This window comes from Oncorhynchus clarkii, chromosome 25 (genome assembly GCF_045791955.1).
Source record: "Oncorhynchus clarkii lewisi isolate Uvic-CL-2024 chromosome 25, UVic_Ocla_1.0, whole genome shotgun sequence".
NCBI lineage: Eukaryota > Metazoa > Chordata > Actinopteri > Salmoniformes > Salmonidae > Oncorhynchus > Oncorhynchus clarkii.
The window spans coordinates 19,628,857-19,689,804 of NC_092171.1; the positions used below are offsets into that span (position 1 = coordinate 19,628,857).

Below are 60,948 nucleotides of genomic sequence, written 5' to 3' on the forward strand. Positions count from 1 at the left end.
ACGCGATCAGGACAAGCAGGTTGAAATATCAAAACAAACTCTGAACCAATTCTATTAATTTGGGGACAGGTTGAAAAGCATTAAACATTTATGGCAATTTAGCTAGCTAGCTTGCACTTGCTAGCTAATTTGTCCTATTTAGCTAGCTTGCTATTGCAAGCTAATTTGTCCTGGGATATAAACATTGAGTTGTTATTTTACCTGAAATGCACAAGGTTCTCTACTCCGACAATTAATCCACACATAAAACTGTGAACCGAATTGTTTCTAGTCATCTCTCCTCCTTCCAAGCTTTTTCTTATTTGGACTTTATATGGCGAATGGCAACTAACTTTCATAAGGTGTATTACCACCACGACCTCCGTTCATCTTTCAATCATCCACCCATGTGGGTATAACCAATGAGGAGATGGCACGTGGGCAAATGCTTCTAAAAGCCAATGAGGAGATGGGAGATGCAGGACTTGCAGCATGTTCTGCGCAAACAAATAGACGTAATTTAGATTTTAGCGCCTGGCAATGCATACGCTCGTTGGCGCGCGCGAGCAGTGTGGGTGCAATGATTGAATAACATGTATGTGTACATTTATTTTGCAACGCTCACACACACGGCGTAAGCAGTGTGGTCAGAATGTAAGTAAGTCTAACTGTGCAAATAACTGTGAGTCTACACAATAAGTACAGCTAGACATGGACTCATCTCAACTTTTTAGGTCTGAGAACATCTGACAAATTCACTTCAGTTACAGTATCTGAGAATAAGTATGGAAAGTTTGTGTTTGGGCTATCGTGAGGTCAGTGATGTGATAAAATAAGATGCCACATAAAACAGAATTTTCATAAATATTCCAAATACTTATGTTGTGTATTTGCCACTATACAGGTTTGGTCTACCTGAAGCATCATCTTGACATAATGACAGAGGACGAGAGAAAGCAACAGAGCCAGCATTCATCTGATGAAGAGGATTTCTTCTCATCACTAATGCCCAAAAGGTTACAAGGTACCTTGCCTGTGTGTCAGACAAGATGGACTTGCTTCATTCCTTTCCGTACATAAAGAAGCTGTCCCTCAAACTCAACACGGGCCTGCCTGCCTCTGCTGCCTGTGAGCGATAGGCACGATTCACTTTGAAAATCAGCGCCTGCTGAAACTGAACAGAAAGTTCAGAGAGACGTGAAGGCATTAGAACAAAACTCTTTTGTTTTTGCTCAAAGAACACTACATAACCTAATGTACTCTGTACATCTAGTCTATGTAGAGTTTATCAACCCGTCTCTATTCAGGGGGGGGTTTGCTCAAACATTTTTATTTCCATGATGTTTTGATGTTGCCTCCAAAGGTAATTTGACATCAAATCCTTTAGGTATGTCCAGTGTGCCCTGGAACTCCCGATTTGGCCTTGTATGGGTGTGAGTGAATGAGTGAGTGAAGTGAAGTGATAGTGATTGGGTGATTTTTTTTGTTTGTGTACTTTATTTTGTGTTGCTTGTAATTCATCAATACATTTGAATTGCTTTGATAGTTTGACAAGTCCTTTGTTTTTTCATATACAGCTGTGCCCTGTTGCAACTCAAACACTAAAGGAACTTACTTTATACTATACAGTGCCTTGCGAAAGTATTCGGCCCCCTTGAACTTTGCGACCTTTTGCCACATTTCAGGCTTCAAACATAAAGATATAAAACTGTATTTTTTTGTGAAGAATCAACAACAAGTGGGACACAATCATGAAGTGGAACGACATTTATTGGATATTTCAAACTTTTTTAACAAATCAAAAACTGAAAAATTGGGCGTGCAAAATTATTCAGCCCCTTTACTTTCAGTGCAGCAAACTCTCTCCAGAAGTTCAGTGAGGATCTCTGAATGATCCAATGTTGACCTAAATGACTAATGATGATAAATACAATCCACCTGTGTGTAATCAAGTCTCCGTATAAATGCACCTGCACTGTGATAGTCTCAGAGGTCCGTTAAAAGCGCAGAGAGCATCATGAAGAACAAGGAACACACCAGGCAGGTCCGAGATACTGTTGTGAAGAAGTTTAAAGCCGGATTTGGATACAAAAAGATTTCCCAAGCTTTAAACATCCCAAGGACACTGTGCAAGCGATAATATTGAAATGGAAGGAGTATCAGACCACTGCAAATCTACCAAGACCTGGCCGTCCCTCTAAACTTTCAGCTCATACAAGGAGAAGACTGATCAGAGATGCAGCCAAGAGGCCCATGATCACTCTGGATGAACTGCAGAGATCTACAGCTGAGGTGGGAGACTCTGTCCATAGGACAACAATCAGTCGTATATTGCACAAATCTGGCCTTTATGGAAGAGTGGCAAGAAGAAAGCCATTTCTTAAAGATATCCATAAAAAGTGTTGTTTAAAGTTTGCCACAAGCCACCTGGGAGACACACCAAACATGTGGAAGAAGGTGCTCTGGTCAGATGAAAGCAAAATTGAACTTTTTGGCAACAATGCAAAACGTTATGTTTGGCGTAAAAGCAACACAGCTGAACACACCATCCCCACTGTCAAACATGGTGGTGGCAGCATCATGGTTTGGGCCTGCTTTTCTTCAGCAGGGACAGGGAAGATGGTTAAAGTTGATGGGCAGATGGATGGAGCCAAATACAGGACCATTCTGGAAGAAAACCTGATGGAGTCTGCAAAAGACCTGAGACTGGGACGGAGATTTGTCTTCCAACAAGACAATGATCCAAAACATAAAGCAAAATCTACAATGGAATGGTTCAAAAATAAACATATCCAGGTGTTAGAATGGCCAAGTCAAAGTCCAGACCTGAATCCAATCAAGAATCTGTGGAAAGAACTGAAAACTGCTGTTCACAAATGCTCTCCATCCAACCTCACTGAGCTCGAGCTGTTTTGCAAGGAGGAATGGGAAAAAATGTCAGTCTCTCGATGTGCAAAACTGATAGAGACATACCCCAAGCGACTTACAGCTGTAATCGCAGCAAAAGGTGGCGCTACAAAGTATTAACTTAAGGGGGCTGAATAATTTTGCACGCCCAATTTTTCAGTTTTTGATTTGTTAAAAAAGTTTGAAATATCCAATAAATGTCGTTCCACTTCATGATTGTGTCCCACTTGTTGTTGATTCTTCACAAAAAAATACAGTTTTATATCTTTATGTTTGAAGCCTGAAATGTGGCAAAAGGTCGCAAAGTTCAAGGGGGCCGAATACTTTCGCAAGGCACTGTACATTAATTTCCACTCTTTTTCAATTTCCTGCAGATAATGTGTAACAATGCTCAGGTAAACTTAGCGAAATTAACTATTTTTATTTTAAAAGTAACAATTACTTTTACTCTGAGTACTTTTTAAATGAGCTACTTTTTAATTTTACTTGAGTAGTTTTTTACACCAGCAGTTTTACTTCAACTTGAGTAAAATGTAACTAAAGTAACAGTACTTCTACTCGAGTAGGATATTTCAGTACTTTCTGTCTGTCTGTCTGTCTGTCTGTCCGTGTCTGTCGTGTCTGTCGTCTCTGTCAAAGTGCCGGGACAGGGAAGATGGCCTCTATTTCTTCTCCAGCAGTGGGATGTCATCGATAGTGGCTGTCAGCAGCGGAAGCTGGGGTCTCATGTTTGAGTGGCCACAGAGTGCAGTTGACTGAGGTGTTGAGAGGGGAGGTGTGGTGGCCAAACCCACAGGAGAGAAAGAGACGGGGGGAAGAGAGAGAAAGATGGGGGGTACAGAATGAGAGGGACCCATTCAATCTAGAACACCTGTGCCCTCTGATCACAGGAAATGTGTGTGTGTACGTATCAGTCGTCTAGTTTCTATAATCCTTGATACCAAAAATTATGGACTTGCTGTATGGTTTCAAGTTTCAAAGTTGATTCACAATGTGCACAGGATACAGGTGTAAAACAGTACAGTGAAATTCTTACCTTGAGAGCTCTTTCCCAACAATGCAGTGATAACAATAACATAGATAATAATAGAAAATATTATAAAATACATAAATAAAAACCACACAAGAACTACGATGTGAGTTCAATAAACACGACTGTGCAAGTATATACAGGTCAGTGCCAGTATCTTATTCAATGTGCAGTGTTTATCACAATTGCTCTGAACATTTACGATAAACCACAGAACCTACCACAATCTCACAATTAACTGTTACCTACTGTAGATGTAAAGTAGCCCCCCATACCCATATAGATCTCCATCCTGGCCTGGCCTCCTCGTTGATCTTATCTCTGGCACACAAGGTCATCCCCCAGCCAGTCACGACACTCCAATTAAGGGTACTAATGGACAGAGCTAATTGGGAGGATTTATAACCTCCTTTTACTATGCTTTATGAGGAAGGCAAGTGGAGGGCATGACCATTTATAGGCCCTGGGCTCCATCCGGGATTACCGGGTGTTACTGTCCAACCTGCCACGCAGACCCAGGAAAAAGAGAGTCCTAACAGTAGTGACTGAAACTGCCATCTCTACAAAACGCTTCCATCAGCTTCTACGTCCCTCGTCCTTTTCTTTCTATAGTTTCCTACATAGACAGAGAGGAATAGGAAAAAACAACATCTTACAGCAAAAATAAACTAAATGAAGGGTGAGAAATAGAATGATTTACACAGAGCAAAAGAGACACAAAGAGAAAGAAAGAGACCGGCAGAGAAAAAGAGAGAAGAGACAGAAGAGAGACAGTGAGACTGAGGGTGAGACAGAGGCAGAGACAGAGGTAGGCTCCACAGAGCAGGCAGGCAGGCCCCAGCCAGTAATGAGTGTGTGGTTATTGATTGTATTGTCAGGGTGGCTGACCAGGGTCCCGTGTGCTATGGGCCCCAGTCCATCTGTGGACAATGCAGTCAGTTACAGCTCACTGCCCCGTCTAATAAAGAACAGGCAGATTGATGACACGAGTATGGGTGAACTCTGCCTAACACTCACCAGCCCAGCACCCCTCAGCACTTTCAGCTGACCGAGGAGGGGTGAGAGGGTACCTTAGTGCTCCCGTGTAGGAGCTGCTTGTCTAGGACTGAGGATCCATCCCATCGAGGGGATTTCTATGATGACAGCGTGATTATAGAGGGATTCTTTGTGTGATCTAGATTCTTCTTTTATTTATGCTGGGCTAGAAATCAATTTCATACCAACGTCATGCAACTCTGCTCACATACTGCTTTTATTGCACATTTTAATTTACCATTTGGGCATTGCTGTTGCATCTGAGAATTTACATTAACCTGTTTCCCAGAACACAAAGACACAGATGTAAAAAAATAAATAAATAAAAAACACACACAAGTAATGTGCAACCTGTTTGTTTCAAGTAGAGCCTGAAGATGCCGTCTGTCAGAGACCTCAGTGTCTCCCCTGAGGGAGAAGAACTCCCCTCTATCAGTCAAGCACAGGAAGAACAGACCGTCTTCATCAGCTCCAAACATGTCTATACACATGTCTATCTCTACAAATGTCTGTCATAAAAAAAACACAACATTACCACAGAACTCAAGGTGTGGTATTGTGGTCAGTTGGACAAGGCTAAATAGGTTAAAGTCTGTATGAGACAGGACATCAGGTGAGAGGAGGACTACAGTCATATTGAGCTACCATGCTAAAGTATCTCACTTTGGATGGAAGTCTCAGTCCAGGGTCCCACCTTACGATTGGCTGTACCCCAGCCCCAGACCCAGGCCAACCGGTAGCTCCAGTGGCAGCAGAAGCACAAGTGATTACTCTGGTGCAGCCAGCCAAAACACAAAAATCAATAAACAATCTCAACGTTTCTGAGGGCCTTTCGTCTGACCTAATAAATGTCTCAATTCACTGTTATGACTTCATTTCGCTTTAACGTCTTCTTCATGTGCATCTTTTGCCGATCAATTAGAGAATGGAGTGCCCCCTGTCAGGACACCTGCCCTCATTCTGCTACTACACACATGTGTACGCACACACAGAATATTCCACTCTTGTGAGCACGGTAAACATATTTTTTTTATCGGGATTTAGATATTATTGCCAATCCTTTCACCAAAATGACATAAAATAGAAGCTGTTTATATGAAAAAAAGAAATACATGCTTGAATGACATTCCATACATTTTCCTTTATTGGAAATGTTTTGGAGAAATGATTGCCGGTTTGATTGTTTTCCCTCACCATAGTGAGTGGACACTAGTAAATGATTGTAAGGCAAACATTTGTCTCCTGCTTGATTCTAGCCTGGTAGGAAGACATGTAAGTGTGCCAGAGAGGCTCCATTTCCATTCTGTCAGTGACAATGACAAGTACACAGCCTCTCTCCAGCCTGGTCCCCCTGTCACAGGCCCTAATCCGGGGAGGTGCAGGGATGACAGGTGAGCTGTGCCAGAGCCCCTGGTCTGTGACTGGGAGCTCGGGGAGAATCTCATACATGGGCCCCTCTCTTGTCTCCACTCGATTCTGCCAGTTCCCATTATTGTCAATCAGAGCAGCGGCGTCTCCATGGGCGGAGAGGAAAGCAGCGGCAGGCAATCAGGCAGGCGGCAGGGCAGTAGGGTGCAGAGGAGTGAGGCCAGGGGGAGAGACGCTGCTACACGCCTGCCAGGCACCACGCCACCATTGGGCCACCAGGGGCCTCACTCTGGGGGCCACACTGGGCAGGATGCCACCACTCAGACGGGACATTTGCTCTACAACATGCAACACACACTCGTAGAGCGTAGTGGGATGAAACCTCTGGAGCGGACTTGCTATGCTTTCTGCCATGGCAATAAGAGCAGCTGAGACTGTGGTTCAAACATAGTTTCACAGGGGCTGTCAACAAGAAAACATTACTGTTCTCTCAGACGTGACTATCTTGTTAGAAAAATGACATAATAACAATGACAGGAGTGATGGAACAGAAGTGAGCCGCTGTTTTGCAGGATGAGGTGAGGTGGGAGGTACGCTCTCTGGGGCCAGGTCCATCAGAGGAGCCCAGATGGGTCCTGAGTGGGCCGCTCCCCTGGCGCCTCTTGACCCTGTGTGGGCCGGTGGTGTGCACGGCGAGCCGATGTTCTGGTTGGGTAATGCGACCATGTGGCAGCCATAAGCCCCGGAGATTGATTGGAGCGTCGTTCTCCCTCCCTGTGCTGTAAAAGATTATCCGCTCACCCGGTGGAAACAAAGCTGTGATGGAAATTCGTCTCGCATCATCAGCAACAAAATATCTACACGCCGAAGCGGGAGTCTCTCATTTTTCATGGGCTATATATTAAATAAAAAAGGGCATTAAAGAAAGAGAGAAGGGGGGTAGCCTGAGTGATAGCGCTAGTTAGTATTTTTTTTTAAATGGCCCACTTGAATCGGGGAGATTATAATGTTTTTATTGGCTGTCAGAAAACACAACTTTCTGCGTACTTCACCCGCTGGAGCTCGTAACGCTCTGATTAGAATGCCAGGAGAAATGAAAAGGAATGGTGCTGTTGTAAGACAACAGAGAGGGAGGCACGCAGGCCAGCAGATGTCCTGGGATCTGCTCAGATACACACAGACACAGCAGGAATGTATCAGTTCAAATACTATCTCTATAAGCAAAAATATGGCCAATTGATGTATTGTATTATATTAGAATTTTCCATTATGGGAACCGCAAAGTGAAAAATGCCACTGATCCCTTTTTATTTTACACTACCACTGTGTAGAATGCTCCCGTGTTCAAGAGGTAAAGGAGTATTGTGGTGATAAGGATGGACTGATGGAAGCTACAGACAGCTGCTGTGTGGGTGGCTATCCTAGTGCAGGGAAACTGACTGATGTTAGTCAATCAAAGGGTCACCTCAGATGAAGTTGCCATGACAGTTTGCCACCCTCTAAGCCAACCTTTACCAGCCTCCTACACACCCTGCTCCCTGGGGCATACCCCTCATGAACCAACACCACCCCAAATGAAGATTTTAGGGCAACCCAGCAAACAAATAGGAGAGATAGAAAAAAATAGAGGATAGAAATGGGTAATTACCCAGCTAACAACAAACGTTCGCAAAACTTTAGATAACTTTCCCTTAAGAGTCTCATAGGTCATTAATTTACATTTTCATAGGAATGTTCTTGTGATGTGCAAGGAATGTTTCCAAGAGACCATTCCCTTAACTCAAATTGAACTTATCCAGAATGTGGTTACCATGTTCTCAGAACATAAGATATTTATGTTCAAGAGGTGTTCTGTGGGTTAGGAGAATATTCCAGCAACATCCCACCAAACATACACAGAGTGTACAAAACATTAGGAACACCTTCCTAATATTGAGATGCAAATCAAAATCAAATCAAATGTATTTATATAGCCCTTCGTACATCAGCTGATATCTTAAAGTGCTGTACAGAAACCCAGCCTAAAACCACAAACAGCAAGCAATGCAGGTGTAGAAGCACGGTGGCTAGGAAAAACTCCCTAGAAAGGCCAAAACCTAGGAAGAAATCTAGAGAGAAACCAGGCTATGAGGGTTGGCCAGTCCTCTTCTGGCTGTGCTGGGTGGAGATTATAACAGAACATGGCCAAGATGTTCAAATGTTCATAAATGACCAGCATGGTCAAATAATAATAATCACAGGCAGAACAGTTGAAACTGGAGCAGGAGCACGGCCAGGTGGACTGGGAACAGCAAGGAGTCATCATGCCAGGTAGTCCTGAGGCATGGTCCTAGGGCTCAGGTCCTCCGAGAGAGAGAGAAAGAAAGAGAGAAAGAAACAATTAGAGAGAGCATACTTAAATTCACACAGGACACCGGATAAGACAGGAGAAGTACTCCAGACATAACAAACTGACCCTAGCCCCCCGACACATAAACTACTGCAGCATAAATACTGGAGGCTGAAACAGGAGGGGTCAGGAGACACTGTGGCCCCATCCGATGATACCCCCGGACAGGGCCAAACAGGAAGGATATAACCCCACCCACTTTGCCAAAGCACAGCCCCCAACTTACCATCCTGAGACAAGGCAGAGTATAGCCCACAAAGATCTCCTCCACGGCACAATCCAAGGGGTGGCGCCAACCCAGACAGGAAGATCACATCAGTGACTCAACCCACTCAAGTGACGCACCCCTCCTAGGGACGGCATGAAAGAGCACCAGTAAGCCAGTGACTCCGCCCCTGTAATAGGGTTAGAGGCAGAGAATCCCAGTGGAAAGAGGGGAACCGGCCAGGCAGAGACAGCAAGGGCGGTTCGTTGCTCCAGAGCCTTTCCGTTCACCTTCACACTCCTGGGCCAGACTACACTCAATCATATGACCCACTGAAGAGATGCGTCTTCAGTAAAGACTTAAAAGGTTGAGACAGAGTTTGCGTCTCTCACATGGGTAGGCAGACCATTCCATAAAAATGAAGCTCTATAGGAGAAAGCCCTGCCTCCAGCTGTTTGCTTAGAAATTCTAGGGACAATTAGGAGGCCTGAGTCTTGTGACCGTAGCGTACGTGTAGGTATGTACGGCAGGACCAAATCAGGACCAAGTTGCACCCCCTTTTGCCCTCAGAACAGCCTAAATTTGTCAGGGCATGGACTCTACAAGGTGTCGAAAGCATTCCACAGGGATGGTGGCCCATGTTGACTCCAATGCTTCCCACAGTTGTGTCAAGTAGGCTGAATTTCCTTTTGGTGGTGAACCATTCTTGATACACACAGGAAACTGTGAAACTGTTAAAAACTCAGCAGAGCTGCAGTTCTTGACACACTCAAACTGGTGCACCTGGCACCTACTACCATACCCCATTCAAATGCACTTAAATCTTTTGTTGTGCCCATTTACCCTCTGAATGGCGCACATACCAAATTCATGTCTCAAGGCTTTAAAATCCTTCTTTAACCTGTCTCCTCAACTTCATCTACACCAGTGGTTCACAAACTTTTTATAGTCCTGTACCCCTATAAAAATTCCACCTCCAGCTTCGTACCCCCTCTAGCACCAGGGTCAGCGCACTCTCAAATGTTGTTTTTTGCCATCATTGTAAGCCTGCCACACACACACTATACAAAACATTTATTAAACATAAGAATGAGTGTGAGTTTTTGTCATAACTCGGCTCGTGGGAAGTGACAAAGAGCTCTTATAGGACCAGGGCACACATAATAATTTAATAATAATCAATAATTTTGCTCTTTATTTAGCCATCTTACACTACCGTTCAAAAGTTTGGGGTCACTTAGAAATGTCCTTGTTAGTGAAAGAAAAGCAATTTTTTTGTCCATTAAAATAACATCAAATTGATCAGAAATACAGTGTAGACATTGTTAATGTTGTAAATGACTATTGTAGCTGGAAACAGCTGATTTTTAATGGAATATCTACATAGGCGTGCAGAGGCCCATTATCAGCAACCATCACTCCTGTGTTCCAATGGCACGTTGTTTTAGCTAATCCAGGTTCATCATTTTAAAAGGTTAATTGATCAGTAGAAAACCATTTTGCAATTATGTTAGCACAGCTGAAAACTGTTGTACTGATTAAAGAAGAAATAAAACTGTCCTTCTTTAGTATCTGGAGCATCAGCATTTGTGGGTTCGATTACAGGCTCAAAATGGCCAGAAACAATGAACTTTCTTCTTAAACTTGTCAGTCTATTCTTGTTCTGAGAAATGAAGGCTATTCCATGTGAGAAATTGCCAAGAAACTGAAGATCTCGTACAACGCTGTGTATCACTACCTTCACATAGAACAGCACAAACTGTCTCTAACCATAATAGAAAGAGGAGTGGAAGGCCCCGGTGCACAACTGAGCAAGAGGACAAGTACATTAGAGTGTCTAGTTTGAGATACAGACGCCTCACAAGTCCTCAACTGGCAGCTTCATTAAATAGTACACGTAAAACACCAGTTTAAACATCAACAGTGAAGAGGCGACTCTGGGATGCTGGCCTTCTAGGCAGAGTTCCTCTGTCCAGTGTCTGTGCTCTTTTGTCCATCTTAGTCTTTTATTTTTATTGGCCAGTCTGAGATATGGCTTTTGTTTGCAACTCTGCCTAGGAGGCCAGCATCCTGGCATTGCCTCTTCACTGTTGATGTTGAGACTGGTGTTTTGCGGGCACTATTTAATGAAGCTGCCAGGTTAATGAGAAGGGTGTGCTTGAAAGGATGCACATAGCTCTGCAATTGTGGGTTATATTGGAGAGAGTCTCAGTCTTAAATAATTCTCCTCACACAGTCTGTGCCTGTATTTAGTTTTCATGCTAGTGAGGGCCGAGAATTCACTCTCACATAGATACGTGGTGCGAAGGACATCAGTGTCTTAACAGCGCGATTTGCCAAGGCAGGATACTCTGAGCGCAGCCCTATCCAGAAATCTGGCAGTGACTTCTGATTAAATTACCACTTGTTATAAATTTCGATGAGGCTCTCTTGTTCAGATATCGGTAAGTGGACTGGAGGCAGGGCATGAAAAGGATAACGAATCCAGTTGTTTGTGTCATCTGTTTTGGAAAAGTACCTGCGTAATTGCGCACCCAGCTAATCAGGTGCTTCGCTATGTCACATCTGACATTGTCCGTAAGCTTGAGTTCATTTGCACACAAAAAAATCATACAATGATGGAAAGACCTGTCTGTTGTCCTTGTTAATGCAGACAGAAAAGAGCTCCAACTTCTTAATCATAGCCTCAATTCTGTCCCGCTCATTGAATATAGTTGCGGAGAGTCCCTGTAATCCTAGATCCAGATCATTCAGGCGATAAAAAACATCACCCAGATAGGCCAGTCGTCATCATGCAAGCGGTCAGAAAAGTAAAAATGATGGTCAGTAAAGAAAACTTTAAGCTCGTCTCTCAATTCCTCTGTATGTTGCAAAAGCGTTACATGGTCTCTGTCCATATCATTGCATAATACAGAAAATACACGAGAGTTCAGGGGCCTTTCTTTAACAAAGCTAACCATTTTCAATGTAGTGTCAAAATCATATTTCCAGCTGTCAGGCATTCCCTTGGCAGCAAGAGCCTTTTGGTGGATGCTGCAGTGTACCCAAGTGGTGTCTGGAGCAACTGCTTGCTCACGCGTTACCACCTCAATATGTCTCCCCGTCATGGTTTTTGCACCATCAGTACAGATACCAACACATCTTGACCACCAAAGTCCATTTGATGTCACAAAGCTCTCCAGTACTTTAAAAATATCCTCTCCTGTTGTCCTGGTTTCCAGTAGTTTGCAGAAGAGGATGTCTTCCTTAATTGACCCCCCCATAAACATAACAGACATATACCAGGAGCTGTGCCAGGCCCGCCACATCTGTTGACTCATCCAGCTGTAATGCATATAATTCACTGGCTTGAATGCGAAGTAATAATTGTTTCAAAACATCTCCTGCCATTTCACTGATGCGTCGTGAAACAGTGTTATTTGATGAAGACATTGTCTGTATATGTTTTGGGGGCCTTTTCCCTCAGCATTGTCCCAGCCATATCCGCGGAAGCAGGAATAATTAATTCCTCCACAATAGTATGGGTCTTGCCTGTCCTAGCCACTCGGTAGCTCACCATATAAGACGCTTCTAGACCCTTCTTATTAATGGTATCTGTAGCTTTTATACATGTCTTACTACTCGAAAGTCGTCTTTATTCTCGTTCAAAAAACTCCTGTGGCTTATTTTTTTAATTGTCATGTTGCGTTTCTAAATGTCTGCGCAAGAGTGAAGGTTTCCCTCCACAGAGTAACGGTTAATGTGATTGGATGTTAATTATTTGACTAGGCTACCTGTATTTGACATTATGCTGTTATTTCACTGAACACTAGAAGGCTAAATTTTATTTTTGCCAGTGAAACGAGGCTACTCAGGCGAGAAAAAAACCTCACCCAAATGTATAGCCCCGTTGAAAAATATAAATGTACTGTTTGTGAAATGTGAAGAAAATTATTATTATTATTTTTAATGTGAATCACATTTTTATTTGGCGTACCACCGACGGCATTGCAGGGGTACACATACCCCAGTTTGGGAATAACTGATCTACACTGATTGAAGTGGATTTAACACGTGACATCAATAAGGGATCATAGTCTGACCAGGTGAAAGCTATGTCATGGAAAGAGCAGGTGTTCCTAATGTTTTGTACACTCAGTGTGAACATGGGTGTCATGTTCTCAGAACATAATATATACATTAATGGGAACATTTATGTGTCCAAAGAGAAATTCATTACACTTGTTCCTGAGTCAATCAAGGCCCTGATTGGTTAATAATGTATCCATTCATAGCTCTTTGTCTGTTGGCAAGGTGCTTTTAACTTACATATTTGACATACATGATTACATTTCTACAGTAGTTATTATTCAACATGTCCTCAACTTGGATTTGAACTCACAACCTCTTGGTTCATGCTACTCTGATCATCCTCGAACGCCACCATGCCCGTGTCAGATATCAGTTAATCTGATTATTCTCATCATTCATTTGATTTACTTACTTCAGCAACTGAAGGGCTTTCTGTATAGTTGTCTAATGTTAGTGGGGCATATTAACCTGTTTTAATGATACTCCTGAATCACTATGATCAATGAAATATTTTAGTGTACTTTTAACAGAGAATCCCTGTGGAATGCTTGACACCTTCTAAAACAATGCCCTGGTGAATTGAGGCTGTTCTGAGGGCAAAAGGGGGTGCAACTCAATATTAGGAAGGTGTTCCTAATGTGTTGTACACTCAGTGTATATTGCTAAGAATGTGAGTAGTGTGACTCCCCTAGTGGGTCTCTAACCCAGGTCACCAACACCAATGACCAACATCCGAACCACTGTACCAATAAGGGATATCACTAGGGCATGTGCTTATTGGCCCAGGATAGTTAGGCCCTGTCCAGCAGAAACCCTAATCCTCCTCCATCAGCACGTGTGTTGTTCTGAAACAACTTGATAGGTGTAAGCAATAGGGTGCATGCACTTTGAAGTAAATCTCAGCTCTGTTAAAAGTACACTCAAAATGTATTTTTTTTAACCATTGTGAATCAGAAGTATCATTAAAACAGGTTAACATGCCCCACCAACTATACAGAAAGCCCTTAAATTTGATTTTAAATAAGTAAATTATTAAATCAATGATGAGAGAATAGTAAAATTATGCCAAATATGTACATTGAAAACACTGTATGTTAAAAGCACTTTGTGTGTGAGTATCCCTAACCTTGCCAACAGACAAAAAGGGCTGTGAATGGATCAGTGGTTCACCAATCAGGGCCTTGATGGGCTTGGCAACAGTAACAAGGCGTAATGTTTAATTACATTTTTTTCTTTCTTCTTTGGGACCACCAGGCGACGCCCTGAAACCTGATACACAGAAATGTTCTTGGAACGTTCCCATGAAACATTAATATCGACCATTAATATCATCTAGAACATTAATATCTTACATTCTGAGAACATGGCAACCATGTTTTGTGTGTGTTTGATGCATCGTTGATGGAATATTCTCCTAACCCACAGAAAACTGGACACAGGAAGGTTCTTGCAACTTTCTTTTAGAACCACCCATCCCGGATCCGGGAGAAGTGTCATCAACAACGCTGAATAGCATAGCGCCACAGTCAAATAATATTACTAGAAAATATCCATATTCATGAAATCACAAGTGCAATATAGGAAAACACAGTTTAGCCTTTTGTTAATCCACCTGTCGTCTCAGATTTTGAAATTATGCTTTACAGCGAAAGCAATACAAGCGTTTGTGTAAATTTATCGATTGCTCAACAAAATAATAAGTACACCTAGCATCAGGTAACTTGGTCACGAAAATCAGAAAAGCAATCAAATTAATCGTTTACCTTTGATGATCTTTGGATGTTATGCCCAGGAATCCACCAGAAAGAGCGGTCACGACAACGCAGACAAAAATTCCAAATTATATCCATAATGTCCACAGAAACATATCAAACGTTTTTTATAATCAACCCTCAGGGTGTTTTTCAAATATCTATTCGATAATATATCAACCGGGACAGTTGGCTTTTCACTAGGACCGGGACTAACAATGGCCACCTCTCTCTTTTGCGCACAAATCACTCTGAGAGCGCCCACCTGTCCACTTACGCAATGTGGTCGTTCACGCTCATTCTTCAAAATAAAAGCCTGAAACTATGTCTAAAGCCTGTTGACACCTTAGGGAAGCCATAGAAAAGGGAATCTGGTTGATATCACTTTCAATGGGCAATAGGGATGCATAGGAACACAGGGGTTTCAAAATAAGAGTCACTTCCTGATTGGATTTTTCTCAGGCTTTCGCCTGCAATATCAGTTCTGTTATACTCACAGACAATATTTTTTACAGTTTTGGAAACTTTAGAGAGTTTTCTATCCTAATATGTCAATTATATGCATATTCTAGCATCTGGTCCTGAGAAATAGGCCGTTTACTTTGGGAACGTCATTTTTCCAAACATAAAAATAGTGCCCCCTAGCTTCAAGAGGTTTTAAATGTGTTTTGAACATTTATGTTGTATATTTTGAGAACATTGTAACCACGTTCTAGATAAGTTCAGCTTGACATTAAGCAAATGCTCTCCTAACTTTAAACACCAAAACATGCTTAAAAGGCTCTCAGAAGATTTTTGCTAACATAGATAGAATGTTCCACTAATGGAACACTGAACACTCAAACATTAGGGGAACATTACGGTTAAGACTACAAAAACGTTCTCTCTCTCCTTAGAATTGTTAGCTGGGTTGGGAGAACGGAGAGAATCTACTTAGTCACTGTCAGTGTGAATCTACTTAGTCACTGTCAGTGTGTTCAAACACTACTTTCACTCCGAGAGCTGGGAGGAGAAAGCAGGGTAGGGAAAACATCAAACTCCTAAACATGACAGAGCAGGAGAGGAAACCATTGATTTTTCCTCCATTTGGCCATGAATCTGCTGGAGAAGAGGTGGCTGTGGGTGCTCAGACAGCTGATGATGTGATTTGTAACACTGGACCACTGGTGAGCAGCAGAGAGAATTGCTCGACTCTCAACACATGGCAAAGTGGCTGCTGCGACTCCTTCACCATCCAGACAAGATTAACTAACAGCGGGGGACCTACAGTATCGATAAGCTCCACAACAATCCTACAGAGTTTTTCCTCTGTCACAGCAATCTAGGAGCCACTGTTCAATTAACAGTGACTAGAGCGATGGGCAGACTGGGGGGGTTTACAAATAGTTAGTCCTTCCTGTTGTGACAAACATGTCAGAGATCAATAATAAGGACAGAAAAGTGTCCAAATATGTTTTTCCGAACCAAGTGAATCATTTTGCTTCAGGTGAAAATGAATTCCCAGAGACATCATCCCAGATCCCAAACACTAAAATGCATGTATTGAACACACACAGTTACAGCCTTTGGGATAAATATATTTGAAAGGCATGGACATTGAGTATTGAAGACACACAGTGATAAAAATACACATGGGTATATGATTAATGATTCATAATGTTCTAATTTGTTTAACTTTCCTAATGTTAATTTAACATTAAATGAAATCATGGTATGGAAAGTTGGGCATAAATACTGTATACTATATTAAGTTTATCTAGCAACTACATAAATACTGTAATGTATTTCTGACATCAACAGAACGACAAACACACAGTGCAGGCTTTCTAAGGACAGAATAAAAATAATCCTCCTTAGATCATTTGCAAAGCAATTACGCAAATATAAACATAACAGCTTACAAGATAAGATGCTATTAGTCATATGGGATAGCTGCCTACGACAATAGTTTAAAATCCTTGTAATAAAACTACAAATATAATCAAGACAGTTTCGTCATTCTGTCTATCACGGTATATCTAGCACTTAGAAGTCATGAAGATGCCATAATAAATGCATATCTATATACCAGGATCTACATCTATGGATGGACCTTTCGTATTTTATATCATACAATATGAGTGCAATGTAATGAACACTATGTTTATGTTTAAGGTTTCATAGAGTATATCAACATTCTGACAATCCATGCAAAAAATATCAGTCTATTCAAGCAGCCAAGAAATACAGAACGGATAATGTACAATAGTATTGACCCTTGATAGTGCAGTACCATCATCACTAACTCAGAGATCCTGTGAACAGAGTGCTTGGAACTTATGGATAAGAGTGCCCAGACATACAGAAACAAAACATACAGTTGTTTTCTCATCTTTAACAGATCACCTCTGAATAGAACACTTCCTATTGACTGACTGGATCACTGATGTCATTGACAAAGGTTATTTCACCAGAGCCAACCATTGTGACCCACAACATCTACATTTGTCAGCAGGGACTGAACTGCGGTAACCAGATACCACAGATGTGTTAGCAATCAACACATGCTGTATCTGTGTTTCTGCCATCAACCATCTACAAATGCAATTCATAACAAACAAAAAATATTAAAATAAAAAAGTGGCCCAAACAGCGAGTTCACAAATGACCTCTGACCTACAGGGATGGAGGAATGAGCCTTCCCTGCTTGTTCAGAGAGTAGGTTCATGCAGAGTTTATGACTACATTATGTCTCCTCATCCCCCCCATCCCGTCCCATCCCCTGTTCAGTGGACACGGCCTGGAAGCCTCCCACTGGAGGAGACGGACTGGGCATCACTCATTCACTCGCCTCCTAGGTGCCTTTGTCAGGTGATTGCTGCCGGAAAAAGGAAAACAGATCAATACATCTCCCGTGGGCCTGACAGGTAATCTTTACCCAGGATGAAATATGAGTGGTACCAGCCCGCTGGATTCCTTAACTGTAACAGGGCAATTGACTGGGTGCACGTAACGCTCTCTCTCCCCACTTCCTGTCTGCATGGCCATTGGAAATTCATTTTGGAGGGGGGCTGGCTGAGACATCACATCATGGTGAACACAAATTACTATGGAGGAAGCCAGGTAAGGCATTCCCCCTGCAATTGACGAAACTTGATCTGAACATTCCTTCCTATCTGTCAATTCCTTTGGCACCAAAACACAGAGTGACGGATAAGGCATTAGGGAAAGGGACCTCTCCAGGAAAGACCAAGCACTTGTTAAAACAGAGCTGATCTAGCAAAAGCTCTGACTCACAATATCCTTTAACATTAGCATATTTTTGTATGACATGTAATATTCTTATCCAACAGTGCTGTGGTTCCTTGAGAAGCTGAGTAGCCTCTCTTGTGTTCAGGTACCCACTGATGTGTTCTCTTCAGGATGGAGCTGGCGGTCTGAGGGTGGAGGTTATTTCTGTCTGTCTGCAGACTGACAGATTCCTGTAGCAGGATGTCTTGGGAGAGGCATCCATTTAGGTGAGTATACACACACAGCATTTCTAAAACGTCAGCTAGCACCTTCTCAAAAGGATCACTGCAGATCTATATCTCACACTAATTTATAAAACCGTGACTATTCCACAGAAGTGTTATCTGCACCTAATATTTTTTAAATATTGTTTCTAAAGCTTTGTATAGCTATGTATTTACTGTGCACAATGACCAATGAAAATGATCCAAGATTATAATCATACTGCATTAGTGACATAGTTATCTAGCCAAATATAGTTCATAAAGAGCGGTTTCCTAAATCATACCACTGATAAATCAATGTATCACTTGATTCCTTTGCATAAAAATAAAATGTTCCACATAACCAACTACCTTGTCTCATCTCTGAAGAGCTTGCACAATGTTGGTTAGAGTGAGTGTGACTGGGCTCATGTGACTGGGCCGTGTGATATAAAACCACTGAGGGAGCGGAGTCAGTAGGGAAAGCTGTCCTCTCATTCTCTTACAGTTATTCATTATCACTGATCTCACTGGCATCCAGGAGTAAACCCTCTGCTCTCTAATGCAGGGACTCCTGAGCCCTGTACTGGATGGTGAGTGTATGCTATCATGATGCTACCACACTGATCTCTCTGTGCCCCTGGCACTGCCCATTTATCTGCTGTGGGCGGGCGGCCAGGGAATGCCAGGTAATGTCAGGGCAGACAGTCACAGCCCAGCCTCACAGCTAGCTAGAGACACCAGGGTTCCTCTTTGTGTGCCACTTAAAACACGGTGGAGATTACTGTTATTTACCCTCCTCTCCTGCTCCCCCATCCCTCTCCACCTGACTTTCAACACACTCAACATTAGCCCAGTCAGTCACAAAACAACCGCTTTCCACAAAAAAACGGGGTTTTGAAAACGGATTGTGCGACTTGCCTTGAACTTGAATGTGTTATGAAATTTGAATAAGGAAGGTGAGCTGAAGAGAACAAAGAGGCCCCTCCGAGGAGCACAGCCACAGCCCCTCTCTGTTGTGCTAATGAGAGACGTTGTAGCCAGTGTAGCTTTTCCAATCCATGCTAATAGGAGACCTGTTCTTTGTGCCGCTCTCTCTCGGTGGTCACCTCTCTGAACCTTGTACCAGCATGAGGAGGCAGAACATTCTGATGCTCTCCTATCTGTCAGCTGCTACATACGCTGCAGAGCAGACCTGTTGGTCCCACTTCTCCCAGGCTTTCAGCAGAGCAGAGCAGACCCCAACCACTCAACCCTCCCTGACCATCATTTCAGTGTCCCTGCTGACAAATGCCACGCAACTCAAAGAAGACATAATTGTTGGGCCTGAGTAATGGGCAGGTGGCCTGCAGACTGTGTATTGTAGAGACAGGAGGAGGTGCCTGGCTGGTGCTGCAGTCTGGAGTAGCAAGACGAGGAGGCTCTTCAAGGAAATGGCTGGCTACGGAGTGATTAACTGGGCTTGATTGCATTAACATTATTCATCCTTTAAATGCTAGATGGAAAGACTTGATCCAGCAGCACAATGCTGATTCAGAGAGCAATGGCGTGCTCTCCCTCTCTCTCGCTCTCTCCCTCTCTCTCTCCCCCTCCCTCCCTCCCCCTCAGTCCTGCTCCTGCTCCCTCTGGGGGCTAGGTCTGAATAAAGTCCCAGGCTTGATGAAGTCCTGCTTGTCAGACGTGGAGGGCCCAGGGCCTGCAGACTCCATGCTCAGAGAGGTGGAGGAGGTGGACGTGTCCTCTCCCAGGTCATCTTTATGGAAGGGGATGCATGCTGCAGAGAAGAAGGACACACAAATAAATGTTAACTTGTCTTTTGATTTTAGAACTCAAAGACGGTTCTTCATTTTATCTACATGAATGCATTATCACTATAAATCTACAGTTATCATATGGCCTAATAGTTAATTATGTATTGTTCAATCGATCTCAATCCTTTTTGGTCTCATATGCCTAGTGGCCTCGGTTGTTAGAAGGGCAATCTGATTCTCCTATGGTTAAAACTCTCCCATTGAACATGATCTACTTCAGTGAGACACTGTGTGGCTGTTATGTAGTACCATTTTACTGAAAATCTTGACTCAAAACAACTTCATTCTCACCATCTTCATCCTCCTCACTTATTTAGCCATTCTGTCTCAATACGCTCAAAGAGTTGGAGGGAGGGGAAATATCTGAAACACTTCTCGAGCCAATTTACACTGTAGTAAAAAAGAACTCTAAAACAATTGCACTTTCTAATATCTGCTCTCCTTTCCTACTTTCCGTTAATAAATCAATCTGTGTTGGTCTCTCCAGAAGTTAGTGGCAGTCACACAGACTTTTTGTGAGGTAGAGTAGGAGCAGAGGACACAGGAACTAGAAGTGACATTGTGGCTCTGGGTTGTCTCAAAGGATTAGGCATTACAGCATTCACTGGCATGTGCTTTTGCTCTTTCCCATTATATCTGCTTGTGCCTCTTTCCAGATGACTTCTTCCCCAAACTCATCCGGCGGGCTAGATAATTGATTAATATTTCTGGAGGGAATGATGACTAACTGTTGCTGTGGTTGAGCCCAAACACTTGGACATCTCAGGTTAAACACGGTCAAAGTTATGAATACAAATTCCGTAGTTTTTTTTCTTACTTGATAATGCCTTGGGAACAGACGACAGTGTATCCACCGCTGAAAGATTGATCATGCGGAATACAATAGTATTTAATTGTAACTTTTATCAGTAGTGATATTTCATCAATATTGTTTTTTCAGTATTGTTTATTTCATTAATAAAAACAAATCAGTGACTTTCCATGAATAAATGTCTCAGTCCCCCTGAAACATACACTGTGAAATATGTTACCTAGATAACAACATCTAATATGAGATCCTGTGGTGGTCAATAAAAATTATACAAAGCAAAGATTCTGAGTCCATGTGAGAATTACATGCATTTGTTTTGTGCAATAATGGGTGGAGTGAATGGAACCATCTTGGCATCTTAACAACCTCTCATGTGAGGCTGTTCAGAAACAATCATTACAGCACTTCCTGGAGCCATTCCCTCCCCTCCCCTCCCCTGTTTATTAATCAGCTAATTACACATTGACAGTAATGGGTCTGCTGATTCTCACAGTTAAATGAACAGCACTGAATGGGCCTTTAATCATTAGCCTTTGTGTGTTTCTCCCATACACTCCAGGCTCCATCCATTTCACTGGACCACAAGAGGACATTCAAATCAAATCCCTCAGAAGAGGGCTGGAACACTTAAACACTACTAGTACCTGACTGTTCAAACCAGCTACTCTGTAATAGTGCTGTGTGGTCCTGTAATGCAGAACTGAACATAGAAGAACCAGTAAAGGACGGCAGCTCAATGAAGAAAACAATCATCCATATGATCACATTTTGTTTTCTGTGATACATGTGAAGCAACAGGAAAATCAAGTCCCCCACCAAAACACCTTTAACCAAACTGTGAGGACTCATGCGTATTCACCCCCACACAGCAGCCAGCGACTCTACCCTGAAACTTTGGTGGAGCGGTGCTAGTGGCAGGGGCAGGTGGGTTTTTGAAGGACACGACAGGGTAACTGAGGGGAGCAGAGTGGAGCGGTAGAGGGCGAAATAGTGCGCTGGGCTGCATTTCTGTCAGCAGAAGTGATGGCTGAGTGCTGGCGTTATTTGTCTTGTGCTGCCATACGCCCGTCGCACCAACCTGGGCATTAATGAGAGGGGGCCGGACCGGCGGGCAGGAACATGCAGGGTCTCAGACGCAGGTGATCTGTCACACAACAGCCATGCTCCGGCTCCACCAAGGAGACACACAGAGATGGAGAGGCAAGGAGGTGGGCGCCACACAGGGAGGTTGGGAGGTTGGGGGTTGGACCCACCATGGGCATCCACTTGGGTCCCATGATAGAATGTAAGGTTGCTAAGTTACATGCCAAGCAGCTGCCAAGGTTGAAGGAGGGTGATGTACACAAATGTTGGTTGCCGGCAAATGATGTAATAAATGGTTTGAGGAAACCAATAATTTACACAAATGTAAAATGGATAGAAAACAATGCAACTTCAGATCAAACTGTTACGTACACAGTCAGGACACATGTACTAGCTTCTTTAAAAAAGTGCACTGTATGAGTGTGTGAGTTAGTGCTTATTATCAGCCCTCGTCCCTAATTTCAAATGAAGGGCACTGTGCAATACAGTGGGGGAGGGGGAAATTTGAATAATGAATTAGTCGGCATGTGAAACAAGCAGAGGGTATTAAAATCCATCAGGACCTTTATACTTGCTGATTTATCCCTGCCAATGCATACAATGAATTCTCTTTTACTCTGAATGTAGATTAACCAAATGAAACGTGCCCAACATAGGTATATTTCTTGGAATAGTGTACATTGAAACCTTTTCTTCATTTTCTTTTTCAAAATGTATGTAGTAAAAAGTCAATAAATGTCCCTCGCAATGATCAGATTTCTTAAATCTAGAATTGAGGTTGAGATCTGAACACAGTACGCAGCTTAAAGGAACAGTGTCTACATAATGTGAAAATGACACTTTTTAACACATTCTGTAGAACGGATCCTAAGCAAATTACTCGTGGTGATGTCATCGGTCACACATTGAAACCAGGTATTTGCATTTTCCGTTCAGTTTTTGTTGGCGGGATGTGGTCTTCTTCTATTGTTGGATTGATGGTAGTGAGAAGTGTATTTAATGGCCAATTTGAGCCTGACAAGTGGAGTGGTCGTCCTATACAAACAGATACCTGGGTTGATAAGTTCTTTCACAGCCAGCTTCAACACTTGAGCTGATAAGTGCTAAGTGTGTAAAGATGGAGGACACAGCAACAGCTAGGTACCATCTCAGCAATACCCTCAGGAACCCTGGGAGACACTTCCAGCTACAGGCCATGTTCACTACTTATTACAGAGTTTAAAATCAACCACAATACAAGAAACTCACTTCCCAAACTCTTCTACACCGGGGGAAAAAAGGACAAAAAAAACTATACATATATCTAAAGGAATTCTTGCAAATTCAAGGAAGAAAACGCATTTGAATGCTAAACTATGAAAGAAAATAAATGTGTATGAAGAATAGTTCATTCCAGCTATAATGAGAATACCTATTACTATTTCTACAAATAAACTGCAAATGCATTTAGGAGCCGATGTGTATCTCCTGGCTTCTGTGATATGACAAAATAGAGGCGTGGAATACTGTAGCAGGGCGCCAAGTAAAGATTTATACAGAGCAGTAGGAGCCGCAGAAACTGCCATTGGATGACCATTCCCTGCATGATAAATCACTCTGGTACGGGGGCATCAGACTCCAGAACCAGGAAAAACAACTTGGTACAGGGACATGGGGAAATACTGTAAACTTAAGCATTAAACTTCAAAAAGATTGTGAATATGGTAATAACTTTCATTAGGCCTATTAAGAGTTTTTAAAAATCTGCCTCTTAATAATAGTTCTTATTTATTGAGAACGTTTTTCATTCCGGATCGAGTTGCCTGTTTTCACCAAGTCTACTTCTTTATATTGAGTGGGAAATGTATCCTTTCGTGATTTTATTTGGCTTTTATGTTTACAATATTCTGTTGAGCATAAACCCCATGTTTCAGTTCCAGCAGCTGGATGTGATGTTAACTGCATATCTCTCCTGGGGGGGGATGTTGAGGGATCCCCATGCCTGCCTCTACATGGTGAATAACATGGAGAATATGAGGGGTCTTTAAGGGCCAGGGGTGAATCTTTTTGAATCTTTTTTTAGTTTTATGGGAAGTGGCTGAGCGCTGGAGAGGTGAAGGACAGAGTCGCTGGCCGTTCCATCACTCAGTGCAATAAATGGATGCAATCTGTATCCCAGTAAAGCATTGGCTGGTTTTAAATTCCACCTCTTTTATCCAAATGAATGATGGATCCCGGTACAGTGCACTGTGCGGCAATATCAATATACATCAAAGGCCAGCGCCCCTCACTAAATCAGGAAACCACCGGCATTTGTTATTTAAATGACAAACAGCGGCTGCAGGAGCAGAGCAGGAAGAGGGGACTTTGGAGAAGAGGTGGACAAACCAATTCAAATTTCAATCCGGTAAAGACGCCAAGCCCGGAGCCATCAGTCTAATGAAAAAAGGCAGCTCTACGAGCCCAAACGGACGAGGGAGCTGCTGCAGGGTGCCGCCTCCAATACGGTCTGCTTCCCATCACACTTCCCTCAGACTCAGTCAGACCACTTCCACATGGGAGGACAGACAGGAGGCCCACAGAGCCCTGTTCTGCCAACAAAACAGCACACACTAGTCAAGACTGAACTCTTCGCTCAGCTAATAAACAGTAAATATGTTGCTGTCTCACAAATACTGGAGACACTATTTGTAAGAAACTCAAGAATTCACATGTATCCTATATTCCTATATTAATAGATGTGATTTACATGTTTCCTATTTTCCTATATTAATAGATGTGATTCACATGTTTCCTATTTTCCTATATTAATAGATGTGATTCACATGTATCCTATATTCCTATATTAATAGATGTGATTCACATGTATCCTATATTCCTATATTAATTAATGTGATTCACATGCATCCTATATTGGTGGTTATAAAGGATCATCTAAAGTAAAAGTTTAAAAAATATATATATTCTAAACCATTTATTTGAACATAAATGTGATAGGCATTGTACATTTTTGTTGGGTAGTACAAGTAGCACAATGTTTTGGTCTGCTGTTTTAAAAAATATAAAAAAAACTCTGTTAACCTGAAAGTGGTCTTGGGGATTAGTTACTGTATTGTCAGCAGGATGTATAATAAAGTAAGCGCCCCGATGAGAGGTTAGGTGAATGTTAAACAGGTCAAAGGTGCAGTAGTCATGGCGACAGGTACCTGATGTTGTGGTGACAGAGACAGCAGTGGTCTTCCTCCTCCTCTTGATGTCCCCTGTGCACAGCAGTCCCAGATGGACGTTAGTCTGCCTAGGTCAGAGACACAGAGCTGTAACATTAATCTCAGACAAAATTATTCAAAGACCATCCTTTTCCAATTTCTATGGATCTGTATACTGAAATGTGAGGACAAAATAAAATAAAAATACTTTGGTTGTTTCAAATGATTATTCATTTATCTTTTCTGTTTGAGTCTAAAAGAAAAATACGAGTGTTGAACCTTTCTGCTATGGCTTTTCCATGAGCAGTTAGAAGTTTCTAGAACACTGCTGCAAGGGAATATCCAACCCTGGACCCAAAAGAAGGTAAAAATACTACAAACTGTTTTTCTTTACTGGAGGGAATCACCAGAATTTTGTTCCATTTTGTTCAGAGTTTTGTTGAAACGTTAACAAAAAATATCAGCGGAGGAAGGAGGAGGTGTAGGGGTTGTGCATCTGTCGCTGCCGGGTCCAGTTAAACAAAGTACCCCTGCTGTGGACCTCCTGTGTCATATGTCAGTAGCCTCCACAGCCCCTCCTAGCCTTGATTACTGGGATGTAAAGTTAAGGTCAAGGTCCCCGCCATGGCTGAGGGGGAGGGACTGACGTTACCAAGAGCCGGCAATGTGATGAGTTGACTCAGTGTGTGTGTGTGTGTGTGTGTGTGTGCCTGCGCTCATATAGTGCCAGTGCATGATATCGCCCACGAAATGGTGTATTATCTCACGTTTCACAACACTATATCCACTTTGACAACATTGTTTATTGGTTGAAAGCACCTGTAAAGACCCATCTGTAAAAAGAAGAAATCTCTGCAGTGCAAAACAACAAAGGAAGACATTAATACAGCAGACCCCTGTTAACCGTGGTGTCTCCTCCTGAGCAGTCAGCTACATAAACCTCCCTGGTCAAACATGTGCTGAGATAGGATAGGGTCCTGTCATGGCTGCCTTTTAACAGCCTGCATGTACCATCCATGACCTCAACACCCATTAATCACATGACGGCACTGCAGGAGAGGGTGCAGAAAGCTGTGTGTGGAACGCTTTGAGTCAAGTCTATGTTGTATAATCAATAGGTATAAAAATAAATGGCTTGACTGTTATTCCCTCCCTGCTACCCCACTCTAATAAAATCCCAGTAATGCATATTTCATTTACTTTTATACTTATTGATTACCTGTACTCCAGTTAGTAAATCACGCGCCTATCGATCCCTCAATCGTACAATCCCTCTGTCGGACAGCACATAACCAGCCATTTGTGCCCCTGATAAAGAGCTCAGACATTGAACTCCCCACAGTAAATCTTTGCAAACTAACTTTTTAATTCCAAAATCGATCCGTGCTTAAACGTCGCATTATTTCACGAGGCACGCCCGCGGTATTAAAAGTAATACCCTGATGCATTTGGTCTTTATGCATAGAAGTCCATCCTTCCAATGCTCCCCTCATTACACAGAGTCCTGATCGGGCAGGTGCTCTGGGGCCCAGGCTGCAGCCTGGCGGGAGAGATCCTGTGGAGGGAAGGCTGTCTGGCCCCTCCCCTCCAAGGCCCAGACTACAGGCTGAGGAGCAGGGACCACTCAGGGGCCACATGGAGCCCACAGAGACACTCAGTCACATGCTAATAAAACATTAGAATACCATTAGCTGGCTCATTAGGGAAGGCTAAACGGGACAACTCGTTTAAAAAATGGAACCAAAAGGCCTCTGGTAACAGGCTTGTTATGCATCATTTGTAGCTGTTTGAGTAGCTCACTGCGGGATAACACAGCTACAATTTTACTCAAAGGTGTAATAAAAAGCTATTTTGGAAATTGGTTTGCAATAGAGTGGGTTTAAGATGTGTTTAAGAGAAGCAGTTTTACAGATAAAACACACAATACATGCAAGTGATCTTCCTGCAAGATATATATGGCAACATTACAAAATGAGCAGATAAAAAGTCAGGTGAAAAGTTATGTTTCCTTGCACATGGGAACGTTTAACATTTCAATGTAATGTAACGGTAAACTAGAAGAGTCCCACAGAAAGAAGGGAAAGTCAGTGAATTAGGGATCACCAACTAAGAATAGCAGAGCTGTGTTGAGCCATGGAAAAATAACCCAATATCCAATAAAGACGACGAACAAGAACTCAATTCTCGCAAAGACACATCGAGGACATTCAAGAAAATGTCTGAGCGATACATTTGACATGTCACATGGGTCATACAACGAAAAAGACACTCTTAAAAGCAGCGTGGTCCCTTAGGTAAAGAATACAACAAAAGTGACACAGGGTCAACTGTAATTCAGGTGCCCACAACCAAAAGCAGATATATCAATTAAAAAGAACACCTGAAAAGAAGAGGGGCAGAAGTAACAAAATTGCCCCCTATTTTCATTAGGGTACACGGTACTTCAGGTGTGAACAGGATAGCAAGATGAATAAAGGTATTCAAATGAATCAGAAAGGATTAAAGTCTCCTGGGAAGCCGATCAATAGCCCCAAATCAATAATCAATAGGCCACTCACACCAATATACTTACTGCTGACACCGAGATCTCACAATTAAAATGAAAACTGGGAGAGGAGTGGCGTAAGACTATGATTTATCTTGCGCCACAAATGTCATTTAGAAAAGAAAAAAAAAAGTCAATAGATATAACCGAAGTGCGGCCGGCTCAGGTGGGAGGCAGTTATGCATTTTAACATGGCCACCATCCCAGAACGTTAGAGCCAAATCCTACTGTTCACTGTGCCCATTCACACGGCCATACTAGGACAAATAACATGGAGTCCTATACAGCCTAAAGCACTTCCTATCAAATCCCTGATGGTTGCCATCAACTCTACCAAAATAGGAGATGACAGGTTTTTATTAACGCAGTATTATTTCAACCTCTGCCAGATACAAGATTAATGTTTATTCTTCCCTTACAGACCAAAACACTTTTCTTTCAAGGGTATTTTGAAGTAAATAAAAGGCATAGATACATGAGAGCTCAGTGATAAGAATCGATCATTTGAATAAGTTCCTCAAAATAAATGAAAATATAGTGAAGCCAATTATGTGAAGAGTAAACTTTGCGGTGAGCAAGGTGTTATTTAATACAGTTTCTGAATCTGAGTATCGATGCTCTGTGTTAGAGACACAGCACTATTATCCCCACCCTGTCAGTACCATGCTGATGCCCTATATAAGAATATTGATGAAATGTATGTAAGGGAGTGCATGTGTGAGTGTGTGCGTTAGCACATACACCAGTAAGCGTGTGTCATGTACAGTGCCTTCAGAAAGTATTTACACCCCTTTACTTTTCCAACATTTTGTTGTTTTACAACCTGAATTTAAATGGATTACATATAGATTTTGTGTCAATGATCTACACACAATGGCCCATAAGGTTAAAGTGGAATGATGTTTGACGATGTTTAAAAAAATGTATTTAAAACATTTTAAAGCTTAAATGTTTTCAGTCAATAAGCATTCAAACACTTTATTATGGCACGCCTAAATAAGTTCAGGAGTATATGCTTAACAAATCACATAATAAGATGCATGGACTCATTCTGAGTTCAATAATAGTGGTTACCATGATTTTTGAATAACTACCTCATCTCTGTACCCCACACATTGTGACGGCCCTGAATTTGACTGAACCGTCTCTGCTTCTCCTTCCAATAGGACACTTCCCCTTTAATTCCCAACTAAATAGCCAGTATCAGCTGCACAAAAGTGGGTTAATGATGGTGGTGTGAATGAGGATGTGTTCAACCCTCAGTTCCGAAAGCTTCTTTACTCCATTTGTTTTGTTGTATTTAAAAGTGTGCTTTGTAGCTTTGTCTCAAGTTTAACCAGGATCGGATCCACTCATTTCTTCCTTTGGACTACACATCTCATTTGGTCTCCGCAGTTTTGTCGTGACCTTTCTCCGCTGGAGATCTGTTGGCGGATTGGGTTGTCTGACAACTTTTTTTGAATACGGTATTTCACTTGTTTGAGTGTGATTTCTACCGTGTTGATTTGTGGTCAGTTGTAGTTGAAGACTACTGAGATTTGATACTGTTTATGGTTGTGTGGCAAAAGAGTTTGTAATTTTGATTGTATGATTGAGACTGGGTTTACGCTACACTTTTATGAACGGACAAACATTGCGTGACTAAAGTCACTTGAGTTCACTGAACTCCTTTACCGGGCTGGACTCTTTTAGGCCCGAGGTGCAGGACTTTTCTTGAGGAACCAGAGCTCATTGTTTGTTTATTGTAATGTGTGTGATCATTTACACTGCTCAAAAAAATAAAGGGAACACTTAAACAACACACTGTAACTCCAAGTCAATCACACTTCTGTGAAATCAAACTGTCCACTTAGGAAGCGACACTGATTGACAATACATTTCACATGCTGTTGTGCAAATGGCATAGACAATGGGTGGAAATTATAGGCAATTAGCAAGACACCCCCAATAAAGGAGTGGTTATAAAGGTGGGTACCACAGACCACTTCTCAGTTCCTATGCTTCCTGGCTGAGGTTTTGGTCACTTTTGAATGCTGGCGGTGCTTTCACTCTAGTGGTTGCATGAGACGGAGTCTAGAACCCACACAAGTGGCTCAGGTAGTGCAGCTCATCCAGGATGGGACATCAATGCGAGCTGTGGCAAGAAGGTTTGCTGTGTCTGTCAGCGTAGTGTCCAGAGCATGGAGGCGCTACCAAGAGACAGGCCAGTACATCAGGAGACGTGGAGGAGGCCGTAGGAGGGCAACAACCCAGCAGCAGGACCGCTACCTCCGCCTTTATGCAAGGAGGAGCACTGCCAGAGCCCTGCAAAATGACCTCCAGCAGGCCACAAATGTGCATGTGTCTGCTCAAACGGTCAGAAACAGACTCCATGAGGGTGGTATGAGGGCCCGACGTCCACAGGTGGGGGTTGTGCTTACAGCCCAACACCGTGCAGGATGTTTGGCATTTGCCAGAGAACACCAAGATTGGCAAATTCGCCACTGGCGCCCTGTGCTCTTCACAGATGAAAGCAGGTTCACACTGAGCACGTGACAGACGTGAACATGTGACAGACGACTGCAACATCCTCCAGCATGACCGGTTTGGCGGTGGGTCAGTCATGGTGGCATTTCTTTGGGGGGCCGCACAGCCCTCCATGTGCTCGCCAGAGGTAGCCTGACTGCCATTAGGTACCGAGATGAGATCCTCAGACCCCTTGTGAGACCATATGCTGGTGCGGTTGGCCCTGGGTTCCTCCTAACGCAAGACAATGCTAGACCTCATGTGGCTGGAGTGTGTCAGCAGTTCCTGCAAGAGGAAGGCATTGATGCTATGGACTGGCCCGCCCGTTCCCTAGATCTGAATCCAATTGAGCACATCTGGGACATCATGTCTCGCTCCATCCACCAACGCCACATTGCACCACAGACTGTCCAGGAGTTGGCGGATGCTTTAGTCCAGGTCTGGGAGGAGATCCCTCAGGAGACCATCCACCACCTCATCAGGAGCATGCCCAGGCGTTGTAGGGAGGTCATACAGGCATGTGGAGGCCACACACACTACTGAGCCTCATTTTGACTTGTTTTAAAGGACATTACATCAAAGTTGGATCAGCCTGTAGTGTGGTTTTCCACTTTAATTTTGAGTGTGACTCCAAATCCAGACCTCCATGGGTTGATCAATTTGATTTCCATTGATCATTTTTGTGTGATTTTGTTGTCAGCACATTCAACTATGTAAAGAAAAAAGTATTTAATAAGAATATTTCATTCATTCAGATCTAGGATGTGTTATTTTAGTGTTCCCTTTATTTTTTTCAGCAGTGTATGTTGGTAATACAACCCACGCAAAATAACCATTGTTTTTTTTATTTCCAATGTTTTAAGGGTTTATGAAAAGTGTATGTCCATACTGACTTTTACATGAGTCCTTTGTATTGGTGTAGACTTGACGGACCAGACAGGACTCATTCCCTCCCAAACAAAAAGGCGAAATCAATATTTTCTCTGGTACCCCTACAAACAATAACTTCAAGTCAAAACTGTTACAATTATCTGTATGTTTTAAGGTCCCTCAATTGAGAAGTGAATTTCAAGCAAAGATTCAACCAAAAAGATGAGGGATGTTTTTCAATGCCTTGGAAAGAAGGGCACCTATTTGGAAAAAAAGCAGACATTGAATATCCCTTTGAGCATGATGAAGTTATTAATTAGGCTTTGGATGGTGTATCAATACACCCAGTCACTACAAAGATACAGGTGTCCTTCCTAACTCAGTTGCCAGAGAGAAAGGAAACCACTCAGGGATTTCACCATGAGACCAATGGTGATAAAATCCTAGAGGAAAATCTGGTTCGGTCTTCTTTCCAACAGACAGTGGGTGACGAATTCACTTTTCAGCAGGACAATGACCTAAAACACAAGGCCAAATATACACTGGAGTTGCTTGCCAAGACGACAGTGAATGTTTCTGAGTGGCCTAGTTAAGTTACCGTTTTGACTTAAAAATCGGCTTGAACACCTATGGCAAGACTTGAAAATAGCTTTCTAGCAATGATCAACAACGAGCTTTAAGAATTTTTCAAAGAATAAATGGGCAAATATTGTACAACCCAGGTGTGCAAATCTCTTAGACTTACCCAAAAAGACTCACAGCTGTAATTGCTGCCAAAGGTGATTCTTATTATATTTTGTCTCAGAGGTGAACATTTATCTTATCATTTGTAATAAATGTTAGAATTTATTTCCACTTCGACAGAGTATTTTGCGTAGATCGTTGACCAAATATGACAATTTAAATACATTTTAATCCCACTTTGAAACACAAAATATGAAAAAAGTAAAGGGGTGTGAATACTTTCTGAAGCTGGCTGGAGTGTTTACGAACATATTCAACCTTTCCCTATCTCAGTCGGCTGTCCCCACTTACTGAACTAAATGACAAATGCCCCGTAGCACTCACTTCTGTCATTAATGCTTTGAGAGGCTAGTTAAGGATCATATCACCTCTTCCTTACCTGACACCCTAGAGCCACTTCAATTTGCTTACCGCCCCAATAGATCCACAGACGATGCAATCGCCATTGCACCATCTGGACAAGAGGAATACCTACGTCAGAATCCTGTTCATTGACTATAGCTCCATAGTACCCTCCAAGCTCATCATGAAGCTCGGGCCCCTGGGTCTGAACCCCGCCCTGTGCAACTGGGTCCTGGACTTCCTGACGGGCCACCCCAAGGTAGTGGTAGGAAACAACACCTCCACTTCGCTGATCCTCAACACAGGGGCCCCACAAGGGTGTGTGCTCAGCCCACTCCTGTACTCCCTGTTCACCTATGACTGCGTGGCCACGCACGCCTCCAACTCAATCATCAAGTTTGCAGACGACAACAGTAGTAGGCCTGATTGGCAACAATGACGAGACAGCCTACAGGGAGGAGGTGAGGGCCCTGGCAGAGAGAGGCCAGGGAAATAACTTCTTTTAACAAAACGAAGTAGCTGATCGTGGACTTCGGGAAACAGCAGAGGGAGCACGCCCCTATCCACATAGATGGGACCGCAGTGGAGAAGGTGGAAAGCTTCAAGTTCCTCAGCATACACATCATTGACAATCTGAAATGGTCCACCCACACAGACAGTGTGGTGAAGAAGGCACAACAGTGCCTCTACAACCGCAGGAGGCTGAAGAAATTTGCCCCCTAAGACCTTCTGAAACTTTTACAGATGCACAATTGAGAGCATCCTGTCAGGCTGTATCACCGACTGTTACGGCAACTGCACCGCCTGCCACCGCAGGGCTCTTCAGAGGGTGGTACGGTCTGCCCAACGCATTACTGGGGGCACACTGCCTGCCCTCCAGGACTCCTACAGCACCCGATGTCACAGGAAGGCCAAAAAGATAATCAAGGATATCAACCGCCAGGGCCTGTTCACCCCGCTATCATCCAGAAGGCGAGGTCAGTACAGGTGCATCAAAACTGGGGCTGAGAGATTGAAAAACAGCTTCTATTTCAAGGCCACCAAACTGTTAAATAGCCATCACTAGCCGGGTACAACCCGGCTACTCAACCCTGCACCTTAGAGGCCTTATAGACATGGAATCACTGGCCACTTTAAATAATGGAACACTAGTCACTTTAATAATGTTTACATACTGCTTTACTCATCTCATACAGTTGAAGTCGGAAATTTACATACACCTTAGCCAAATACACTTAATCTCAAATTCCTGACATATAATCCTAGTAAAAATTCCCTGTTTTAGGTCAGTTAGGATCACCACTTTTTATTTTAAGAATGTGAAATGTCAGAATAATAGTAGAGAGAATGACTTATTTCAGCTTTTATTTCTTTCATCACATTCCCAGTGGGTCAGAAGTTTACATACACTCAATTAGTATTTGGTAGCGTTGCCTTTAAATTGTTTAACTTGGGTCAAACATTTTGGGTAGCCTCCCACAAGCTTCCCACAATAAGTTGGGTGAATTTTGCCCATTTCTCCTGACAGAGCTGGTGTAACTGAGTCAAGTGTGTAGGCCTCCTTGCTCGCACACACTTTTTTAGTTCTGCCCACAAATTTTCTATAGGATTGAGGTCAGGGCTTTGTGATGGCCACTCCAATACCTTGACTTTGATGTCCTTAAGCCATTTTGCCACAACTTTGGAAGTATGCTTGGGGTCCATTGTCCATTTGGAAGACCCATTTGCGACCAAGCTTTAACTTCCTGACTGATGTCTTGAGATGTTGCTTCAATATATCCATTTTCCTCCTCAAGATGCCATCTATTTTGTGAAGTGCACCAGTCCCTCCTGCAGCAAAGCACCCCCACAACATCATGCTGCCACCCCTGTGCTTCACGGTTGGGATGGTGTTCTTCGGCTTGCAAGGCTCCCCCTTTTTCCTCCAAACATAACGATGGTCATTATGGCCAAACAGTTATATTTTTGTTTCATCAGACCAGAGGACATTTCTCCAAAAAGTACGGTCTTTGACTCCATGTGCAGTTGCAAAACGTAGTTTGGCTTTTTTATGGCGGTTTTGGAGCAGTTGCTTCTTCCTTGCTGAGCGGCCTTTCAGGTTATGTCGATATAGGACTCATTTTACTGTGGAAATAGATACTTTTGTACCGGTTTCCTCCAGCATCTTGACAAGGTCCTTGCTGTTGTTCTGGGATTGATTTGCACTTTTTGCACCAAAGTAAGTTCATCTATAGGAGACAGAACGCGTCTCCTTCCTGAGCGGTATGACGGCTGCCTGGTAACATGGTGTTTATACTTGCGTACAATTGTTTGTACAGATGAACGTGGTACCTTCAGGCATTTGGAAATTGCTCCCAAGGATGAACCAGACTTGTGGAGGTCTATAATTTTCTTTCTGAGGTCTTGGCTAATTTCTTTTGATTTCCCATGATGTCAAGCAAAGAAGCACTGAGTTTGAAGGTCGGCCTTGAAATACATCCACAGATACACCTCCAATTGGCTCATGATGTCAATTAGCCTATCAGAAGCTTCTAAAGCCATGATGACATTTTCTGAAATTTTATAAGCTGTTTAAAGGCAAAGTCAACTTAGCGTATAAACTTCTGACCCACTGGAATTGTGATACAGTGAAATAATCTGTCTGTAAACAATTGTTGGAAAAATGTAATGTAAATGTAAGTAGATGTCCTAACCGACTTGCCAAAACTATAGTTTGTTAACAAGAAATTTGTGGAGGGGTTGAAAAACGAGTATTAATGACTCCAACCTAAGTGTATGTAAACTTCCCACTTCAACTGTATGTATATACTGTATTTAGTCGATGCCACCCAACATTGTTCATCCTAATACAGTGCCTTGCGAAAGTATTCGCCCCCCTTGAACTTTGCGACCTTTTGCCACATTTCAGGCTTCAAACATAAAGACATAAAACTGTATTTTTTTGTGAAGAATCAACAACAAGTGGGACACAATCATGAAGTGGAACGACATTTATTGGATATTTCAAACTTTTTTAACAAATCAAAAACTGAAAAATTGGGCGTGCAGAATTATTCAGCCCCTTTACTTTCAGTGCAGCAAACTCTCTCCAGAAGTTCAGTGAGGATCTCTGAATGATCCAATGTTGATCTAAATGACTAATGATGATAAATACAATCCACCTGTGTGTAATCAAGTCTCCGTATAAATGCACCTGCACTGTGATAGTCTCAGAGGTCCGTTAAAAGCGCAGAGAGCATCATGAAGAACAAGGAACACACCAGGCAGGTCCGAGATAGTTTAAAGCCGGATTTGGATACAAAAAGATTTCCCAAGCTTTAAACATCCCAAGGAGCACTGTGCAAGCGATAATATTGAAATGGAAGGAGTATCAGACCACTGCAAATCTACCAAGACCTGGCCGTCCCTCTAAACTTTCAGCTCATACAAGGAGAAGACTGATCAGAGATGCAGCCAAGAGGCCCATGATCACTCTGGATGAACTGCAGAGATCTACAGCTGAGGTGGGAGACTCTGTCCATAGGACAACAATCAGTCGTATATTGCACAAATCTGGCCTTTATGGAAGAGTGGCAAGAAGAAAGCCATTTCTTAAAGATATCCATAAAAAGTGTTGTTTAAAGTTTGCCACAAGCCACCTGGGAGACACACCAAACATGTGGAAGAAGGTGCTCTGGTCAGATGAAACCAAAATTGAACTTTTTGGCAACAATGCAAAACGTTATGTTTGGCGTAAAAGCAACACAGCTCATCACCCTGAACACACCATCCCCACTGTGGCAGGTGGTGGCAGCATCATGGTTTGGGCCTGCTTTTCTTCAGCAGGGACAGGGAAGATGGTTAAAATTGATGGGAAGATGGATGGAGCCAAATACAGGACCATTCTGGAAGAAAACCTGATGGAGTCTGCAAAAGACCTGAGACTGGGACAGAGATTTGTCTTCCAACAAGACAATGATCCAAAACATAAAGCAAAATCTACAATGGAATGGTTCAAAAATAAACATATCCAGGTGTTAGAATGGCCAAGTCAAAGTCCAGACCTGAATCCAATCGAGAATCTGTGGAAAGAACTGAAAACTGCTGTTCACAAATGCTCTCCATCCAACCTCACTGAGCTCGAGCTGTTTTGCAAGGAGGAATGGGAAAAAATGTCAGTCTCTCGATGTGCAAAACTGATAGAGGCATACCCCAAGTGACTTACAGCTGTAATCGCAGCAAAAGGTGGCGCTACAAAGTATTAACTTAAGGGGGCTGAATAATTTTGCACGCCCAATTTTTCAGATTTGTTAAAAAAGTTTGAAATATCCAATAAATGTCGTTCCACTTCATGATTGTGTCCCACTTGTTGTTGATTCTTCACAAAAAAATACAGTTTTATATCTTTATGTTTGAAGCCTGAAATGTGGCAAAAGGTCGCAAAGTTCAAGGGGGCCGAATACTTTCGCAAGGCACTGTATTTAGATATTTCTTAATTCCATTCTTTTACTTTTAGATTTGTGTATTGTTGTGAATTGTTAGATACTACTGCACTGTTGGAGCTAGGAACACAAGCATTTCAACACACTTGCAATAACATTTGCTAAATATGTGGATGTGACCAATAAAATTTGATTTGGAGGCACTTTATGTGTTGGGTGACTTGTTTAGGGGTGTGACTGTGGAGGGGGGTGACCTCCAGTGACTGTCCAGGGTAAGTCTGGACAGTCACTAGAGGATGGATTTGAGCTGCTTGGGGAGATGGATTCAGGCTTGTGCCGTCCGACGGGACACATCTGAAGCACCACTCGTCAATCCCCCTCTCTCCCTCGTTCATTTGGGAGTATGATTTATACTTTTTGAAGTGAAGGGTCTTGAATCCCTCTATAAAGGAATTAAGAGGCTTCCCCTGAGACGGCATTCAAATGAGAGCATGGTAGGGATATGAGGGCTTTTTAATAGATAGAAATTAGTATTCACAATGCCTCAAACTGGAATCTGAAGGAACCTTTCAGGTGGAGAAGAAAGAGCCAGTTAAGAAAATAAATCTAAGAAGTTTAGCCTTTTCATTGCATTCGTGTTTTTGCCCATCAAGAAATGATGGAGGGCTTTCTGAACTAGCCCAGGAGAGAGAGCTTGAAACAGAATACAAAATGCTCTGTAAATAGGCACTGTGGAACTGGAAACAATGCAAGGAAGAGTCTCAGACTGAGGGCTGTTCAGCTCCTCAACAATCCCCATGCAGATCCAGCAGTACAGGGGCTGACTTGGAGCTAGAGGCTTTGAGCAAAACTCTTTAGATAAACTTCTGCAATTATTTATATTTTTTTAGCCTTTTCAGAAACACTGGAAACCAAAGATTCTACATGAATATATTCTATGTTCGAGAAAGACAACCTTGGAAAAATACATCAGTTATTATTCAGCGGAGTCTTATATCCCAGTGAAGAGTTGTCTGTTGTATAGACCAGGGGTCAAGCTTGCCCCATATACAGTACCTGACTGTGCTAGCTAGTCTCATGGGGGACGTGGCTAATATCACACAAGTCTTTCTCCAGCCTTACCCATGATCTCATCCTAACATGACCTTCTATGACACCACTCCTCTCATTCACTCTAAAGACCATGAATGCCCACGCCAATAGCACCAAAGCACAACTTTAACATGTTAGCCCAGCTGCTTGATGTGATGTCATCTGTATGCCCACCTGAGTCTGGAGGTCACGATGTCACACTTTGAGCTCCTGTCTCTGAGGAGTTGGTCAATGTTCTCACCCTCGCACATATTGAACATGTCTCTGAGGTACGAACTTTGATGTAGCATGCATCGGTTAAATCACGACTTGTGTTTAGCGACTGGTTCATTTAAGAGTTAACCACATCTGTCAATATATTGAGCTTCAGAATGGAATGGGCTGAATGGCTCCAATAGGCCCAGGAGAGGCGGAGTTTAACCATGCCAACAATAATGAGTGCTGTGTGCATCCCCTACCTGGTTTTGCAGATGGAAGAGGAGCATCTCCGATGGGAGCTGTCTGGCACCATGTCAATGGGATAAACAGGTAACGGACACAGAGGGTTGAACTGGAACACATTTAGAAGATGTTAGGAGTTCACCCAGACGCATCAAAAATAGGGCTAGAGAGATGAAATGTCTTATTCAATAATTCAACACAAATATACCTGGCTCCGGTCTCTTTTTCCAATGGAAGGCAGCCATTGATAGGGGTCCTGAGTGAAATGCTTCATTCTCTCCATAGACACTGACATACTGTTGTCCTGCAACACATAAAATGTGGTATTTTAGAACATATCACATAACTTGTTAAATACATGCATTAAAAGCCTGGTATCCATTAATGTTTGTCAAGGAATGTGTTTCTAGTGTGCCACTCTGCCCTCACCTTACTGGGAAGCCTCCTCCGGCCTTTCCTGATGCAGCGGGCAGCCACGCCAGGCAACCGGTTCAGACGGGCATGGTAACCTGCAACACCAAACCACACTGTTACCCAATCAGAACCGGAGAGAGTGACAATTTCTGTTGTTTTCTGTTATTTCACAATGTAAATGGGCTCCCGAGTGGCGTAGCGGTCTAAGGCACTGCATCTCAGTGCAAGAGGCGTCACTACAGTCCCATAGGGTGGCGCACAATTGTCCCAGCACCGTCCGGGTTTGGCCGGGGTAGGCCGTCATTGTAAATAAGAATTTGTTCTTAAACTGACTTGCCTAGATAAAAAAGGTTAAATATTTATTTTTATGTATAGCATTTTGATTAGCTCATCACCTCTCTGAGTGGGCCGTGCAGGCTGTAGGAAGGTGGGAGGAGCTGAGTCTGGTACTTCGAGGACAGGAGGAGTATCTGGGTCCCAGCTGGGCAGCAGGCTGGGAATGCCCATCCCCCCCGCTCCACACTCCCCCTCAAAGAACCAGTCACTCTGCTCATCATCACCTACAGCACAGGCAGGAAATTCAACACTGTTAGTCACAATGTGTACATTGGGAAATTCCATAACTGCTCAATATGATTCTGCATGACATTTAAACAATGATACAAAAGTATTTTCACGGATGGGCTGCACCAATTTATAATTTAGTGCTGTACAATTAACCATGGAATGAAGTACTGACTGCATGAGGGCATCTTTCCTACTTGGCCTGCATCAATCCTCTCTCTATTTGTTGACAGCCTCTCCACCACCACACAGCAGACCACCCTGGTCCCCAGACACTGCTCTCTCCACAGACCTGTCAGTCAGCGGGGCGCATGCCTCTCACAGTCAAGGTGTAGTGACAACTGTTAAATCAGGGGCCGCCTCGCCCCACCACGGCTAATGAGATTAGCAGAGGCTTCAGCGCTCATTAACACGACATGACAACGCCTTATTAGAGCCGCCTGGGTGCCCGGCAACCAGCCTATTGTATCAGAACCTCTTTCTTTCTAGTCTTAGCATTCTGTTACACTTACAAAGAGCACAGGCATAGCTCCATCCTCTGAACATTCAGGTAATGCTAGAATTAAAAGGCTTATTACATGCTTTTTGTTTTCATTTTGCACCATTATTACCTTTGTCATCTTATTTAATTTGCATATACATATGTAAATGACACAAAGCACATTTTCATCCACAGTTTGTATGCGAGGAAAGTAATAACTTATAAAACAAAATCACAATAGCTGTGATGGAAACAGGAGGTTTTGGTGTAATTTTATAAATGCTGACAGAATTTGTTCCTTCGAAATGGTGGGAAATTATTGTCTGTAAAATTTATTATGCGGGAAATGACGGTGGAAACACATTTGTGTGCAAATACTCTGAACAAAAATATGAACGCAACATGCAACAATTTCAAAGATTTTACTGAGTTATATAAGGAAATCAGACAATTGAAATAAATTCATTAGGCCCTAATCTATTGATTTCACATGACTGGGAATACAGATACCTTTTAAAAAGAAAACCAGTCTGTATCTGGTGTGTGTACCATTTGCCTCATGCAGTGCGACATCTCCTTCACATAGAGTTGATCAGGCTGTTAATTGTGGCCTATGGAATGTTTTCCCACTCCTCTTCAGTGGCTGTGCGAAGTTGCTAGATATTGGCGGGAACTGGAACAAGCTGTCGTACATGTCAATCCAGAGTATCCCAAAAATGCTCAATGGGTGACATGTCTGGTGAGTATGCAAGCCATGGAAGAACTGGGACATTTTCAGCTTCCAGGAATAGTGTACAGATTCTTGCTGAAACATGAGGCGATGGCGGCGGATGAATGGCACGACAATGTGCCTCAGGATCTTGTCACGGGTATCTCTGTACATCCAAATTGACATAGATAAAAAACAATTGTGTTCGTTGGCCGTAGTTTATGCATGCTCATACAATAACCCCACCACCCTGTGAGGACTCTGTTCACAATGTTGACATCAGCAAAATGCTCGCCCACACGACACATCTGCCCGGTACAGTTGAAACCGGGATTCATCCGCGGAGAGAACACTTCTACATCGTGCCAGCGGCCATCGAAGGAGAGTATTTGCCCACTGGTCGGTTACGACGCCAAACTGCAGACAGGTCAAGACCCCGGTGAGGAGGACGAACACGCAGATGAGCTTCCCTGGGACGGTTTCTGACAGTGTGTGCAGAAATTCTTCAGTTGTGCAAACCCACAGTTTCATCAGCTGTCCGGGTGGCTGGTCTCAGACGATCCTGCAGGTGAAGAAGCCAGATATGGAGGTCCTGGGCTGGCGTGGTTACACTTAGTCTGCGGTTGTGAGGACTTTTGAACGTACTGCCAAAAATATTTAAAACAACATAGGCTTACGGTAGATAAATTAATATTCAATTCTCTGGCAACAGCTCTGGTGGACATTCTTGCAGTCAGCATGCCAATTGCATGCTCCCTCAAAACTTGAGACATCTGTGGTATTGTATTGTGACAAAACTGCACATTTTAGAGTGGCCTTTATTGTCCCCAGCAGAAGGTGCACCTGTGTAATGATAATGCAGTTTAAGTTATTTGGGACTGGGGGGCAGTATTGAGTAGCTTGGATGAATAAGGTGCCCAGAGTAAACTGCCTGCTACTCAGGCCCAAAAGCTAGAATATGCATATAATTATTAGATTTGGATAGAAAACACTCTGCAGTTTCTAAAACTGTTTGAATGATGTCTGTGAGTATAACAGAACTCATATGGCAGGCAAAAACCTGAGAAAAAAATCGAACCAGGAAGTGGGAAATCTGAGGTTTGTTGGTTTTCAAGTCTTTGCCTATCCAATATACAGTGTAAATGGGGTCAGATTGCACTTCCTAAGGCTTCCGCTAGATGCCAACAGTCTTTAGAACCTTGTTTCAGGATTCTACTATGAAGGGGGAGCGAATAAGAGCTGTTGCCTGGACACCAGGTGTCTGGCAGAATGCCATAAGCTAAGTCTCACGCGCGAGCTGCGTTCCCTTTCATTTCTAAAGACAAAGGAATTGTCCGGTTGGAATATTATTGAAGATTTATAATAAAAACATCCTAAATATTGATTCTATACATCGTTTGACATGTTTCTACGAACTGTAATGTAACTGACTTTTCGTCTGGATTTGCTCGCGCGTTGTGAATTTGGATTACTGGACTAAAAGAGCGAACAAAAAGGAGGTATTTGGACATAAATTATGGACTTTATCGAACAAAATTAACATTTATTGTTGAACTGGGATGCCTGGGAGTGCACTCCGATGAAGATCATCAAAGGTAAGTGAATATTTATAACGCTATTTCTGAGTTTTGTGACGCCTCTCCTCGGTTGGAAAATGGCGGTATATTTTTCTGGCTTGGCGCTGACCTAACATAATTGCATGGTGTGCTTTTACCGTAAAGTTTTTTTAAAATCTGACACAGCAGTTGCATTAAGGAGAAGTTTATCTATAATCGTATGTATAACACTTGTATCTTAGATCAATGTTTAGAATGAGTATTTCTGTAATTTGATGTGGCTCTCTGCACTTTCACCGGATGTTTGTTTGAGACAATGCATTTCTGAACATAACGCACCAATTTCAAATTAGGTTTTTGGATATAAAGAAACTTTATCGAACAAAACACACATTTATTGTCTAACATGGAGTCCTGGGAGTGCCATCCGGTGAAGATCATCAAAGTTCAGTGATTAATATTAACGCTATTTCTCTGTCTTTTGTGACACCTCTCCTTCTTCGGAAAATGGCTGTATGGTTTTCTGTGACTAGGCGCTGACCTAACATAATCACAAGGTGTGCTTTAGTCGTAAAGCCTTTTTGAAATCAGACACTGTGGCAGGATTAACATGAAGTGTATCTTTAAAATGGTGTATAATACTTGTATGTTTGAAGAATTATAATTATGAGATTTCTGTTGTTTGAATTTGGCGCCCTGCAATTTCACTGGCTGTTGGCGAGGCGTCCCACATATCCCAGAGAGGTTAATCAGCTTCTTGATATGCCACACCTGTCAAGTGGATGGATTATCTTGGCAAAGGACACATGCTCACTAACAAGGATGTAAACAAATTTGTGCACAAAATTGGAGAGAAATAAGCTTTTTGTGCATATGGAACATTTCTGGGATTTTTTATTTCGCTCATGAAACCAACACTTGTACATGTTGCGTTTATATTTTTGCTCAGTATAATAATCAACATATCGAACTAAACTTGGAGTCACACAATGATATGATGTGTGGTTCTCCCACTACAATTCAGAAAACCATACATTTTATTAGTCTACAGATTAAATAACTTATGATGAACTTCACAGGGGGCTCTTGATGCTCCTTTCCAATAAATATTGACGGTCTTATTCTGGTGACATGAGGATCGATGCTTGACTGCCATTTGACAAATAACAATTATCCATAATAATCTCATCATGTAGACTAGCCTACATCTGCGAGCTGTTGGCTACAGAGACCAGAGTAGGCACATTTGCTATTTAAGGCAACAGTTTGTGATAAAACTATCCGTAGAGTTTAAAATGCGATGGAAACATATTGAACTTTACATTTTTATTCAGTACATGAAAAGTAGATTTTGTGTGCACTACGTCATTACACACTCACTTTTATCTGCAATAAGTCCATTTATTGGAAACACACCACTGGTGAGAGAATGCACACATTTTCTTTATGCAAATTCTACAATATCTGCATGAAAATCTGTTGCCAACTGGATGGAAACCTAGCTAGTGAGAAATAAATATTATGCTGAACATGAATACCTTGTCTTCCCTCATCGTTAGTGAAGAGGCCAGGATCACTGCTGCATATGCTGCTAGTTTCACTGCAAACAGAGGAAGAAGAATATAATTGTCAGTATGCATTTCATGTTGAACTTAGCAGTATTTTTGTAGTGATAATACTGATGTGTAACAAGAAAAATAAATATGTTGTGATGGATCATTTTAAAATGGGTGCATTTTAGGGTCAAAGAAGGTTGTGCCTTTGAAAATAGAACAATGTGAAGCAAAAACGTGCAAGCTCACTCCAAAAATGTTAACATGCAACATTCAATAACAAAATAATGAATCAGTCCCGAGCTAGAGGTCAACATAAATATAAAATGACACAAAAAGAGGAGGGGCGCTCTCCCCACTGGTTGCCATCCCCAACACAAAGGCATGGGGAAGGACTCTGGTCGAAGCCACTGAGTGACATGCACAATCTAATTGAATATCCTCCGCTGTCAGCTCCAATCTAATCTGTGCTGCGTTCTGGAGGATGACAGGAGTGCGGCAGATTCTCCTGCCTTCTCAGTCTGTGAGCAGGACCCGCGGACGTGCCTCCACACAACAACTGGCCAGCATCTGCTCTGAAGGCTGGTCCAGCCCAGGCTGCTCCATGGCTGGCCCTCTCCATGCCCCCAGGCGTCCCCGTGTCACCCCCCTCTGCCCCGGCCCATACCCCACCCTGGGCCTCTCAGCCTCTGTCACACCTCTGCCACTTTGGGCTGGGAGCTAAATAGACCCGCCAAGGTCACACAGGAGTCAGGACTATTTGTTTAACACAAAAAAATATTAAAACAAAATATTGTCTTAATGAAGTGGACATTAGTGGAGTAAATTTTTGAACTGTGTTCTGTGAATTTTAAGAATGAATATGTGTGTACATATTTCGTTTTTTGTTGTGTATCACTTTTTTAGATTATTACAATCAAACTGCCATGGATGGTCACTGATTTAGTCTTAAATTCTCTCACAGCATGCCAAGTAGCAACTGTAACACAAACATCCATGCTCAGTCCTTTGAGGCCATTTGTCCACTGGGTCAGAGGAAGTCTGAGGGTCTTGTTTGCATTGCATTTTGCTTTGTGGTGATCAGCGTTGACCTTGGTGACGAGGGAGAGAGACTGGCGGGGTCAGATACACGCTGATATGGTTCTTTGCCATATTGCACAGGCGTGGCGGTGACGGCAGGCTCAGACTAGGCTGCTGCCAGATGGTCCAGCATCATCTCCCTTCACACACCCAAGAAGCAGATGTGAGAGGGACCAGGCCTCTCCTGGGAATGTGGAAGACGTCTGGCCTAGCCAAGAACTCCAGGATCATCCCTCCCTCCCTCCCCACCCCCTTCCCCAGACCCTTGTTCCCCAGGCCTCTACTCAGCTGTCCTCCACCTCTGGACACAAGGCTGAGCATCTGGAGCAGGGCTCTCTGTTCGACAGCAGTAGAGGGCATATCTCCTCACCATGCATCCTCCTGGCTATAGGCAGCAGCCCCTATAATAAACACTAATAGCCCTTTCAGGATGATTGTTACTCATCCTATAGCTCTTTCAGTTATCTGTCTCTGTCTCGCTATTATATACAGTGCATTCGGAAAATATTCAGACACCTTCCCTTTTTCCACATTTCGTTTTCCACATTTCGCCTTATTCTAAAATGTTATTTTTTAAAATTCCCCTTTATTCCCCTCATCACTCATAATGACAGAGCGAAAACAGGCTAATTTATTAAAAATAAAAATAGAAATACCTTATTTACATAAGTATTCAGATCCTTTTCTACGAGACTTGCTATGAAAGTTGAGCACAGAATTGTTTCCATTGATCATCATTGAGATGTGTTTACAACCATGGACAGTGCCTGTCAGAGCAAAAACCAAGCCATGAGATCAAAGGAATTGTCCATAGAGCTCCGAGACAGGATTGTGTCGGGGCACAGATCTGGGGAAGGGTAACAAAACATTTCTGCAGCATTGAAGGTCCCCAAGAACACAGTGGCCTCCATTATTCTTAAATGGAAGAAGTTTGGAACTACCAAGAGTCTTCCTTGGGCTGGCCACCCGGCCAAACTGAGCAATCGGGGGAGAGGGGCCATGATCAGGAAGGTGACCAATTACCATCAGGATGGTAACTCTGACACAACTCCAGAGTTCCTCTGTGGAGATGGGAGAACCTTCCAGAAGGACAACCATCTCTGCAGCCCTCTACCAATCAGGCCTTTATGGTAGAGTGGCCAGACGGAAGGTACTCCTCAGTAAAAGGCACATGACAGCCTGCTTGGAGTTTAGCAAAAGGCACCTAAAGACTCTCAAACCATGAGAAACAACATTCTCTGGTCTGAAACGAAATCAAATTTTATTAGTCACATGCACCGAATATAATACAGTGAAATGCTTACTTACGAGCCCCTAACCAACAGTGCAGTTTCCAAAAAATATGGATAAGAATAAGATATACAAGTAATTTAAGAGCAGCAGTAAAAAATATATACACTGCTCAAAAAAATAAAGGGAACACTAAAATAACACATCCTAGATCTGAATGAATGAAATATTGTTATTAAATACTTTTTTCTTTACATAGTTGAATGTGCTGACAACAAAATCACACAAAAATTATCAATCGAAATTTATCAACCCATGGAGGTCTGGATTTGGAGTCACACTCAAAATTAAAGTGGAAAACCACACTACAGGCTGATCCAACTTTGATGTAATGTCCTTAAAACAAGTCAAAATGAGGCTCAGTAGTGTGTGGCCTTCACGTGCCTGTATGACCTCCCTACAACGCCTGGGCATGCTCCTGATGAGGTGACGGATGGTCTCCTGGGGGATCTCCTCCCAGACCTGCACTAAAGCATCCGCCAACTCCTGGACAGTCTGTGGTGCAACGTGGCGTTGGTGGATGGAGCGAGACATGATGTCCCAGATGTGCTCAATTGGATTCAAGTCAGGGGAACGGGCGGGCCAGTCCATAGCATCAATGCCTTCCTCTTGCAGGAACTGCTGACACACTCCAGCCACATGAGGTCTAGCATTGTCTTGCATTAGGAGGAACCCAGGGCCAACCGCACCAGCATATGGTCTCACAAGGGGTCTGAGGATCTCATCTCGGTACCTAATGGCAGTCAGGCTACCTCTGGCGAGCACATGGAGGGCTGTGCGGTCCCCCAAAGAAATGCCACCCCACACCATGACTGACCCAACGCCAAACCGGTCATGCTGGAGGATGTTGCAGGCAGCAGAACGTTCTCGTCTGTCACATGTTCACATCTGTCACATGTGCTCAGTGTGAACCTGCTTTCATCGGTGAAGAGCACAGGGCGCCAGGGCCGAATTTGCCAATCTCGGTGTTCTCTGGCAAATGCCAAACGTCCTGCAGGGTGTTGGGCTGTAAGCACCACCTGCAGAACCACTCCTTTATTGGGGGTGTCTTGCTAATTGCCTATAATTTCCACCTGTTGTCTATTCCATTTGCACAACAGCATGTGAAATGTATTGTCAATCAGTGTTGCTTCCTAAGTGGACAGTTTGATTTCACAGAAGTGTGATTAACTTGAAGTTACATTGTGTTGTTTAAGTGTTCCCTTTATTTTTTTGAGCAGTATATATATATATATATATATATACAGTGCCTTGCGAAAGTATTCGGCCCCCTTGAACTTTGCGACCTTTTGCCACATTTCAGGCTTCAAACATAAAGATATAAAACTGTATTTTTTTGTGAAGAATCAACAACAAGTGGGACACAATCATGAAGTGGAACGACATTTATTGGATATTTCAAACTTTTTTTACAAATCAAAAACTGAAAAATTGGGCGTGCAAAATTATTCAGCCCCCTTAAGTTAATACTTTGTAGCGCCACCTTTTGCTGCGATTACAGCTGTAAGTCGCTTGGGGTATGCCTCTATCAGTTTTGCACATCGAGAGACTGACATTTTTTCCCATTCCTCCTTGCAAAACAGCTCGAGCTCAGTGAGGTTGGATGGAGAGCATTTGTGAACAGCAGTTTTCAGTTCTTTCCACAGATTCTTGATTGGATTCAGGTCTGGACTTTGACTTGGCCATTCTAACACCTGGATATGTTTATTTTTGAACCATTCCATTGTAGATTTTGCTTTATGTTTTGGATCATTGTCTTGTTGGAAGACAAATCTCCGTCCCAGTCTCAGGTCTTTTGCAGACTCCATCAGGTTTTCTTCCAGAATGGTCCTGTATTTGGCTCCATCCATCTTCCCATCAATTTTAACCATCTTCCCTGTCCCTGCTGAAGAAAAGCAGGCCCAAACCATGATGCTGCCACCACAATGTTTGACAGTGGGGATGGTGTGTTCAGGGTGATCAGCTGTGTTGCTTTTACGCCAAACATAACGTTTTGCATTGTTGACAAAAAGTTCAATTTTGGTTTCATCTGACCAGAGCACCTTCTTCCACATGTTTGGTGTGTCTCCCAGGTGGCTTGTGGCAAACTTTAAACGATACTTTTTATGGATATCTTTAAGAAATGGCTTTCTTCTTGCCACTCTTCCATAAAGGCCAGATTTGTGCAATATACGACTGATTGTTGTCCTATAGACAGAGTCTCCCACCTCAGCTGTAGATCTCTGCAGTTCATCCAGAGTGATCATGGGCCTCTTGGCTGCATCTCTGATCAGTCTTCTCCTTGTATGAGCTGAAAGTTTAGAGGGACGGCCAGGTCTTGGTAGATTTGCAGTGGTCTGATACTCCTTCCATTTCAATATTATCGCTTGCACAGTGCTCCTTGGGATGTTTAAAGCTTGGGAAACCTTTTTGTATCCAAATCCGGCTTTAAACTTCTTCACAACAGTATCTCGGACCTGCCTGGTGTGTTCCTTGTTCTTCATGATGCTCTCTGCGCTTTTAACGGACCTCTGAGACTATCACAGTGCAGGTGCATTTATACGGAGACTTGATTACACACAGGTGGATTGTATTTATCATCATTAGTCATTTAGGTCAACATTGGATCATTCAGAGATCCTCACTGAACTTCTGGAGAGAGTTTGCTGCATTGAAAGTAAAGGGGCTGAATAATTTTGCACGCCCAATTTTTCAGTTTTGGATTTGTTAAAAAAGTTTGAAATATCCAATAAATGTCATTCCACTTCATGATTGTGTCCCACTTGTTGTTGATTCTTCACAAAAAAAATACAGTTTTATATCTTTATGTTTGAAGCCTGAAATGTGGCAAAAGGTCGCAGAGTTCAAGGGGGCCGAATACTTTCGCAAGGCACTGTGTGATATATATATATATATATACACAAGCAAGATTTCTGGCTCTCACAGACCTGTAACTTCTTCTTTAAGAGGCTGCTCTGTCCTCCACTCGTTACCTGTATTAATGGCACCTGTTTGAACTTGTTATCAGTATAAAATACACCTGTCCACAACCTCAAACAGTCACACTCCAAACTCTACTATGGCCAAGACCAAAGAGCTGTCAAAGGACACCAGAAACAAAATTGTAGACCTGTACCAGGCTGGGAAGACTGAATCTGCAATAGGTAAGCAACTTGGTTTGAAGAAATCAACTGTGGGAGCAATTATTAGGAAATGGAAGACATACAAGACCACTGATAATCTCCCTCGATCTGGGGCTCCACGCAAGATCTCACCCCGTGGGGTCAAAATGATCACAAGAACGGTGAGCAAAAATCTCAGAACCACACGGGGGGACCTAGTGAGTAACACACTACGCCGCCAGGGACTCAAATCCTGCAGTGCCAGACGTGTCCCCCTGCTTAAGCCAGTACATGTCCAGGCCCGTCTGAAGTTTGCTAGAGAGCATTTGGATGATCCAGAAGAAGATTGGGAGAATGTCATATGGTCAGATTATTTTTTTTTACAGTGGGGTGCCGATATAGAGTCGATGTGCGGGGGCACCGGTTAGTTGAGGTAGTATGTACATGTAGGAGTTGTGGTTGGAGGCCGAGCAGTTACCATACCATGCAGTCATGCAACCAGTCATGCTCTCGATGGTGCAGCTGTAGAACCTTTTGAGGATCTGAGGACCCAAGCCAAATCTTTTCAGTCTCCTGAGGGGGAATAGGTTTTGTAGTGCCCGCTTCACGAATGTCTTGGTGTGCTTGGCCCATGTTAGTTTGTTGGTGATGTTTGTTGTCCTGGCACTACACAAGCGTCACGTCCTTTGGCACTATCCCTACGATGAATCATGTTGGTGGCAGCATCATGCTGTGGGGATGTTTTTCAGCGGCAGGGACTGGGAGACTAGTCAGGATCGAGGGAAAGATTAACGGAGCAAAGTACAGAGTAATACTTGATGAAAACCTGCTCCAGAGCGCTCAGGACCTCAGACTGGGGCGAAGGTTCACCTTCCAACAGGACAATGACCCTAAGCACACAGCCAAGACAACGCAGGAGTGGCTTCGGGACAAGTCTCTGAATATCCTTGAGTTGACTAGCCAGACCCCGGACTTGACCCCGATCAAACATCTCTGGAGAGACCTGAATATAGCTGTGCAGCAACGCTCCCCATCCAACCTGACAGAGCTTGAGAGGAACTGCAGAGAAGAATAGAAGAAACTGCAAATACAGGTGTGCCAAGCTGCTTCAACAAGTGCTTCAACAAAGTACTGAGTAAAGGGTCTGAATAATTATGTAAATGTGATATTTCAGTTTTTATATTTTAAATAAATTAGCAAAAATTTCAACTTTTTTCTTTGAGGGGGAAAAAAACTATTCAATCAATTTTAGAATAAGGCTGTACCGTAACAGAATGTGGAGAAAAAGTCAAGGGGTCTGAATACTTTCCAAATGGTCTTAATTAAGGAGAATATTTTGAGTACAGGTTACACATGTACAATAATTATCTTTCTCTATAATAGAGGAACATTTTGAAATATGCACCCTTATCAAAAACAAGTTATGGCTCACAGATGGCAGCGGTACAACAGTTTCTTCCATTTCTGCGTTTAAAAAATGGGTTTGTTTCCTATAGGGGGATTTGGAGCAAAGTTTGAAAAAGATCACAGGTATAAACAATTAATTAGAGCCACACATTAACTATTTATCCGTATTAAAGGTGTAATGTGATGTCGCTGGGAGCAGCCCTGAGCCAATGTGAAACCGTTTCCATTAAGTACTGCCTAATTAATTCCATGAATAATTGAGGCTGCCATTTTTCTTGGGACCAGTAGAAACACCTCTCTCTTTCATCTCCTCCCATGACCTTTGTCAGGAAAAGTTGACAGACCTTTTAGTCAAACTTAGCCTGTTTCAAATGCACTTGCGAGAACAAGGATCATTCCTGTGTTAGTATCAATTACAGGTAAAGCTCATCAAAACACTTGCCTGATGACTCAAACTTGTTTTCTTCCACTGCTCAGTCTGAGATTGACATCATTGAAGTCGTTTGTGGTGACGTCAAAATAAAGGGTGTTGTACAAAACAAAGTCATCAGCGATTGGATCATCTCTAACCAATCAGAGTATCAAAGCCAATTTCTAAATGCAGCTTTACCCACGTGTGTTCTGGCCCAACCCATCAGTTTATGGGACTAATCAGAATGGTTAGAATGTTTGCGTTCTAGAAATCGTTGGATAGGTACTCAAATCTAGACTCACTGCGGAGAAGAAACTAACGTCCGTGGGTCTGGTGTAGCTTTTGGCCAGATCAAGGAGTTTGGGTAGCCAAGCAATCAAAGCACACGCCTCCCATTTCTTCTTCCCAGAGAAATACTCTCACGTACTTTGCATCAGGCTCCATATCACTAAATAAGCCTTGACACTGATGTTCCCTTCAACCATGGTGGCACTCAATTAAGACAAGGACAGTTCCGTGTTCGAAGACACGACAACTGCATTCCAGTGTGGAATAAAAGCTCCCTTCTGACAAACCTCAGTCATTTCTGGTTGAACTAATCTGTTCCCCACACGGCCCCATTGTCTGCAGACAAGCCAGTGAGGTGAAGCAAAAACACAGTATCCAGATTAGGACTAATCATTAGGATATAATCCCTGGCTCCTGGGAGAGGCAGACCAGTTTGCGCAGAGATTACCGGTCGGCCGCCATTTATTGAGCCTGGGCTAATTCAGCAGAGGGGGGACAGAGACAGAGGGGGGCAAAGCGCAGATAACAATGGCTCCATTGGCTCTTCAAACAAGCCGCCCCAATCCAAATCCATGCCCTCTTCCATGGGCGTCTTGAATATAAGGTTATCCCACTCTCCCTGAGCTCCTGTAATTGGATTAGTCTCAGAGATTTATGAAAATGAACTTCAGCAAATGGAATACAGCTCTAAACCAAAACTCTTCGTAGAGTTTTCAAAAAATCCAAATTAGAAAGTGAATGTGTGGAGTGTGACAAACGCACGCACAATGGTTTGTGCTTTCCGGTGGAAAGGTTGTCCATGTTGAACACACCACCAACAGTACCAACACCACAGCTGTAGACAAAGGCCGTGTCCCTGTTTGCCTCCACCCACAGGTGAGGCCTGCTCTCTGGGCCAGACTGGGCACCAGGTGGCCATCCTGCCAGCAGGCCAACGCTGCTCTAATCAAGGATGTGGAGCCCAGCTGGAGTTGCCAACATCTGCTCCCAATGCACTTGGGCGGCTAAAGGCAGGCTATGGTCTGTGCATATACTGCATGAGCTGTGACCTTAAGGCAAAGGACATTTAAGAGATCAAACACAGAATATGAAGAGGTTAATGGAACGAACAGAGAGAGACTACTGAAACCTAAAAGGGTTCAAATACATTTTAAGAAGTAACTGAAGTCTAAAACATCAGATGGATGGAGCATAGCTTTTCCTGGTGTCTAAATATGGCTGTTGTACCACTGTCAACCCCCCATCACTTGCTACCATTTTCCCATTTCCTTGGACTCCAGCAGGACTTAACCCAGAGATTGTTTAGTCCTCAGTACAGAGCGGCAGTCTACTGAGCAGCAATCAGCAGCCTTCTGTTGTGTAAGTGAGAAATGATTGACAGCGTGCCACGGTGTTCCCATTTATTTCTTCTCCCGAGCTGTTTTCTGTCAGAACGGCTATTGATTTTTCCATAAAGTAAGAAAACAAGTACCGTTGAGGGGCCAGGGAGGTCAGGACAAATTAAACCAGAAGATGTAAAGCCCTCTGTCTCCCTATTATTGGTTACCACAGACTTCTTCTCCATGTTTTTTATATGGGCCAATAGATAATGAGATCATCAAGGGGAATACCCAGTGGAGGCAGGTGTCTAGCAGTGGGAGGGACATTGGGGAGAAGAGACCAACCAGCTTTACACACAGGCAGCACTATGCACTTCTTTGGGACGTCTATGGAACTAGCCTATTCCTCCACGGTCCAAGTTTCTATTTTCTTACTAGTGTAGTATACAGACACTGATGATGATTTCCACTCCGTTGAGGATAGCAGAGGTTAGGTTAGATTATTCACTGTGTATTTTTATGTCAAACTGGCTCAGCCCTAAAGTGTCCAGGCAGGACTGAATAGGCCTATTTAGTAAACCCATTATTGTAATTAATATGACAGCATGGTAATTGATTGGTTCCAATGTCACTTATAGGCAGTCACAGTAGTATATCTAATTTAGATATTATTTTTTTTATGCACACATTGGAATGCACTCAGTTGAACTCAGGACAGACATAGCTTCAAATATTAAGAATAATATAGACATTTATTTTGAAACAAATCAATACCTCACCAAGCGACTTATTTACTTGTGACAATTTCTCCCAGCAAAGTAATGAGCTGAGTGATGCCTTGCGGCCACAGTATCAGCGATCCCTCCCCACTTATCACCTCAGAGAGAGAGAGCAGATGAGCAGGAGAAGGGAATATCATTCATTTTTTATGTCAATGAAATACTTGAAGGTGCAGAAGCATCAATGTGATGCACTTTTTGTTTTAGATGGGGCCACATTGAATATTGACAACTAGATGTAGACAGGCAGTATAGATCATTTTAAATGTCGCTGTGTTTAATTGCCTCTGTCAGATAGTAGTTATGCCCATGACTTTTATATTACGGGCCAAACTGCCTCAGTAACTTCACCACCCAAAGGGTAAATGGAACGTGATATTTAGGGGTGATTTGTAGTTTGACTAGGTCTGTGTCAACAAAGGCCAGCAATAACATATTTTACAATTGTAGGCTATATTGTAAATATTGCAAAGGTTGCAAATATTATGTAATATTTAGGAAATGCCAAATGAAAACACTTTTAAAAAAAAATCACTATCCTAAAATATGATATCCTTTTAGATGTTATATTATTGTCCTGCCAAACTTGATATTTTCTCACACAAAAATAAAATGGATGTTTAGAACATTACCCTTCAGACATATTCTCATCAGAAGCCTCTCGTTGCTCCTTGGCCTCCAGGACCAATGGGATCTTATCCTTCCAGCACTCCTCTGCCCTGAGGCCCACTCCATCAGCCTCTCTGTCCACTCCCACCCAGCCTCCAGCGCCCTTCTTCAGCCTGGACAGACGCTGCTTTTTGGACAACCTGTGGTTTCCGCCCCGCTCGCCATCCACCCCTGACACCGTCAACTTCTGCTGCAGGCTGACCGTCACATCAGAGGTCATGCGTTTGACCTTCCGCCTCCTCCTGAGTGGCCGTCCCGGGGTGTTCTCTGTGAAGGAGTCTGACTCAGGCCAGGAGTGCTGCTTGGTCTTGATGGCGTAGCTGTTGCTGGAGCAGGAGGGCCAGCGCTTGGCCATTACCATGTCGTCTGAGTCGCTGTAGTTGGCGGCGGAGGGGGCCGGGGCAGCATTCTCCCGGCAATCCTTGGCTGCTTCGTCCAGGCTGGACTCGGAGGCCTCACTGAGGCAACGGCTGTGCTCCAAGGGGTGGAGAGAGGAGTCACAACGGCGTTTACGTCCCCGGCGCCGTCGGATCTGCCTGCGCTGTTGCAGAGGACTCAGAACCATCTCCTCCCAGAGCTCCTCTAGCTTGGTCTGCTCGGAGGTCTGCTCCAGGGCTGACACCAGGTCGTGCACCAGCTCATCCATCATGCTGCTGGGGGACAGGGGGAGAGGAATACTGGTGAGCTGGAGCTGTATACTGTAGATGTGATTGGCACATGAATAGACTGAGTATAGTGTAAGTTGACAGGATAAGAGGACAGTGTATGCTGCTGCTGCTGCTGCCAACTACAACACTACTGAAGCTACTGTTAAAGCATAATGCACATGACTATGAAGATGTGTTGTTCAACTAATTGAACAACAATTGTGTTAGTCTTAATACAGCCTTCATACACCTTTCATAGGGCCAATGTAGATGCTATGCAACTTATTTATAGCATACTGTATAAAACAAACTTGCAGGTCTGGCATCTGGCACTTTGCCACAAGTATCACACAGACATGTGCTTAGGTTTTCTATAAAATGCTTACTGATCGTTTAAAATGGAACCTAGGATTTTGTTCAGTTTTTAAAAAAAGTAATAACTATCATTTTCTCTTCTAGTGCAGTTTGTTTTCTGTCAGGCAACCTACAGCGTTCCACGATCCACTACCCAGGCATAGTAACAGCAGTGACTACATAGCCTACAGAATGAATCTACTCACAACTCATTCTTTATTTCAGCACTGCTTCTACTGAAACACTTTTGAATAGAACATGAAGACAGAGTGAAAGAGATAATTTGATCATAAGGCTATAATCAGGACTGAATATGACCAATTGGACAGGGGAATTAAACTATTATGTAAAATATATTGTGTGTAGCCTTCAGCACTTCGGCAGACTCCAAATAACTAGAAAGTTCATATCGTTCACCAATTTTGATTGTTTCTTCTATCGTTCTAAAACTGACCATGATAATTAGATAACAATAGGCCTAGCCTGGGGAGCGAGATGTGCTAAGAAAACCACAAACCAAAACATTATCGTTGCGAAACCTTGATATCGCTTACAACGGTATCGTGACACAATTGTTGTTACTGCACTTAAAATGAGAACGCTGTTTGAGATTACATGCTCCGTTTCTCAATGAAATGATATCCTTACGTTATGTAACGATGCTGTTGTTTCCACTCACCAGTCGCAGTTCCTGCTTGTTTTGTTTTCACAGCTGTAAACATGAGACGTACTTCCGCCCCGCTGCCAAACGAATGAAGTAATTTCCGCCCCGCTGTCTTTTTCGGTCTGTGCTCTCTTTATCAAGGCGGAGTATTGAAAGCTGGTCGCGCTAAATGTGTCCTGTACAACTGCGGTGCTGCCCAGGGGTGATGAAATTCATACTTAAAAAAACACTTTTATCCAAAACAGCCACCGATGTTTTCCTCATTTGTGTTGCTCAACTCGCTTCTGTCAATTGAATCTCGGAGGTCAGTATGTTTCCAGTTCAGCAACACAAATTAGGAAAACATCGGTGGCTGTATTCCTTAAAATTATGAATTTAAGCAAATCGCGGGAGGACCGCAGTTGTACAGTGCAGTCATGCATTTTTTAAATGTACATTTTACAAGTATCGACTCATGTTGCTAGCAAATAGCGCGACTAGTTATCAATACTAAACTCTGCCTCGATATAACGTATGCTTGGATATAACGGTTATTGGATATAACGGATCCTCGGATCCTATCTGGGATCCTTGGAGCGTTTCTATCCCATTGAAGTTTACATTTTAAACAATAAGGTTCCAAGGATCCCACAACCCAGATAGGATCTTTATCCCACCCATAAAAAAAGCTACCTTAGTTGAGCTCTCTGCACTATGCTTAAAGGGGCAGTGCAGTTAAAAAACGTATTCTTTCACATTAAGAGGTCTAAATAACACTGAAATTGTGAACATGGTGATAATGCCCTTTTTGTGTAGGAGCTGTTTGAAAAAAATGCCTGGAATTTCAGGCTGTTCAGGTGGGATGGAATTTTTAGCCACAAAGTGTCACAAAGTGATCTGATTATAATAGACCAATGACTGTTCATCTGGGCAAGGAGGTTGGCTCTTAACCATCCTAACAGCCATTCAGAAGATATGTAAATATCTTCAAATTTGCTTCCGAACACCCACACAATCAGACTGAGCATTTCAAGGGCCAATGGAGGCTCAGGGAAATAAATGAGAACAAATATATTTTTGAGTTAGTTTCATTAAATACACACACACACAGATTTATTAGACATACCATGATGACTTAAGAAATGTATTACAAAGACTGCATGGGGGCTTGAAGCACATAGGCTACCAGAGTCTAGTTATATATAGACATATAACAAGGGAATAGAATTAATATCTTTATTTATTTTTTTTTTTTTTAAGGAAACTTCCCAGAGGGCAATATAACAGTACATCATGTCAGGTCAACTGTTTTCTTGACCAGGCAAGCAATAGATGGGCCTATAATACAGCTAGTATGAAAACAGTATTCCTAGTGGTTTGCAGAATAGTTCCCTCAAAGTGACATTGTTCCTTGTGTGTTGAGAAAGACCCATTCTAAATGTATTAGATAGGTTCATACTTTTTTAAACAATATAAATAAGTGTTTTTAGACAATGTCTGACAAGTGCCAATAATGGAAGTTTTCCTCAAAGCGAACGTGTGGCTGAATGAAAAGTCATTTACCACTCCTTTCAACTCTCAAATGAAGCCAGGCTAAGTAAAATAAAACATTTAATTTTCTGAGAAAATTAGCACAAAAGCCATTTAATCTCTCTCATCTTACTCTTAATAACTGCACATTTCCCCTTGGGCCCATGGGAAAGGGCCTCTCTGTGCCGCTGCCACCTTATCGGTCCTCTCCATATGTCAGCATGCTGAGCGGCTCCCTCAGTACCCAGCCCCCGGCCTCCTCTCACCGGGCCTGTGGGAGAGCTGGGCTCCAGGGCCCGCCATTGTTCTGGCCTGGGAGGCAGTCCGGGGAGAGGCCTGAAAGCCGGAGAGGGGGAATAAAAAAAACTCAGCCACTGCTTCATTAAATGCCAGCCTTTCACAAGCAAACATATCAGAAACAACCCCCTTTCAGAGGCGGTAATTAGCAATTTGGAAACCTTGCCCCCTCAGGATATACAGTTTCAATTTAGTCGGCAGGACAGCTTTAGATTCTAAGGCACTTAATATTCATTGTTTCTCCCATCTTCCCAATTTCTCAACGTACATTGTCTAGCCTTTCACTGGTGATAAAGTTTTTTTTATCTGTCATGTAATTCTTCTTTTCAATGAGCCTTCTGCAAGAGAATAAAACTTTTCTAGATCATTTTCAAAGGGATTTGTCAAGAATGTGTGGGATATGATAGCAAGTGCTTTTCAAGAAGCGCCAAGCCGGAAATCCTGTAGAGTTGTGCATGCTTGATTAAGTTGAGAAGTAAATAGTCTGTTAAGAAAACTTGGGGCAACTCTGCCACAGAGGAGACTCTCCCCTCCACAGGAAAGGGCATTTGGGTCTTTGAAAGTCAGGCCAACAAAAGCCTGAACAGACATGCAAGAAACTTGCATCACATGTTAAATATGACTGTGATGACCAATGGAGATTGTCTTCAGACAGCTATTCTAGCACGGCCTAGGCATCCTTATGCTGTAGCACTTGCTGTTGCACCCAGCATGCACAGCTCTACAGGATGTCCGGCTTTGCGCTTCTCGAAAAGCACTTGCTATCAAATCCCACACATTCTTGACAAATCCCTTTGAAAATGATTTATAAACAGTATAGCTGAAATGATTACCGATACTTTTTTGACCATTGTTTGGTGGTGCTATAATACTTATTTTGCTGCCTGGATGAGAGGGGAAATGTTTGCAAAGTGTTTAATAACCCAAGCCACACGCTTTACCTCAGGGGGCAAGAATAACACTTATCAGGCCCTCTCCGGATCCTTTGTTTCTTAATGCAACCCATTCCATTCATTTGCATTCTGCTTTGTCTAATAAAAATAATTGATTTTGCCTCTTTCACATAAATGAAAAAGGAATGTGATTAAGAATTTTGTCCCCTCCCCCCAAAAAAATCTAAATTCCAAGATCTCATCAAAAATGGAAAAATACATAACTCATTAAAGCCAAAAAGAAATAGCTTAAATTGTAAAAAGAGGGACAGGGAATGAAATAATTAATGGAGTCCGAGTGAGCTATCTTTCCCAGGCAGAGCGTCACTAGGGAAGCAAACTCCCAGCCAGCAGAAATGAGCTACCTATCTGTGAAAAGAGTGACTGCTCCATCCTATTTGATTTGGCTTCCCTATCATCTCTTAAGAAGATGTCAGCCTTGCTTCGTCTATTGCTCTGAGCCTTTATCAACCCATAGACGCTCCGCTGCAAAAGGGGGAGCCTCATTTCAATGCCTTTCAAGGAGCAACACTAAAGAATAAGTGTTATGTGATAAAAAGAGGGTTGTTAAATAGATCTGTCTATTTGTATGGTAATAATGATCGCTTAAGGACCTGGGGCTCCGTGACTTGTAGAACAAGGAAACAAATCTGTATTCAGGTGTTGGGTTAACATGGCTCTCAAAACGACCTTGTGAAACTTTTACACAGTAACAAATGAGTTGCATGCTACGTTTTTTCATTATTTCCTCTGCAGCTTGGTATTGGAGCATTCTGTGGCCGCTAAACACAACTCACTGATTTGCTATAAAATGGGGCCCTTGATACCAATGTTTCCCACAATCATATCATTGTTTGTTTTGGTCACATTCGGGGCTTGAAGGCCCCTGATTTCATTGACAAGGTCAGAACCATTTTCATCAAAGAAATACATCCTGATGTTTCCCATTCCTTCAAAATAAAGGAAACATTGTTGATCGTTATTGTTGATCCAGTCACTGCTAGCTACAACAACCACTGTAAGACAAGAAACACCAACTTAAACAACATGACAAAAGCCAAAACACATCTCTCATTAGGATTCAAAGGATTGTTTTTCTGGCCCCACATGATTAACAACACAGACCTCAGGAGCATTGTTTTTGTTGTCAAGGAAATGAAACAGTGGTGAGTGTGTTTGTCGTGTCTCTGTACCTGGAGACCTTATTGTAGCACATTGTTCCAGTTGTGTTGTTTCCTACAGTTAGTGATGTCAGCTTGTCCCAATGAAGGCAGGGTTGACATGTCAATTTGGCAGAGGGGCGGGCCAGGGTTCACCGCAGTCATTTGATCCTTTATCTCCCATTTTGATATCTCAGTCTTGTGTCAGTACAAACAACAACAGTCTGCCAGAGAGAGGCTGATGAACATGATTGATTCTTCAGACAGACCAGGGGATGAGTAGGGACCCTCCACAGATACAACAATGACATGAGCACTTGATGGAAAAGCTCCCCTCTATCCTCAGAGTAGCTGGAGTGAGTCAGGGTGTACTCTTTGTTGCCATCCCCCAATAGAAATGACATAATAAATAGAAATACACAATAAAGTTCAAGTCCATTTATTCAAATGTCAATACACCTTGTGACATTCTTCACTGAAAAGCAATGGGTTCTCTATTTATTCTGTGTGGCCCTTACATGTCTCCAAAGAGTGAATTGGTAATGGAAGGGCTGGGGGTAAAATAACTAATTTCTCCATTAGCAGCCCCTGGTTGACCTGTGAGTATTCACAGCAGGCAGTCATGTTGGCCAACTCAGCTCTGCACCCCATGCCTGGCTCCATTATGGCCTTCCCCAGCCTGGTCACCCGCTTCCATTTATCTGGTGGGATAACTATAGAAATCTGTCAGGAGGCAGGGGGAGGTTTTTTCGCTCTGCTCCAGCCGAGCTGGCAGATTGAGAGCCTCCCGTAATGCACAAGTCTGTTTTTATTATTCTTGCTGGGGGAACACTATTTCATCAAGCGCATGATTCCACAGAAGAGAGGAGATAGCCCCAGCCGGCTATATTTCTTCCAATCAAACATTCCAAGGGGAAAAAATGAGTGGGTGCCATCAAATCACAGAATAATGCTGCCAGATTTTATGTAAAAAAGAAGGACTGATGGACAAATACAGGAAGGCAAGACAAGTTAAATGATGTGTGTTCAGGAGCTGAGATTGGAAAACTGACAGAGAAAAGCAGCCTCTTTGCTGGAATATAAATTGTTGTGCGCTGTAAAAAGGCTTTTATCTGGAGTGAATATGGGACGTAATACAAAGGTCAGGGTTAAGTCATTTTCTACGGCAAGTTAAGCGAATAATGAAGGCGAGCCCGCCTGGAGAAGGAGCAGTGCTACTGCCAGTTTGTCTTCATTTATTATGCCAAATCTCATGATTTTGGCGTTGCCACGGTGGGTGCTCTGGCGCGCACCAGTGGACGACATATCGCTTAATTTACACAAGGTAATGAAAGCAGGGAATGGGAGGACAAAACAATTTACCTGCTGACACAGGAAAAAGTGATTTGCGAACATGGGGGTGAACGGAAGAGCAGGCAGAGGGCCAAGGCAGAGGGGTGGAAGAGAAAGGGAGAGAGGGAGGGGGTGAGGAGGAGAGAGAGAGGCGTAGAGGATGAAAGAGAGGGGGGGACAAAGAAAAAAACAATAGAATGGGGGTTGGGAGGATAAAGGAGATAGTTGGGTGTTAATAGTTGGAAAGCGAGAGAGAGAGAGATGGAAGAGGGTGTTGGTGGGGGGCTGGGCTCTTTTGATCACACCACTATTCTGATCACAGGCATGATGATGGCTCTGGTAACTCCAGTTTAAACACACACACACACACACA

The 60,948-nt window shown here is 42.9% G+C and overlaps 1 protein-coding gene across 10 annotated transcripts; it reads right to left on the reverse strand.

The window, feature by feature from the left end:
• Positions 1 to 16,247: 16,247 nt before the first annotated feature.
• On the reverse strand, positions 16,248 to 55,402 carry LOC139383506 (G patch domain-containing protein 2-like). 10 transcript variants are annotated; one of them, XR_011628738.1, is made up of 10 exons: positions 55,361 to 55,402; positions 53,644 to 54,333; positions 43,321 to 43,382; positions 38,868 to 39,032; positions 38,488 to 38,567; positions 38,267 to 38,362; positions 38,076 to 38,167; positions 25,099 to 25,187; positions 19,130 to 19,982; positions 16,293 to 17,592 (listed from the first exon to the last, which is right to left on the reverse strand). XR_011628738.1 is itself a non-coding variant. In XM_071128064.1 (9 exons), exons 2-9 carry the CDS (start codon positions 54,327 to 54,329, stop codon positions 19,813 to 19,815), a joined length of 1,440 nt encoding a protein of 479 aa, XP_070984165.1. In that variant the 5' UTR covers positions 54,330 to 54,333; positions 55,361 to 55,402; the 3' UTR covers positions 16,248 to 19,812. The 10 variants fall into 10 exon arrangements, 8 of the variants coding, with proteins under 8 accessions (XP_070984165.1, XP_070984166.1, XP_070984168.1 ...); XR_011628739.1 differs by having other exon boundaries at positions 16,297 to 17,592; positions 53,644 to 54,330; positions 55,361 to 55,394; XM_071128064.1 differs by having other exon boundaries at positions 16,248 to 19,982.
• Between the last annotated feature and the right edge of the window lie 5,546 nt (positions 55,403 to 60,948).

Coding starts and splice junctions, on each gene's coding strand:
- LOC139383506 (XM_071128064.1), bottom strand. CDS start 54,329: ATGATGGATGAGCTGGTGCACGACCTGGTGTCAGCCCTGGAGCAGACC. Junction 43,383..53,643: donor GATGAGAATATGTCTGAAGG/GTAATGTTCTAA, acceptor CTCTGTTTGCAG/TGAAACTAGCAGCATATGCA. Junction 39,033..43,320: donor TAACGATGAGGGAAGACAAG/GTATTCATGTTC, acceptor CCTGTGCTGTAG/GTGATGATGAGCAGAGTGAC.